We start from the raw sequence: 71,793 nt of genomic DNA, 5'->3' as shown, positions 1-71,793 counted from the left end.
CGTGCATTGCTTTTTCATTTTTTTCATTTTTTTTAAATTCTTATGCCCATTTGAATCTTGGTCAAATCCTAGGTTTGACCATGGTTTTAACAAATTTAAATCATGAATATAAAAATTAAGCATCTATCCTTCTTAATTAGTCACTCCAAAATGTAACTCTTGCATGGGAGGGTTTTTGAAATTTGCATGTTTGAAACCAAAAACCACTTCTCTTCATGCATGCTTGACTTCATAAGACAGAGTTTAGGGTTAGGGGTAGCTAGATACATGATTTTTTTTTGTTTGATAATGTATAGACCTTGTTTATCAACTTCATTGAATGCTTACTATATGACATAAGAATAATATGTGCAGTGGTTTTTCATTTTATCGATTACTTTTTAAATTTTTATCCCCATTTGTTGAATCTTGGTCAAATCCTAGGTTTGACCAAGATTTAAACAAGTTTCAAACATGAATATGAAAAAGTAAGCCTGTATCGATCCTTCTTAGTCACTCCAAAATGAAGCTCGTGGGAGGTTTTTGAAATTTCCATTATTTTTCTTGTTTGAATATGTCTAGACCTTGTTTATCAACTTGAATGCTTACTATATGACATACAAAGACTATGTGCTTTGGTTTATGATTTTGTTGTTGAATTTTTATGCCCATTTAAATCTTGGTCAAATCCTAGGTTTGACCATGACTTAAACAAGTTTAAAACATGAATATGAAAAAGTAAGCATGTATCCTTCTTAGTCACTCCAAAATGAATCTCTTAATTAGTAGGGTTTTTGAAATTTCCATGTTTGAAACCAAAAACCACTTATCTTCACCATGCATGCTTGACTTCATAAGACGGAGTTTAGGGTTAGAGGTAGATACATGATTTTTCAGGTTTAATATGTCTAGACCTTGTTTATCCATTTAATTGAATGCTTATTATATGACATATATAAGATGACCTTGGTTTTTCATTTTTTTTAAAATTTTTATGCCCATTTGAATCTTGGTCAAATCCTAGGTTTGACCAAGATTTGAACAAGTTTTAAACATGAATATGAAAAGGTAAGCATGTATGCTTCTTAGTCACTCCAAAATGAAGCTCTTGGGAGGGTTTTTGAAATTTCCATGTTTGAAACCGAAAACCACATCTCTTCATGCTTGACTTCATAAGACAGAGTTTAGGGTTAGGGGTAGCCACATACATGATTTTTCTGGTTTGAATATGTCTAGACCTTGTTTATCAACTTAATTGTATGCTTATTATATGACATAAGAAGACTATGTGCATTGGTTTTTCATTTTATTGCTTTTTTTGAATTTTATCCCATTTGTTGAATCTTGGTCAAATCCTAGGTTTGACCAAGATTTAAACAAGTTTCAAACATGAATATGAAAAGTAACATGCATCGATCCTTCTTAGTCACTCCAAAATGAAGCTCGCAGGAGGTTTTTGAAATTTCCATGATTTTTCTGGTTTGAGTATGTCTAGACCTTGTTTATCAACTTGAATGCTTACTATATGACATACACAGACTATGTGCTTTGGTTTTTTATTTTTTTTGAATTTTTATGCCCATTTGAATCTTGGTCAAATCCTAGGTTTGACCATGACTTAAACAAGTTTAAAACATGAATATGACAAAGTAAGCATGTATCCTTCTTAGTCACTCCAAAATGAAGCTCTTGGGAGGGTTTTTGAAATTTCCATGTTTGAAACCAAAAACCACTTCTCTTCAATATTCATGCTTGACTTCATAAGACAGAGTTTAGGGTTAGGGGGTAGATACATGAATTTTCAGGTTTAATATGTCTAGACCTTGTTTATCAACTTAATTAAATGCTTACTATATGACATAAGAAGACCTTGGTTTTTCATTGTTTTTTTTTGAATTTTTATGCCCATTTGAATCTTGGTCAAATCCTAGGGTTGACCAAGATTTGAACAAGTTTAAAACATGAATATGAAAAAGTAAGCATGTATGCTTCTTAGTCACTCCAAAATGAAGCTCTTGGGAGGGTTTTCGAAATTTCCATGTTTGAAACCAAAAACCACATCTCTTCATGCTTGACTTCATATGACAGAGTTCAGGGTTACCGGGAGATACATGATTTTTCTGGTTTGAATATGTCTAGACCTTGTTTATCAACTTAATTGAATGCTTACTATATGACATAAGAAGACTATGTGCCTTGGTTTTTCATTTATTTCGATTTATTTTGATTTATAATTTTATGCCCATTTTTATGCCCATTTAAACAAGTTTAAATCATGAATATGAATAATTAGTCACTCCAAAATGTAGCTCTTGGGAGGGTTTTTGAAATTTCCATGTTTGAAACCAAAAACCACTTCTCTTCATGCATGCTTGACTTCATAAGACAGAGTTTAGGGTTTGGGGTAGACAGCACGCGCCGACGCGTGGACGCAATTTATTCTCTGTCCCCCTGACATGCACTTGCCACTGTCTTCAACAGTCTGACACGAGCAGTGAATCTTTTATTGGAGCCCAGCGGAGAGGGCCTCCATTTCTCGAGCGGTAGCGAGGTGACATGCACCCCGTGTGACATGCGGCCTAAATCCAAATTGAAACATTGCGAAAAAATCTGAAATAAATCATGCACATTCACAGCACATATTAAGATAACCCCTAAAAATTTCAGATCAAAATTCGAAATATACATCGAGAAACAAAAAAGAGAAACTCAGATGTGAATAGTTTTGCGGTGACGCTAGGGCTAAAAAGAAGATTTTTTTTCTCCATCAAGTCAATGAAAAAAATACCCCTTTTTCACCTTGCGCGACATGAGGAGCAGTTCGACCGGGGGGGAGTACTGTTATCGGGTCTGGTCGTCGCCCTCCTCCTCCCCACCTCATTTCCTCCACTGTTTCACATATTTTAGCTTCTATTTATGCGGTGTCGTGGAGGTGGGGGTCTGGTCGTCACCCTCCTCCTCCCCACCTCATTTCCTCCACTGTCTCGCAACTCCTTTGATCTACTACTCCTATCCATATACATGCCACTCAAATGGATGTATTTGTAGATACATCCATTGTAGTGGCAGTTAATATGGACCGGAGGAAGTACAAATAATATGAGGCATGTTTTGGAGTTGGCCCTGTTTAGTAGAGTTTACATTGAAGAGTTTACATCTTTCTACCACCATTATTTTTGATTTAGCTTGTCTTTTGTGCCCACCATTTTATCGAGCAGGGTTAATGCAAGATCCATAGCAAACTAGCTTGTCACATTTTTTTGGCGGAGTACATCGTCTCATGGCGAGCTAGCGACTTTGCCTACTAGAGTTTTTTTTGTTGAACTACATTTTTGGATTTTCCCATTTTATTTGTGCACAAGCTATGAGCCGCCCGCAATTCAGCACCATATATTAGTGGGATTTTCTAGTTCAATTGTTTTGTACTAGGATATTAGCAGGATGCTATCTTCTAGGGCTTTCATTTCCCCTATATCCAGCCACACCCACGGACAAGCAAGGGCCTCTCTCCCTACCTCGCTCCTAGTCCGTCTCGCTCCCTCTCAGTCCTCCATCCGTAGCCGACATCCACCGCGCCGGAGCCAGCTCAGCGACGCCGTCAACCACACTCCGTCCGCTTCGTCGGATCTGCTTCCCCGACTCACTGGTTCATCGTACCGGCCGGCGAGATCGGTACACAAAGCGCCACCATGATCCACCGAACCAAACCGAACGGCCAACGCGCCACCTCCCCAGTCGACCAAGGTTGAACACTTTGTCCGGCAGCTTTTGTTATGTATTTGATTTCCGAGACTAGTTTATTGCTTGCTTCCACTGCTTGTTATTAGCATCTGTTTTTTTTGTAATGCCTGCTAGATATTCCACTCGAGAATGCCTACGAAGAATCTCGGAGGCAAAATATCTTGCAGAATAAGATAATTGCAGCCTCGATCGGCATACCGTGGAATGGGACAAAATCACCGCACCCCAAGTCGTTGCCGAGATTTTTCACCCGTGTGATGTGCCGCCAAAAGGACGATCCCGTGGGACTGCTGCTGAAGAAGGTATTTAGCTGCACTGCTCAAATTTCATATGTGTTGTTTGCTGATTTATTTGATGAACTTTGATTTGCAGCAGCTAGCCACTGCTCATGTTCCTAACAAAGACAGTGAGCGCGCCAGTGATGCAGACATTGGTAGAAAGGAGGCAGGATTTGGTCCTATTGTTCTAGCAAGCAATCATTTGAGGGGCCACCTAGGATCAGCACATCTGGATCCTCCTGAGCTCAACATTAAGGAGGTAATTTTATAATAGTGTTTTAAACATGACATAATCTAATGTACTGAAAGAGATCAAACTGTCAACAAGAGTGGAGTGGTATAGATGGTAGAGATATAGATATAGATTTCAGATTTCCTAATTTTTTCTTCAAAATAGGGTCGCCCCGGCCTCTGCATCCAAATGATGCACCCACCCTTTTATTGCAATGTTTTAGACTCCATTTAAGGTTTAGAAACTCATGGGTTGCTCAAAGTGGTGACATGAATCAACCAACATATTTCCTTTTAATCTGCTGATTGATTTAATGCATGGCAAATCGCAGAAGCAAGTGACTGCTCATGTCCCTGCCAAGCAGCATTGTAGCACAGATGTCCAGAGTTCCAGTGATGCAAACGTTTGTAGGAACAAAACAGAAGGATGTGGCACTGGGGAAGCTAAGATTAGGCGTCTTCAAAAGGACTTGGATGTGGCCACTTGGCGGAACAAAGAAATGAACCGAGGATGGAATTCTACAATTCAAGATGGCCTACATGCTGTTGCTGATCTGCAGAAGCTAGTGGCTGGCAACTTGGTTACCGCTTTGGCTGATGCAGATGTCCATGAGATCAACTGGACGATCTTGGAATAGGTGAAAGCACGAGCAGAAACTCTGCACTCATCTTTGCAGGTAGATGATTTTCAAAGGGTGATGCAAGAGCCGCTATATGAATAGATTGTTGTTTTAGTTGATGATGTCCCTGGTTCCTTTGTTTACTTATGTGCTGGTAGTTCTTAGGGGAACTAGCTTGTACAAGTAATTATTTTCTGATAAAGTTGTACAAGTAAATGACACATGCTTCACATGTTTGACCAATTAAGTTAAAAATCTTCACAAAATCCTGCTATCATGTAGGCGGGCTTGCATTGGCTTTCAACCCAAGTGACTGTTGACTGCAATCTGTAATATGTACCCCCTCTGTTGCACTTAATGGTATCCAAGCCCTTGGGTCCCCCTCCTTTGTTAAAAAAAGATCGAATTCTTATTGCATCGAAGTTGTTTCACTAAAAAAAAGAGCTCTCACGTGCAAGGCACGTGCAATTTACTACTATATACTACTACTAGTAGAGATGTTACACCTAGACATTAGAAGATGGAAAATATAACTTTAGCAAATTCCTAGTATTTTTCATGGTCGATGTAAAAAAAGTATTTTTCATGGTTGATGTAAAAAAACAAGTTTTTTTCATGGTCGATGTAAAAAAGAGAGAAAACATGTCTCATAAAAAGCCTTATGGTTAGCACAATTTTTTATGGAGTAACTCTTTTTTACATAGCCCAAATTACTATTCGATTTTCCATTGAAATATTTTATGTGTATATAGCAAGCGAAGAAGTACACATGCATTTTTCGTTTTATTCTTTCTTGACATTTCAAAATGTATAGAAGATGAATTTCGAAATAAAGAGATCATATGCACCCAAGAACCAACAAGCATATCCCCTAGACCCCGAACCTACTCAGGGCCCTTTTGTTGTGGCTTTTTTTTGGCTTTTTGGCTTTTGGATTTTGGAAGCCATAAACAAAGATCCTATTCTTTTGGCTTCTAAATAGGTGCTTTTTTGGCTTTTGCCAAAGCCAAAAAGCCAAAAAAAGCCACAACAAAAGGGCCCTCAGCTTCAGACCTGGGATTTCATAGGCTAGGGTTCCACAGTTTTCCACCAACCAGTAATAATTTCAACTCTGCCCCAAAATTCCCGCCGAAATCCCCCCGCTTCCAAAATTCAAAGCGATGTGAAATAAGTACAGTGCCGATCTTATCCCCCCGGACCGCTCAATTCAGACCTATCACCGGCGGCGCCGAACCCCGCATCTCTCTCTCACGCTTCCACCTTGCATGACCCACCGGATCATCTCACACGCCGGTGCCGGCGCCAGCCCACTGTCCCATTCCCACACCAGCACTACTGCCTTCTCATCGGCCACCGTAGTGACCGACGACGTTCCACCGTCTCCCTTGCTTTTTAGCAAGCCGGAGTAGCTTCCACCTCCCCCCACCGCCACCGATGACCACTGTACCATACGAGCTCCTCCGTAGCCGACTTCCACTGCCGCCTTGTCAGCGACATTCACCATCGCCGGGTTCTCGTATCTTAATCCCCGACTCCTTCCGTCCACCGGACTGGAGAGATGGGTACACAAAGCGCCTCCATTGTCCACGGCAGGAAAACAAAGCGTACACGCGCACACTCCCAAGAAGGTTGATATGGCCGCTTTCCTTATGCAGGTGATTTCGAAAAGTATTTTTTTGCTTACTTGCACCGCCATCTCATTAGCATTTTTTTGTAATGCATGCTAGATATTATTTCACTACATAATGAATTAAAAGAGAAACGGAGACGGGAGATATGTAGCAGATTTGCAAGCCGTGTGGGCACAAACATCTGTAACGCTATTGCCTCTAGTGCAAACCTGAACAAAATCGGAGAAGAACCCTTTCCCCTCCCCAAAGATAAAGAACAATGTTATGATTCACAATTTGATCCTGCTGAGCCTCTTGGAGAGCTGACTCGTGAAGATGCCTTGCCTGACCATTCTCCTCAACCCCACCAGGTGATTTCTGTTTTTTTACTTGGAGATATCTGTTGCAACTTCCATGTGTTGTATACTTGTATCCTGAATCCCACCAAACATGTTCACATGCCACCTCTAGGTCTCCTTAACGCATCATATATATGTTTCAGCATGCACGTCATCCTTTACTGTTCTTCATTCTATTCCATTTGCATATCATCATATATGGGACTTCTGTAGACTGAAATATCGCTTATGTGTGCTAGGAATCTGCAGCTTCAAGTAAGAATTCCGCAGGAACCACCAATGAGAGGAAGACCTTTCAACAGGTACCTGAATCGGTGATAGAACAGCTGCAACCAAAAAAGAAATCTGCTTCTGCTACTAGACAGTCTCAGCGATTCATGGCACTAGCTGAAGAAAATAACGCAAATGCTAAGAGTACTGAAATAAAAAAACGTGGTGAACACCCCAAGTGGTTGAATCAGCCACCTGTTACCAATCCATTCAACCAGCGACAATCGGCAGCAGAACCAGTTTCCACAGCAACTTCTCAGCCACAATTGGCAGCAGAACCAGTTTCCACAACAACTTCTCAGCCACAATTGGCGGCAGAACCGATTTCCACAGCAACTTCTCAACCACAATTGGCGCAGAACCGGTTTCCACGGCAACTTCTCAGCCACAATTGGGATCAGCGATAGCTGTGGTAGGAAATACTGCCCAAGGGCACCTTTGTACCGATCCCAGTGACACAACCACAACTGGCCAAACACTGCTAGCACATCAACAAACTGTTGATGATCTCCCACTGATCCATATTAGTCCTGCCATAGACAACTCCCCTGAGGATGAGCCCCACACCGAAGAAGGTACATTTTCCAATGCTTATAGTTTCATTCTCCCTTATAAAGTTATACTTTATGATAGCTTGATGTAATGCTTAACTTTGTAGTTGCACCACGATCAAGAAAAACGAGGGGCCCAACAGTAGGGAAAATGTTCGTAGCTAAGCTTCTTTGGGAAGGAATCAAGATTTCGCCTTTCATCTATTGTAGGTGGCAGAAGGCCACTAGACCCAGAAGAATCTTGTAAATTAGCATCGGATGTAGGAATTTTCGTCAGGAATGAAATTCCTATCTTCCCAACATGGAAAGAGCACGTAGACACCTCTGCGCATTTTGAAAAATTAGTGCACAGGTTACACGTAAGTCATCTTTCTCTTGGTAATGTTACTCATACTAGTATACCACATTGGCATGTCCCGTTCCTTCTAGCTTGTTGTTGGCTCTATGTATATCGCACCAATGGTTTATATTGTTGTGAACAGTTAAAGTTCGAGTTCGATGAGGACCAAGAGGAAGTAAAGCATGTTCTCAATAGTCTATTCTCGGTATCTGCGCGATGTCGCAGCGAGGCTAAAGAAGAAATACTTCACTTTGGAAAGATTCTTTGGGAGTGTTCCAACTAGATCTCCTCTTAAGCAAATGACTGACAAACAGTGGGGAGATCTTGTGAAGCACTGATCTGATCCAAAGAATATGGTATGATTTGTAAGGCGAGACCAGATCACATCTTGGATTCTTATTTATAGCAGTGTCTCACTAGTATCCTTTTTGCAGAATTTGGCTAAACAGAATCAGAAAAACCGCGGTAAACTACTTTTACCTAGCCGTACGGGATCTCGTAACCTTATAGTGCACATTCGGCAAAAAGTAAGGACATGTTGTTTTATACTGCTATTTAGAAATATTTTAGTAAAAGATCATGCAGAGTATATACACCAGTGTGCAGCTTATATTATGATCCTCCATTTCAACCACGTTATTCGATTTATAAATGGTAGTACTAAAATGCAGATGTTACATAATGCAAGTAAAAGGGAACCAAACAAAGAGATGACTCTGCCAGAGATTTTTGAAGCATGCCAGAAGAACAAACTTGATGTGATTGGAGAAGTCGCACAGAGTGTTCTTGTAAGTCTTCTCTAAGATTGAAATTTTGTGACGACTCACATCCCAACTTGTAGGAGTAGTAAAGTACATGTCAATACGATATTATAGATGGTTATTAAACTTCATGTGATGTGAATCAGACATGCCAAACTGTAGGAATAAAAGTAGGTCATACACATGATAAATCTACTATCAGCAAGTTTCTCTGTAGTAACATATCATGTTTACACATGTGTACGAACTGAATTTTTTGCAGGAAGATATGAAATTAGAGATGGCAAAACCCGGTAAAAACGGTCTGGAAAAAACCGATGAAAAATGTGTGAAGGCATTTTCCATGGCAATAAAAAAGAAAGGCATTGCCAAAAACACTTTCTTACGGAATCTTTGAATTTGGTGAAGTGCAAGTCCATGTCCAAGTCAAAGTATTTGCATTCTCAAGTTCTAGAGGAGCAACTCCAAGTAGAACGAGCTGCATCACCGCGCTAAGACTAGAAGTCGACAATTTTAGAACGATAGCAGCACGAAGGAGGCCCTCTTTAGCAGGTTAGGAATGCTAGTAAGTAGTAAGAAGAGTATCTGCTAGATAATTGCAGATGAATGGGGACAGCGTGGCAGGTCAGTATCTTGGTCTTGTAAAATGGTTCCTTAGTCTGAGCATATTTCGTAGGTGCATTTATCTGCAATTGCTATGATCTTGGTGGTCGTTTTCTTGTTGTGATGTGGATTTTTTTTGAACCGGAACCCTGCTGATTGTTAATATTATAAGTGGATTACCTAGCTCTTTCTATCATTTCTGACTTGTGGTTCCGTTGGCTTGTGGATGAAGCTTTGACATGGTATCAGAGCCCATAGTCTCAAGTTCGAGTCATCGCTTTCGCAAACCTTCTCTTCTCCCGGTCTAGCCCTTTCTGTCAGTTTGGACTTTTTGTTGCGTTGGCTATGTTGAGATGTATAAAGTGGATTGCCTAGCCCTTTCCATCAGTTCATACTTTTGGTCGCGTTGGCTAGTGCATTAAAGCTTGACACTGATGATTTTCTGTGATCCATTGATTTCCAGCTTTCTACATATAGCCCAGGTCTAGAAGCTTGTCAACTGGTCTAGTTCATTCATTGCTGTATTGAGTGCAATGAACGGAACAGTGGCTTCTCCTTTGTGTTGTGCTGCAACTCAACCGCTGTTCCTGCTTCTGTAGAGGCGAGTTGTGAACAGAGATACTTATGTATGCTACAGTACCAAATTTCGAATGCATATAATCAATAGCTTAACAACCGTCTAATTCACAATCTCGAAACTGTAGCATTTAGTACCTCCTGCCTATCGAATACAATTATTTCACACACTGAAATATTTTGTACGCGTTTTGAATTGGAGAACATGGGAACCGACTTTGGTTCTGATTATGACTTGATGTGACCCTAGACTCGTTTTGGCGCGCGCAGTTCCCAAGCGAATCAAATGAATTTTGACCGTTCTATTAAAAAAGGGAACTTTGACCGTTGGATCAAGCGTTGCAGAATTGATGTGCCAACGGCCAATAATTGCTTGTGCATCATGGTGATGGCTTATCTGATTTAAAAAACTAAGATTTTTTCTATATATAGTGGATAGGTGGACAAATATAGATATAGATGGACAGATACAGATATAGCTTCGACTGTAGCCACACTCAAACTCAAAATCAGTTGAGCTGCAAAACCACTAGCCAATTAAGTCCGAAATATTTCAGAGGCATTTTTTAATTGCAGTTCGGAGGACATGGGAGTAACTAATTTTGTTTGTGATAATGGCATGATATGACCGCTGGGAATAAATGCCTGAGCAGAGCTACTTCGCATGGTCTACCATTTTTATATTAGACTAGTCATAGTGGTAAGTACTACCTCCGTCCCGAGGAATAAGGCCCACGCGTATTCCAAGACGAACTTTGACAATAAAAATTGAGCAACACAATCTTGATTATATTATATGTAATTAATATCGTTGGATTCGTATTGAAAAGCACTTTCTAATGATGCTAATTTCATACAAACAATCTTTATATATTTAAAGTAATTCTTTGTCAAACACAAATCACTTTCTAATGATGCTAATTTCATACCCACTATAGGAATAGTATCATGTAGTAGTATCATAGTCATGCTATATTTATTATTTTTTAGAATCTCAATGCCAATTTGTGTACAAGATTTGTTTATCATTAACTTTTCTCGTTGTTTGCGCTATGATACAGTATCTACCTATGTTACTCTAATCTCCTCTCTCCTACTTAATTAGCTGCCACATGAGCATTTTTGTGAGACCAATGCGCATGATACTAGCACTATGGCTAGCCTTAGTATTACTACTCCTGGAGTAGTATATTTCTCTCGTGTACTTGGCTATTTTCGGGAATAAATAACAAACGGTGGGGTTTTCCCCTCCGTCCACCTCCAAAAATAATATTAGTATTATATTACTTGGACCATAGTCATAATCAAAATCAAATTTCAGTTCGTCGGTAAAATGTCCCGCCAATCCTGAAATATTTCAAACGCGTTTTCAATGGGATTTTGAAGATAGATAGTGATCATTGTAACCGATATTCAAGGTGATGATGATTTGATGTGTAACTCGGCCTTCAACATAGTACTAGTACGGTCTTACAATTTATTGTTATTATATTTGGTCCTTAGCCAAATTCAATATCTCAATACTCCTGTAAAACTTCCTGCCCACTAAATACAAATGTTTCAGACGCTTCCAAATTCCCATTCTACCCTCGTAAAATGACATCAATGTCCATGTATAAGTCGGTTGGTGGGGGGTCTGCCCGTCATTTTTTCGATCACCGCATCCCTTGCCAAGGAAACTCCTCGAAAATCCAAAATTGAAAATCTCTGTCAAGCGCAACAATCTCCCGCCAATAAATTCCAAAACATTCGCTAAGCGTTTTCAAATTTAAGTTTTTTTAGGAGATAGTACATGGGAACTGATTTCGGTTGTGATTATGACTTGATGTGACCGTAGGCCTTGGATTCTTGAACAGAGGCACTACGCCGGTCTACCATTTTTCTAGTACTAATATTGCTTCTACTGTAGCAAAGTTCAAAGTTCAAAATCTCGATCGAGAGGCAAAACCCCCATAAAATGAATCCGGAATATTTCAGACGCGTTTTTGGATTGAACTTTGAAAGAACTTGGGTGTAAATGATTTTATGATGATGGCTTGATGTGACCCCTGGCCTTTTTTTGCTGAACAGGGCTACAAAGTAGCATGGTCTACCCCTGGCCTTATATATTGCAATCACGAGTGTATTACTTGCACCATAGCCGTATTCAAAATCAATTTTCAGTCAAGCTGCAAAATCTCCAGCCAATCCTGAAATAAAGGGCTTTTCAAAATGGATTTTCAAGATACATCATGATTATGATCGTGGTAACCGATTTTCAACGTGATGATGACTTGATGTGACATTTGGCCGTACTAGTACGGTCTCATATTTTTGTATTACTTGGACTGTAGCCAAATTCGAAATCTCATTCCAGCGGCAAAACTTCCCGCCCGAAAAATACAAATATTTCACACGCTTCTAACTTCCCATTCTACCCTCGTAAAGATGACAACAATGTCCATGTATAAGTCGGTTGGTGGGGGGTCTACCCGTCATTTTTTTCGATCACCACCTCCCTAGCCCCGGAAACTAACCGAAAAAGAATTCATTTCCCTCAGTCTCTCCTCTGAGACCACACCCACCGGAACTTCCCAAGTCCCTCTCTCTCCTACCTCCACGACCACCGCACCGGAAAATCCCCGCCGGACTTCCCTGGCCTACCCGAGGCCTCGCAATCCTCGTCATCCGGCTGCCTGCCGGAGTTGCTTCATCGACGTCGTCATCAACCGGACCGGATCATCCCCACCGAACCTCGAAACCATATGCTCATCCAGCAGTCTACCGCAGTCGCTTCAGCTGAGGTATCGTCCACCCCACCGGAGCCGCTTCGCCGGATCCGTCGTCCACCGCATCGGATCTTGCTCACTGACACCGCTGTGCATGGACCGGATCTGCTTCACCGGCGCCGTGCAAGATCTAAACTCTTCTACTGTCGCTTTTATATTGCTTGCCTGCAAGTTCTTGTTTAATCTTGGGGGAACCTGTTTCTGCTAACGACGCGCCGTTACGTTTTTGCAGATGAGAGGAGTAACCATGAAGTGTAATGGCCGTCTCTCCAACCCCAAGTAGCACATGTAGCGTACTTCATCACCGGATCTATCAACCCCAGGAAGATCTGTTGTGACTCCCACAGAGTGCTGCTCCTAATGTAAGTCCCTTGTTTTAGCGCCCTGTTCTGGGTTCAGATGCTTGTTTGTCTGAAGCTCTTTTAGTTCATTCCTAGCTATGACCGTAACACCTTTCTATTTTCTAGTTCATTGCTAACTTTAAGCGATTGAACATTTTGGTTTGCATTCCCTGCTCTGTAGATGTAGCCATCATAACTTCTATCTTGCTCAGTCGTTGTTACAAAAATTATAGGTATTATAGTAACATCCTGTTATTATTTAGTTCATGGCCAATTTTAAGTAATTGCACATGTTGGTTCGCATTCCCTGCTCTATAGCTTTTGGCATCGTAACTTCTATATTTGGTTTACATTGCCTGCTCTGTAGATCTAGCCATCATAACTTTATCTTGCTCAGTCGTTGTTACAAAAAATATGGCCTGCTACTATGTTGTTTGTGCCAATTTTTTACTCCATGAACATGTTGGCTTGCATTCCCTGTACTACAGGTGATGCCATTGTTTTGTATCTACTTCATTGTAAGCTAACAAAGTAAGGACTTAGTTTGGCATGCTATCACTCTGCTATCTAGCCTGTAGTACAAATAAACTTGTCATATTACTAGATAATAATTTTGCGTGCCATCTTGTTCTTCAAAAGCTGCATTATTGACTTGTTTCTCTGACTTGGCATGACGCTCACATATGGAATGCTGAACATATTGGTTTGCATTCCCTCTTATACAAGTTCACAGGTGATCCCACTATATTCTGTATCTGGTCCATCCTAAGCTCCAGCATTAACTATACTCTATGTGTTGCTCATTACAAGTTTATATCCCGAAACATCTTGATTTGCATCCCCTTCACTATAAGTTCAGGAGTATTATTTAGTTCACGGCCAAAATGAAGTAATTGCACTTGGCACATGTTGGTTCACATTCCCTCCTCTTTAGCTTTTGCCATCGTAACTTCTATTTTTTGTTTACATTCCCTGCTCTGTAGATGTAGCCATCATAACTTCATCTTGCTCAGTCGTTGTTACAAAATTTATAGCCTGCTACTATGTTGTTCATGCCAATTTTGTACTCCCTGAACATGTTGGTTTGCATGGGACTCGACAGTAGTAAGTCTGCTGTTTCATTCTAACATGCTCTGTTATATTGGCTGTTGGTATGCGGCATGCACTCTTTGTTTGCTTATTGTGCGCATTGATCTTGTTATAACGATGAAAAGATGAGTTCCAAATTCTTTGGCAAACAATATTGTAGTGTCTTTGCCTTTCCATTGTTGTTGTCTTAACTTGTAATGTCTTTGTTTCAGATATAGGTGCTGCATGGACAACTTAAAAGATTGCCGGATCGCTTCATTGTATTGCTAGGTTTAATTACCATTCAATTTCTCTGGGTTCTGTAATATTTTTTCAAAGCCGTGCAGCTGATGTAATATTTAGTTAGTTTTTATAGTTCTTTCGCGCATTTTTTCTTTGTTGCTTGTGGTAAATGAGGCTATCCGACAGAAATCATTGATGCGTAAATATTCTCAGTATCTAAAACACGAATTCCCATCCCTTAAGCGGCCCAATTAACCGAAATCACATATGTGCCGGCCCGCAAAATCCTAAAGCGCCTATTATGCCGACATATAAACATCAACCTAACGGGCTGGCCCACTTACTTATTGGGCCAGCCCACTTGATTTACGGTGGACCCCACACTCTAATTGGGCCGGCCCATTTGCTTTAAGGTGGACCCCACCCACTACTGGGTCGGCCCACTAACTAGCTGGGCCAGCCCAATTGCTTTTGTGGTGGACCCCACATATTAAATGGGCCGGCCTTTTAAGTGGAAAGTGGGACCCACCTGTGTTTTTGGCCCGGCCCACTTGCTATATGGTGGACCCCACATACTAAATGGGCCGGCCCTTTAACAGGAAAGTGGGACCCACCTGCGCTTTTGGCCCGGCCCACTATCTTGTTGGGCCGGCCCATTTGCTATATGGTGGACCCCACACACTAAATGGGCCGGCCCTTTAAGATGAAAGTGGGACCCACCTGCGTTTTTGGCCCGGCCCACTATCTTGTTGGGCCGGCCCACTTGCTATATGGGGGACCCCACATACTAAATGGGCCGGCCCTTTAACAGGAATGTGGGACCCACCTGCGTTTTTGGCCCGGCCCACTATCTTGTTGGGCTGGCCCACTTGCTACATGGTGGACCCCACATACTAAATGGGCCGGCCCTTTAAGAGGAAAGAGGGACCCACCTGTGTTTTTGGCCCGGCCCACTAGCGTGTTGGACCGGCCCACTTGCTATATGGTGGACCCCACATACTAAATGGGCCGACCCTTTAACAGGGAAGTGGGACCCACCTGTGTTTTGGCCCGGCCCACTTTGTTGTTGGGCCAGCCCATTTGATCTATTGTGGACCCCACGTACTAAATGGGCCGGCCCGATAGCAGGAAAGTGGGACCCACATGCTAATTGGGCCGGCCCAATAACTTCTTGGGCCGGCCCAGTTGTTTTAAGGTGGACCCCACTAGGTAAATGGGCCGGCCCGATAACAGGAAAGTTGGTCCCACATGTCTTGTGGGCCGGCCCTTTTTGCCCGTTGACCGGTCAAATGAGTGCATTCGGCCCGGCCCACATGCTTAGTGGGCTGGCCCATTAATGTTTTGACCAGTCAACCTTAGAGGTTAGGCCCGGCCCACGTAACTAATGGACCAGTCCAGCTATATAGTTGACCGGTCAAACTAAGTCAGCTGGCCCGGCCAGCAAACTTAATGGGCCGGCCCGCTTAAGACGTGGCAGGCCTCGTGTGGGCCTACCATCTACCACGGGGTTTCAGCGGTTAACGCCGTTAACTGCCAGTTAACGGCGTCTGCCACGTGGCAGTTTGCATGACGTCAGCAGTCAACGGGCTCCCGGAAACACTTCTGCAACGGTCCAATTTTCCGTGGCGGAAGGGCACCCAAGCGCGACGGACCGAAAAATACGTGGTAGGACTTTGCCTGACGCAGTTTCGACAACAGAACCCATATCGTCGGGTTAGGCCCATAGGCGACGAAAAACACCCCTTAGCGGACGATTTTGGGACGTTGCCTATCAGAACTTTTCTTGTAGTGATTATGCTTGGCTTGTCCCTGAAAATTTGTTTGATGAGAATAGCAAGCCTAAGACTAATGAAAACGGAGCCTCTGAAACTTACGTATACAAAATACAATGCATGGTTCAGAAAACTCCGAACCCCGCTGTTGATACTTCATCTCTTGATAATACTTGATTCACACTTTATGCGCCTAGCTGAAAGGCGTTAAAGAAAAGCGCTTATGGGAGACAACCCATGATTTTACTACATCACTTTTGTTTTATATTTGAGTCTTGGAAGTTGTTACTACTGTAGCAACCTCTCCTTATCTTAATTTTGTTGCATTGTTGTGCCAAGTAAAGTCTTTGATAGTAAGGTTCATACTAGATTTGGATTACTGCGCAGAAACAGATTTCTTGCTGTCACGAATCTGGGTTGAATTCTCTGTAGGTAACTCAGAAAATTCTGCCAATTTACGTGAGTGATCCTCAGATATGTACGCAACTTTAATTCAATTTGATTATTTTCATTTGAGTAAGTCTGGTGCCTCTTAGAAATTCGTCTTTACGGACTGTTCTGTTTTGACAGATTCTGCCTTTTATTTAACATTGTCTGTTTTGCTATTCTTGATGGATTTCTTTGTTCCATTAACTTTCAGTAGCTTTGTGCAATGTCCAGAAGTGTTAAGAATGATTATGTCACCTCTGAACATGTGAATTTTGATTATGCACTAACCCTCTAATGAGTTGTTTTGAGTTTGGTGTGGAGGAAGTTTTCAAGGATCAAGAGAGGAGGATGATACAATATGATCAAGGAGAGTGAAAGCTCTAAGCTTGGGGATGCCCCGGTGGTTCATCCCTGCATATTTCAAGAAGACTCGAGCATCTAAGCTTGGGAATGCCCAAGGCATCCCCTTCTTCATCGACAACATTATCAGGTTCCTCTAGTGAAACTATATTTTTATTCCGTCACATCTTATGTGCTTTACTTGGAGCGTCTGTTTGTTTTTGTTTTGTTTTGTTTGAATAAAGTTGGATCCTAGCATTCATTGTGTGGGAGAGAGACACGCTCCGCTGTTGCATATGGACAAATATGTCCTTGGCTTTACTCATAATGTTCATGGCGAAGGTTAAACTGCTTCGTTAATTGTTATATGGTTGGAAACGGGAAATGCTACATGTGGTAATTGGTAGAATGTCTTGAATAATTTGATACTTGGCAATTGTTATAGATCATGTTTAAGCTCTTGCATCATATACTTTGCACCTATTAGTGAAGAAATACATAGAGCTTGTTGAAATTTGGTTTGCATGATTGGTCTCTCTAAAGTCTAGATATTTTCTAGTAAGGGTTTGAGCAACAAGGATGACAGTGTAGAGTCTTATAATGCTTGCAATATGTTTTTATGTGAGTTTTGCTGTACCGGTTCATACTTGTGTTTGCTTCAAATAACCTTGCTAGCCTAAGCCTTGTATTGAGAGGGATTACTTGTCGTGCATCCAAATCCTTGAGCCAAAAACTATGCCATTTGTGTCCACCATACCTACCTACTACATGGTATTTCTCCGCCATTCCAAAGTAAATTGCTTGAGTGCTACCTTTAAATTTCTATCCTTTATCTTTGCAATATATAGCTCATGGGACAAATAGCCTAAAAACTATTGTGGTATTGAATATGTACTTATGTATTTTATTTCTTATTAAGTTGCTTGTTGTGCGATAACCATGTTCCTGGGGACGCCATCAACTATCTTTGTTGAATATCATGTGAGTTGCTATGCATGTTCGTCTTGTCTGAAGTAAGGGCGATTTACCATGAGTTGAATGGTTTGAGCAAGCATAATGTTAGAGAAGAACATTGGGCCGCTAACTAAAGCCATGATCCATGGTGGAAGTTTCAGTTTTGGACAACAATCCTCAATCTCTTATGAGAATATTATTTTTTGTTGAATGCTTAAGCATTAAAGAGGAGTCCATTATCTGTTGTCTATGTTGTCCCGGTATGGATGTCTAAGTTGAGAATAATCAAAAGCGAGATATCCAATGCGAGCTTTCTCCTTAGACCTTTGTACAGGCGGCATAGAGGTACCCCTTTGTGATACTTGGTTAAAACATATGTATTGCGGTGATAATCCAGGTAATCCGAGCTAATTAGGACAAGGTGCGGGCACTATTGGTATACTATGCATGAGGTTTGCAACTTGTAGGATATAATTTACATAACACATATGCTTTATTACTACCGTTGACAAAATTGTTTCTTGTTTTCAAAATAAAAGCTCTAGCACAAATATAGCAATCGATGCTTCCCTCTTCGAAGGTCCATTCTTTTACTTTTATGTTGAGTCAGTTTACCTATTTCCTCCCTGATGCGTGTGGTTGACACGTCCGTTGGGAACCCCAAGAGGAAGGTGTGATGCGCACAGCGGCAAGTTTCCCTCAGTAAGAAACCAAGGTTTAATCGAACCAGTAGGAGTCAAGAAGCACGTTGAAGGTTGATGGCGGCGGGATGTAGTGCGGCGCAACACCAGAGATTCCGGCGCCAACGTGGAACCTGCACAACACAACCAAAGTACTTTGCCCCAACGAAACAGTGAGGTTGTCAATCTCACCGGCTTGCTGTAACAAAGGATTAACCGTATTGTGTGGAAGATGATTGTTTGCAGAAAACAGTAGAACAAGTATTGCAGTAGATTGTATTTCAGTATAGAGGATTGGACCGGGGTCCACAGTTCACTAGAGGTGTCTCTCCCATAAGACAAACAGCATGTTGGGTGAACAAATTACAGTTGGGCAATTGACAAATAAAGAGGGCATGACCATGCACATACATATTATGATGAGTATAGTGAGATTTAATTGGGCATTACGACAAAGTACATAGACCGCCATCCAGCATGCATCTATGCCTAAAAAGTCCACCTTCAGGTTATCATCCGAACCCCCTCCAGTATTAAGTTGCTAACAACAGACAATTGCATTAAGTATTGCGCGTAATGTAACTAGTAACTACATCCTTGAACATAGCACTAATGTTTTATCCCTAGTGGCAACAGCACATCCATAATCTTAGAGATTTCTGTCACTTCCCCAGATTCACGGAGACATGAACCCACTATTGAGCATAAATACTCCCTCTTGGAGTTACAAGCATCTACTTGGCCAGAGCATCTACTAGTAACGGAGAGCATGCAAGATCATAAACAACACATAGACATAACTTTGATAATCAACATAACAAGTATTCTCTATTCATCGGATCCCAACAAACGCAACATATAGAATTACAGATAGATGATCTTGATCATGTTAGGCAGCTCACAAGATCCGACAATGAAGCACAATGGGGAGAAGACAACCATCTAGCTACTGCTATGGACCCATAGTCCAGGGGTAGACTACTCACACATCACTCCGGAGGCGACCATGGCGGCGAAGAGTCCTCCGGGAGATGATTCCCCTCTCCGGCAGGGTGCCGGAGGCGATCTCCTGGATCCCCCGAGAGGGGATCGGGGGCGGCGGCGTCTCTGGAAGGTTTTGCGTGTCGTGGGTCTCGATGCACTGGGGGTTTCGCAACGGAGGCTTTAAGTAGGTGGAAGGGCAGGTCAGGAGGCGGCACGAGGGCCCCACACCACAGGGCCGCGCGGCCAAGGGGGGGCCGTGCCGCCCTAGGGTGTGGCCACCTCGTGGCCCCACTTCGTCTCCTCTTCGGACTTCTGGAAGATTCGTGGCAAAATAGGACCCTGGGCGTTGATTTCGTCCAATTCCGAGAATATTTCATTACTAGGATTTCTGAAACCAAAAAATACAGAAAACAGCAACTGGCACTTCGGCATCTTGTTAATAGGTTAGTTCCAGAAAATGCACGAATATGACATAAAGTGTGCATAAAACATGTAGATAACATCAATAATGTGGCATGGAACATAAGAAATTATCGATACGTCGGAGACGTATCAGCATCCCCAAGCTTAGTTCTGCTCGTCCCGAGCAGGTAAAACGATAACACAGATAATTTCTGGAGTGACATGCCATCATAACCTTGATCATACTATTTGTAAAGCATATGTAGTGAATACAGCGATCAAAACAATGTATATGACATGAGTAAACAAGTGAATCATATAGCAAAGACTTTTCATGAATAGCACTTCAAGACAAGCATCAATAAGTCTTGCATAAGAGTTAACTCATAAAGCAATAATTCAAAGTAAAGGCATTGAAGCAACACAAAGGAAGATTAAGTTTCAGCGGTTGCTTTCAACTCATAACATGTATATCTCATGGATATTGTCAACATAGAGTAATATAATAAGTGCAATATGCAAGTATGTAGGAATCAATGCATAGTTCACACAAGTGTTTGCTTCTTGAGGTGGAGAGAAATAGGTGAACTGACTCAACAATGAAAGTAAAAGAATGGTCCTCCATAGAGGAAAAGCATCGATTGCTATATTTGTGCTAGAGCTTTGATTTTGAAAACATGAAACAATTTTGTCAACGGTAGTAATAAAGCATATGTATCATGTAAATTATATCTTACAAGTTGCAAGCCTCATGCATAGTATACTAATAGTGCCCGCACCTTGTCCTAATTAGCTTGGACTACCGGATCATCGCAATGCACATGTTTTAACCAAGTGTCACAAAGGGGTACCTCTATGCCGCCTGTACAAAGGTCTAAGGAGAAAGCTCGCATTGGATTTCTCGCTATTGATTATTCTCAACTTAGACATCCATACCGGGACAACATAGACAACAGATAATGGACTCCTCTTTTATGCATAAGCATGTAACAACAATTAATAATTCTTCTCATATGAGATTGAGGATATTTGTCCAAAACTGAAACTTCCACCATGGATCATGGCTTTAGTTAGCGGCCCAATGTTCTTCTCTAACAATATGCATGCTTAACCATAAGGTGGTAGATCGCTCTTACTTCAGACAAGACGAACATGCATAGCAACTCACATGAAATTCAACAAAGAGTAGTTGATGGCGTCCCCAGTGAACATGGTTATCGCACAACAAGCAACTTAATAAGAGATAAAGTGCATAATTACATATTCAATACCACAATAGTTTTTAAGCTATTTGTCCCATGAGCTATATATTGCAAAGGTGAATGATGGAATTTTAAAGGTAGCACTCAAGCAATTTACTTTTGAATGGCGGAAATTACCATGTAGTAGGTAGGTATGGTGGACACAAATGGCATAGTGGTTGGCTCAAATATTTTGGATGCATGAGAAGTATTCCCTCTCGATACAAGGTTTAGGCTAGCAAGGCTTATTTGAAACAAACACAAGGATGAACCGGTGCAGCAATACTCACATAAAAGACATATTGTAAACATTATAAGACTCTACACCGTCTTCCTTGTTGTTCAAACTCAATACTAGAAATTATCTAGACCTTAGAGAAACCAAATATGCAAACCAAATTTTAGCATGCTCTATGTATTTCTTCATTAATGGGTGCAAAGCATATGATGCAAGAGCTTAAACATGAGCACAACAATTGCCAAGTATCACATTACCCAAGACATTTATAGCAATTACTACATGTATCATTTTCCAATTCCAACCATATAACAATTTAACGAAGAAGAAACTTCGCCATGAATACTATGAGTAGAAACTAAGGACATACTTGTCCATATGCTACAGCGGAGCGTGTCTCTCTCCCATACAGTGAATGCTAGGATCCATTTATTCAAACAAAACAAAAACAAAAACAAACCGACGCTCCAAGAAAAGCACATAAGATGTGATGGAATAAAAATATAGTTTCAGGGGAGGAACCTGATAATGTTGTCGATGAAGAAGGGGATGCCTTGGGCATCCCCAAGCTTAGACGCTTGAGTCTTCTTGATATATGCAGGGGTGAACCACCGGGGCATCCCCAAGCTTAGAGCTTTCACTCTCCTTGATCATGTTGCATCATACTCCTCTCTTCATCCTTGAAAACTTCCTCCACACCAAACTTAGAACAACTCATTAGAGGGTTAGCGACAATAAAAATTAACATATTCAGAGGTGACACAATCATTCTTAACACTTCTGGACATTGCATAAAGCTACTGGACATTAATGGATCAAAGAAATTCATCCAACATAGCAAAAGAGGCAATGCGAAATAAAAGGCAGAATCTGTCAAAACAGAACAGTTCGTATTGACGAATTTTATCGAGGCACCAGACTTGCTCAAATGAAAATGCTCAAATTGAATGAAAGTTGCGTACATATCTGAGGATCACTCACGTAAATTGGCATAATTTTCTGAGTTACCTACAGGGAAAACAGCCCAGATTCGTGACAGCAAAGAAATCTGTTTCTGCGCAGTGATCCAAATCTAGTATGAACTTTTCTATCAACGACTTTACTTGGCACAACAAAACACTAAACTAAGATAAGGAGAGGTTGCTACAGTAGTAAACAACTTCCAAGACACAAAATAAAAACAAAGTACTGTAGGTAAAAACATGGGTTGTCTCCCATAAGCTCTTTTCTTTAACGCCTTTCAGCTAGGCGCAGAAAGTGTGTATCAAGTATTATCAAGAGATGGTGTGTCAACCTTACCTTGGGCTTTACCCTTACCTTTCTTATTGTTTTTCTTTCCCTTTGATTTAGGAAATATATGATTTCCTCCCGGTGTAGAGGTGAATTCCAGGGTGCCTTCTCCCACATCAATGACTGCTCCCAATAGTTTCAGCAGGGATCTTCCGAGTGTGATTTTTCCTGTCCCTACGCATTCAATAACAAGATAATCAATGGATATTGTTCTTCCCAGAATGGTTGTATGCACACCTGCAGCTATTCCCTTAGGAATTATAACAGAGTTATCAATGAGAGTTATTTCTTCTCCTCCTTCATCGACTCCCCAAAGTTTCAAAGATTTATAAATGCTCTCAGGTATAAAGCAAAATTCAGACATAATATCACAATTGGCACGAAGAGTTCGATCACCGATAACAATTTTAACAGTAGGATCCCACAATGAAAGTTTAGAGTTCACTAAAACTTGTTCAAGGCGATTACGAACATGGCAATAGTTATCATCCAAGCGAGATGTACTTATCTCGAGATTGTTTAATCTATTATAAATGCTAGTGAGGGCTGAATCAAAGTTATTAGCTGAATCATGTGATGCAACCAACTTCTTTATGGCATTAAAAGCTTGATCCCCATTGCAATGAAGGAAATCTCCTCCCACTAAAGTATCCAAAGCATATCTATAGCGAATCATAAGACCAAAATAAAAATTACTAAGGAGCAAACTTAGAGTCATTTGAGGTTCAGTTTTACGATAAGAAGTAAAAATTCTAGACCAAGCATCCTTAAAACTCTCCTCATCCCCTTGTTTAAAAGTGAAGACTAATTCTTCAGGCGAAGAAGTAACAGGTTCAGAGCTAGACATGGTAACAAAAGTAACTAATTTTTTTGTATTTTTAATATAGAGTGCAAGACAGTAAATAAAGCAAACTAGATAAAGTAAATGCAAATAACTAATTTTTTGTGTTTTTGATATAGCAAACAAGATAGCAAATAAAGTAAAACTAGCAACTAATTTTTTTTTTGTATTTTGATGTAGTGCAGCAAACAAAGTAGTAAATAAACTAAGCAAGACAAAAACAAAGTAAAGAGATTGAGAAGTGGAGACTCCCCTTGCAGCGTGTCTTGATCTCCCCGGCAACGGCGCCAGAAATTTGCTTGATGCGTGTGGTTGACACGTCCGTTGGGAACCCCAAGAGGAAGGTGTGATGCGCACAGCGGCAAGTTTCCCTCGATGAAACCAAGGTTTAATCGAACCAGTAGGAGTCAAGAAGCACGTTGAAGGTTGATGGCGGCGGGATGTAGTGCGGCGCAACACCGAAGATTCGGCGCCAACGTGGAACCTGCACAACACAACCAAAGTACTTTGCCCCAACGAAACAGTGAGGTTGTCAATCTCACCGGCTTGCTGTAACAAAGGATTAACCGTATTGTGTGGAAGATGATTGTTTGCAGAAAACAGTAGAACAAGTATTGCAGTAGATTGTATTTCAGTATAGAGAATTGGACCGGGGTCCACAGTTCACTAGAGGTGTCTCTCCCATAAGACAAACAGCATGTTGGGTGAACAAATTACAATTGGGCAATTGAAAAATAAAGAGGGCATGACCATGCACATACATATTATGATGAGTATAGTGAGATTTAATTGGGCATTACGACAAAGTACATACACCGCCATCCAGCATGCATCTATGCCTAAAAAGTCCACCTTCAGGTTATCATCCGAACCCCCTCCAGTATTAAGTTGCTAACAACAGACAATTGCATTAAGTATTGCGCGTAATGTAACTAGTAACTACATCCTTGAACATAGCACTAATGTTTTATCCCTAGTGGCAACAGCACATCCATAATCTTAGCGATTTCTCACTTCCCAGTTCACGGAGACATGAACCCACTATCGAGCATAAATACTCCCTCTTGGAGTTACAAGCATCTACTTGGCCAGAGCATCTACTAGTAACGGAGAGCATGCAAGATCATAAACAACACATAGACATAACTTTGATAATCAACATAACAAGTATTCTCTATTCATCGGATCCCAACAAACGCAACATATAGAATTACAGATAGATGATCTTGATCATGTTAGGCAGCTCACAAGATCCGACAATGAAGCACAATGGGGAGAAGACAACCATCTAGCTACTGCTATGGACCCATAGTCCAGGGGTAGACTACTCACACATCACTCCGGAGGCGACCATGGCGGCGTAGAGTCCTCCGGGAGATGATTCCCCTCTCCGGCAGGGTGCCGGAGGCGATCTCCTGGATCCCCCGAGATGGGATCGGCGGCGGCGGCGTCTCTGGAAGGTTTTCCGTATCGTGGCTCTCGATGCGGGGTTTCGCAACGGAGGCTTTAAGTAGGCGGAAGGGCAGGTCAGGAGGCGGCACGAGGGCCCCACACCACAGGGCCGCGCGGCCAAGGGGGGGCCGCGCCGCCCTAGGGTGTGGCCACCTCGTGGCCCCACTTCGTCTCCTCTTCGGACTTCTGGAAGATTCGTGGCAAAATAGGACCCTGGGCGTTGATTTCGTCCAATTCCGGGAATATTTCGTTACTAGGATTTCTGAAACCAAAAACAGCAGAAAACAGCAACTGGCACTTCGGCATCTTGTTAATAGGTTAGTTCCAGAAAATGCACGAATATGACATAAAGTGTGCATAAAACATGTAGATAACATCAATAATGTGGCATGGAACATAAGAAATTATCGATACGCCGGAGACGTATCACTCCCATCTCAAGAAGCAAACACTTGTGTTAACTGTGCATTGATTCTTACATACTTGCATATTTGCATTCATCATATTACTTTATGTTGACAACTATCCATGAGATATACATGTTACAAGTTGAAAGCAACCGCTGAAACTTAATCTTCCTTTGTGTTGCTTAAATACCTTTACTATGAATTTATTGCTTTATGAGTTAACTCTTATGCAAGACTTATTGATGCTTGTCTTGAAAGTACTATTCATGAAAAGTCTTTGCTATATGATTCAGTTGTTTACACATTATCTTTACCATTGCTTTGGATCGTTGCATTCATTACATGTGCTTACAAATAGTATTGATCAAGATTATGATGGCATGTCACTTCAGAAATTATCTTTGTTATCGTTTACCTACTCGGGACGAGTAGGAACTAAGCTTGGGGATGCTGATACGTCTCCAACGTATCGATAATTTCTTATGTTCCATGCTACTTTATTGATGATACCTACATGTTTTATACATACTTTATGTCATATTTATGCATTTTCCGGCACTAACCTATTAACAAGATGCCGAAGAGCCAGTTGCTGTTTTCTGCTGTTTTTGGTTTCAGAAATCCTAGTAAGGAAATATTCTCGGAATTGGACGAAACCAACGCCCAGGATCTTATTTTTTCCACGAAGCTTCCAGAACACCGGGGGAGATACGAAGTGGGGCGACGAGGCGCCCACACAACAGGGCGGCGCGGCCAGGCCTTGGGCCGCGCGGCCCTGGCGTGTGGGGCCCTCGTGGCGCCCCGGCCCTGACCTACCCTTCCGCCTACTTAAGCCTTCGTCGATAATAGTTCCAGTACCGAGAGCCACGATACGGAAAACCTTCCAGAGACGCCGCCACCGCCAATCCCATCTTGGGGGATTCAGGAGATCGCCTCCGGCACCCTTCCGGAGAGGGGAATCATCTCCCGGAGGACTCTTCACCGCCATGGTCGCCTCCGGAGTGATGTGTGAGTAGTTCACCCCTGGACTATGGGTCCATAGCAGTAGCTAGATGGTCGTCTTCTCCTAATTGTGCTATCATTGTTGGATCTTGTGAGCTGCCTAACATGATCAAGATCATCTATCTGTAATGCTACATGTTGCGTTTGTTGGGATCTGATGAATAGTGAATGCTATGTTATGTTGATTATCAATCTATCATCTATGTGTTGTTTATGATCTTGCATGCTCTTCGTTGCTAGTAGAGGCTCTGGCCAAGTTTTTGCTTGTAACTCCAAGAGGGAGTATTTATGCTCGATAGTGGGTTCATGCCTCCATTAAATGCAGGACGATGTGAGAAAGTTCTAAGGTTGTGGATGTCTGTTGCCACAACGGATAAAACCTCAATGCTATGTCGAAGCATATATTTGTTGATTACATTACGCACCATACTTAATGCAATTGTCTGTTGTTTGCAACTTAATACTGGAGGGGGTTCGGATGATAACCTGAAGGTGGACTTTTTAGGCATAGATGCATGCTGGATAGCGGTCTATGTACTTTGTCGTAATTCCCAATTAAATCTCACACTACTCATCATAACATGTATGTGCATGGTCATGCCCTCTTTATTTGTCAATTGCCCAACTGTAATTTGTTCACCCAACATGCTTATTCTTATGGGAGAGACACCACTAGTGAACTGTGGACCCCGGTCCATTCTTTTACATCGAATACAATCTACTGCAATACTCGTTCTACTGTTCTATGCAAACATCATCATCCACACTATACATCTAATCCTTTGTTACACTGTGAGATTTACAACCTCATTGTTACGTTGGGACAAAGTACTTTGGTTGTGTTGTGCAGGTTCCACGCTGGCGCCGGAATCCCTGGTGTTGCGCCGCACTACACTACGCCGCCATCAACCTTCAACGTGCTTCTTGGCTCCTACTGGTTCGATAAACCTTGATTTCTTACTGAGGGAAAACTTGCCGCTGTACGCATCACACCTTCCTCTTGGGGTTCCCAACGGGCACGTCAACTGCGCGCCAGCATCAGGGGGGGCGCGCCCCCCCTCTTGGCCGCGCCGCCACCCTGTATGGGGCCCACCTGGCTCTCCTATGGCCCCTCTTCGGTGCTCTGGAAGCTTCCTTGAAATATAAGATACTAGGCGTTGATTTCGTCCAATTCCGAGAATATTTCCTTACTAGGATTTCTGAAACCAAAAACAGCAGAAAACAGGAACTGGCACTTCGGCATCTTTTCAATAGGTTAGTTCCGGAAAATGCATAATAATGACATAAAGTGTGTATAAAACATGTGTGTATCATCATAAAAGTAGCATGGAACATAAGAAATTATAGATACGTTGGAGACGTATCAGCGGCATAGAGGTACCCCTTTGTGACACTTGGTTAAAACATATGTTATGCAATGATAATCCATGTAAATCCAAGCTAATTAGGACAAGGTGCGGGCACTATTGGTATACTATGCATGAGGCTTGCAACTTATAGGATATCTTATACATAACACATATGCTTTATTACTACCGTTGACAAAATTGTTTCTATGTTTTCAAAATAAAAGCTCTAGCATAAATATAGCAATCCATGCTTCCCTCTTCGAAGGTCCATTCTTCTACTTTTATGTTGAGTCAGTTTACCCACTTCCTTCTATCTTAGAAGCAAACACTTGTGTTAACTGTGCATTGATTCTTACATGTTTGCATATTTGCATTCATCATATTACTTTATGTTGACAATTATCCATGAGATATACATGTTACAAGTTGAAAGCAACCGCTGAAACTTAAATCTTCCTTTGTGTTGCTTAAATGCCTTTACTTTGAATCTATTGCTTTATGAGTTAACTCTTATGCAAGACTTATTGATGCTTGTCTTGAAAGTACTATTCATGAAAAGTCTTTGCTATATGATTCAGTAGTTTAATCATTGTCTTTACCATTGCTTCGAATCGCTGCATTCATTACATATGCTTACAATAGTATTGATCAAGATTATGATAGCATGTCACTTAAGAAATTATCTTTGTTATCGTTTACCTACTCGAGGACGAGCAGGAACTAAGCTTGGGGATGCTTGATACGTCTCAAACGTATCTATAATTTCTTATCTTCCATGCTACTTTATTGATGATACTCACATGTTTTATACACACTTTATGTCATATTTATGCATTTTCCGGCACTAACCTATTAACAAGATGTCGAAGAGCCAGTTGCTGTTTTCTGCTGTTTTTGGTTTCAGAAATCCTACAAAGGAAATATTCTCGGAATTGGACGAAATCAACGCCCAGGGTCTTATTTTTCCATGAACCTTCCAGAAGACCGGAGGAGATACGAAGTGGGGCCACGAGGCAGCGACACAGCAGGGCCACGCGGCCAGGGATGGGGCCGCGCCGCCCTGGCGTGTGGGCCCCTCGTGACGCCCCCTGACCTACCCTTCCGCCTATAAGAAGCCTTCATCGAGAAAACCCTAGTACCGAGAGCCACGATACGGAAAACCTTCCAGAGACGCCGCCGCCGCTAATCCCATCTCAGGGGATTCAGGAGATCGCCTCCGGCACCCTGCCGGAGAGGGGAATCATCTACCGGAGGACTCTTTATCGCCATGATCGCCTCCGGAGTGATGTGTGAGTAGTTCACCCCTTGACTATGGGTCCATAGCAGTAGCTAGATGGTTGTCTTCTCCTCATGTGTTATCATTGTTCGATCTTGTGAGCTGCCTAACATGATCAAGATCATCTATTTGTAATGCTACATGTTGCGTTTGTTGGGATCCGATGAATATGGAATACTATGTTATGTTGATTATCAATCTATCATCTATGTGTTGTTTATGATTTTGCATGCTCTCCGTTGCTAATAGAGGCTCTGGCCAAGTTGATACTTGTAACTCCAAGAGGGAGTATTTATGCTCGATAGTGGGTTCATGCCTCCATTAAATGCAGGACGATGTGAGAAAGTTCTAAGGTTGTGGATGTGCTGTTGCCACTAGGGATAAAACATCAATGCTATGTCTAAGGATATTTGTGTTGATTACATTACGCACCATACTTAATGCAATTGTCTGTTGTTTGCAACTTAATACTGAAAGGGGTGCGGATGCTAACCCGAAGGTGGACTTTTTAGGCATAGATGCATGCTGGATAGCGGTCTATGTACTTTGTCGTAATGCCCAATTGAATTTCACACTACTCATCATAATATGTATGTGCATTGTCATGCCATCTTTATTTGTCAATTGCCCAACTGTAATTTGTTCACCCAACATGCTATTTCTTATTGGAGAGACACCACTACTGAACTGTGGACCCCGTTCCATTCTTTACATCGAATACAATCTACTGCAATACTTGTTCTTATTGTTCTCTGCAAACATCATCATCCACACTATACATCTAATCCTTTGTTACAGCAAGCCGGTGAGATTGACAACCTCACTGTTACGTTGGGACAAAGTATTTTGGTTGTGTTGTGCAGGTTCCACGTTGGCGCCGGAATCCCTGGTGTTGCGCCGCACTACGCTCCTCCACCATCAACCTTCAACGTGCTTCTTGACTCCTACTGGTTCGATAAACCTTGCTTTCTTACTGAGGGAAACTTGCTGCTGTACGCATCACACCTTCCTCTTGGGGTTTCCAACGGACGCGTGTTGTACGCGTATCAGACGTCAAGTTTGCAAGCTAGATCTAGGTCAGGCGGGCCTAGAACTGGGGGTGTTTTACGGGCCTTATTGGTCCTGGGCTGGGATGGGCTGGCTGCAGTACACATGTCTCTCTCTTCACCCTATGGCTAACTTGCCCTACCACTTTCGTGCATACCTCACCGGGCTTGTAGGCCACGGTTTGTGGTTGCGGTGTTTGGAAGAAATCTCTACAGGCTAATTCGGCAACAACATGGTGGCCCCCGCGGGTGTCGCCATTCCTTGAAGGGCATCGGGGATACCCCTCTTCACTCTCCTCCGAGTACCGGGGGAAACCCTGGGTCTTGTTCACTGTTCTAGGCAGGAGCTTCATGTCGACATCGCACCCCTTCTTCAAGGTGTTGCTTTGGTACGTACTTGGTGATCTAGGGAGCTTGTAGCATGGGGGAACAACTTCCGGAGGGCACAACGGTTGTAGGTCACCATTGTCTTGTCGATCGATTGTTGTCTTCCTTTGTATCATTTTCTTTTCTATTGGACATCTTTCTGCTGTTGCCCCAGACTTTTCTTTTTTTTGAACTATTGTATGGTGTGATTTATTTATTTATAAAGCGGAACAAAAACTTACTTTGAAAATTTTAGAGCTTGAGCTTCAGCTGGAAGCTACCATGGACAAATTAGAACTTTGTGTTACTTGCATCGATGAAGCCTCCTAGACTTATAAGAAGCATAAAGATCGTGGATACATATCATATGCATTCGGCTCCTTTGAGTATCTGTGCAACCGTCCGTTCTTGGCCCTTAGATTTAAAGCGTACACATATTACAAAAATCATGGGTATTATACCTTTTTAAGGGAAAAAAGAGGTTGGCTAATATACACTTAAACAACCACCATGACACATTCATACAACTCTGAACCGTTCTGCCTCTTCTTCCTCTCCCTAGAGGCGGCGACCAAAATCCTCCCAATATCCACCTCCACCAGCCAGGGCATTGGCCTTGGTTCCCTCTCCCACTGCTTGCCACTCCGACGGCGGTAGGAGTGATACGTCTCAAACGTATCTATAATTTCTTATGTCCCATGCTACTTTTATGATGATACTCACATGTTTTATACAAACTTTATGTCATATTTATGCATTTTCCGGCACTAACCTATTGACAAGATGCCGAAGAGCCAGTTGTTGTTTTCTGCTGTTTTTGGTTTCAGAAATCCTACAAAGGAAATATTCTCGGAATTGGACGAAATCAACGCCCAGGGTCTTATTTTTCCACGAAGCTTCCAGAAGACCGAAAGGATTACGAAGTGGGGCGACGAGGCGCCGCCACGCTAGGGCCGCGCGGCCAGAGTGGGCCCCGCGCCGCCCTAGTGTGTGGGGCCCTCGCGCCGCCTCCAACCCTACCCTTCCGCCTACTTAAAGCCTTCGTCGCGAAACCCCCAGTACCGAGAGCCACGATACGGAAAACCTTCCAGAGACGCCGCCGCCGCCAATCCCATCTCGGGGGATTCAGGAGATCGCCTCCGGCACCCTGCCGGAGAGGGGAATCATCTCCCGGAGGACTCTTCATCACCATGATCGCCTCCGGATTGATGTGTGAGTAGTTCACCCCTGGACAATGGGTCCATAGCAGTAGCTAGATGGTTGTCTTCTCCTCATGTGCTATCATTGTTCGATCTTGTGAGCTGCCTATCATGATCAAGATCATCTATTTGTAATGCTACATGTTGTGTTTGTTGGGATCCGATGAATATGGAATACTATGTTATGTTGATTATCAATCTATCGTATATGTGTTGTTTATGATCTTGCATGCTCTCCGTTGCTAGTAGAGGCTCTGGCCAAGTTGATACTTGTAACTCCAAGAGGGAGTATTTATGCTCGATAGTGCGTTCATGCCTCCATTTAATCTGGGACAGTGACAGAAAGTTCTAAGGTTGTGGATGTGTTGTTGCCACTAGGGATAAAACATCAATGCTTTGTCTAAGGATATTTGTGTTGATTACATTACACACCATACTTAATGCAATTGTCTGTTGTTTGCAACTTAATACTGGAAGGGGTGCGGATGCTAACCTGAAGGTGGAATTTTTAGGCATAGATGCATGCTGGATAGCGGTATATGTACTTTGTCGTAATGCCCAATTGAATTTCACACTACTCATCATGATATGTATGTGCATTGTTATGCCCTCTTTATTTGTCAATTGCCCAACTGTAATTTGTTCACCCAACATGCTATTTCTTATTGGAGAGACACCACTAGTAAACTGTGGAACCCCGATCCATTCTTTTACACTGAATACAATCTACTGCAAACATTGTTCTTTACTGTTCTTCACATACAAACATCATTTTCCACACCATACATCTAATCCTTTGTTACAGCAAGCCAGTGAGATTGACAACCTCACTGTTAAGTTGGGGCAAAGTATTTGGATTGTGTTGTGTAGGTTCCACGTTGGCGCCGGAATCCCTGGTGTTGCGCCGCACTACACTCCGCCACCAACAACCTTCATGTGCTCCTTGACTCCTACTGGTTCGATAACCTTGGTTTCTTACTGAGGGAAAACTTGCTGCTGTACGCATCACACCTTCCTCTTGGGGTTCCCAACGGACGTGTGCTTTGCACGTCAATAAGGAGGGAGAGGGACCTCGTTCCTCCATTCTGGCCTAGTATTTAGGGTTAGTTTTTGTTTGCTGTAGTGCGCCATTGGGTGGTGGGAGAAGCGTCTAGGCTAATAAATCTGCATCAACTTTACTCCCACACCGGCGCCGACCTTATGGGCGGCGTCTCGGAGTTGGTGGCGTGTGCTGGCCGGTCCTTCAGATCGGCAGCTTGATCTTCTCTCCTTTCTAGCTCTCGTGAGATTAATTTCTCGGTGTGTCACTGGCGTTCATTGTTATCCGCGACGGCGCCAGCGGCCGGGGCGAAGAGGTTCTTTTGGAGCGAAGATGTTGGTTCGGAGGTGGTGGATTTGTTGTCCTTCTCCAACTTCGTCAATGGGAGGAGGCAGATCTTGGGCCAAGACAGCACGGGGACGTCAATGTGTCGATGTGCACAACGACATGTCTCACAAAAGCCTCTTTGGCGACGAGGCTTTTTCGGTCTTTGCATTGGTGGAGGCTTGGCGGTGCTGGATTTGGGCGGCGTCGGCTGGCTACGATGGTTGCAGGAAACCCTAGGAATCGTTTTATTTTTCTTGATATTTTGTGATTTTATTTATACAATCTGGATAATCATTTTATTCTGGTTTATATTTTAAATTTTACATGCTTGCTCCATGCAATTTGATTTTTGATAAATAAAATAGGTGGTTCCTAAAAAACCACTGTATACCCTGCCATGTGACCGATCGACAACTACAATGTAGCCGCCGCCGGCCGCCGGCCATCGGCCAGAACGCAAGTACAACACGAGTTACGGCGGTTGCTGCTGCAACCGAGATCCGCAAGTACATATCATGGAGAGGGTTTAGAAAAAGCAGTATGTTATTTTTGAGATTTAGCAAAAGCAGGAGTTTTTTTTTAGACCAGCAAAAGCAGTATGTTGATTAGCGGAGATCAGAGCACGCGGCAACATAACCAGGTGAAACTAGTGGGCTGGGCAGTATATGGGCCTCAGTCCAGATCCAAAGTCGCAGCCCATGGTTCCTCTTCCAAAATCCAATTCCCAAACAGCATCACTCCTCCCACTGGCCCCAGAACCCTAACCTCCTTCTCCTCCACCATGGCCTCCTCCCTCCTCCGCTCCGGCCACCGCCTCCTGCTCCGCCACCACGGCCGCCTCCCCGCGGCCTTCTCCACCGCCGCCGCCGAGGAGCTCATAGACGTGCGCAAGCTCCCCACCGACTACGACCCCGCCACCTTCGACTCCACCGCCCCGCCGTCCCGCCCGCCCCCGTCCGACCGCGTCTGGCGCCTCGTCGACGACGTCTCCTCCCTCACCCTCGCCGAGGCCGCCGAGCTCTCCTCCCTCCTCCTCCGCCGCCTCGACATCCCCTCCGCGCCACCCATCGCCATCCTCAACTCCGCCGCGGGCCTCGGCGGCGGCGGAGGTGGGGCCGCCGCCGGCGCGGCCGGAGATAAGCCGGCCGCGGCGGCCGAGAAGACGGTGTTCGAGCTGCGGCTGGAGGGCTTCGACGCGGCCAGCAAGATCAAGGTGATCAAGGAGATCCGGACGTTCACCGACCTTGGGCTCAAGGAGGCCAAGGAGCTCGTGGAGAAGGCGCCCGCGGTGATCAAGGGAGGATTGTCCAAGGAGGAAGCCCAGGCGATCGTCGACCGGATGAAGGCCATTGGTGCCAAGGTTGTCATGGACTGATCGCCGCCTGCAGTCCAAGGTGAGATCCTGCAGAATTGTAGCTCAAAATAGCTTGAGTGGGTACATGGATGGTTGATTTAGTGAAATTGTCCAGAAATTGATGATGTGCCGCCGATGTGGTAGTATACAGCAATGCATCCAGTATACAGCAATGCATCCTGTAACTAGGGCGGCCATTAGTTACAGTGAAGAAATGCTAATGGTCATATTCTTAAGCATCTAGTTAGAAAAGTTAGAAGTGTTTGGTTAGAAAAATGCAATGTAAACGTAGCTGGAATCGGATTACTCCGGCAATGTAAACGGAATGAGAAAAATCAGAAACTTGATTGGTGAGATCCCGACGAATTGTAACTTAGATTAGCTTGAGCGGGTACATGGATGGTCACCGTAATGAAATTGTCGAGAAATTGATACTGTGTCACCTGTGTAGTTGCTATATGCATCAATCACATTTCATTATGATCCTAGCCTAGCCGTCTCTCCATGCTTTTGTGAAGTTACAATTGTCCATTTACCAATTTTAGACCTGTGCAATACTCTGCTCTTCTCCACTCTCTGTGAACAATGACAAATCCCACTCAACCTTGGGTTCTTGTGTCTTGTATTCAAGTAACTGTGCAAATACACCTGAAAATTAAAGTGTTTGCCGTAGCAAAGAAATTGGTGCCGTGTCACCTTTGTGGTTTATGTATGCATCGATAACATTTTGTTATACTTAGGATGCTATATTTGAGTACAATATATCACCATGATCTTAGTACTCTCTCTGGGTTTGGAAAAACAAATGATCCTAGCCCTCTTGAAATAATCGCTATGATACAATTGTCCATTTGTCAGTAAATTTAGTTACCGATTTAAGACTTGTGCAAATGCTCTGTTGCTCTCTGTGAGTGATAACAAATGTCAGTCTACCTTGAGTGGAATTGAATTCTTGTGTTTTGTATTCATGTAATTGTGGAATGAGTATGCAAATCTGAATATGATCTTTGCTGTGTGCAGGTACTGTTGAATGTCTTGACCTTATGTTTACCATGGTTGATGGTTCCCAGCAGCTTGGGACTGCCCGTGTTAACCGGAAACTTGTAAGGCTCAACGGTCGTCAAAATGCTGGATGCCCTCCGTCGATGCCGATGATGCCTCTTCCCCTATTTTGCTGATGAATTTTCTGTCTCTAACACGAAATGTGCAATAAATTATTCCTTGAAAATGATATAAAAAGGCGCAGCTGAAGTGTATAACTTTTAGTTAATTTATCACTGCAGCTTGTCTGCTTTTTTTCGAGCGTCAAACTACTCTTCCGATTGCATGCATTTTGTTCCTTGCCACAGCTATTTACTTAGATGTACTTGTCATATATTCATTTCCTGTTAGCCGTGGCAAAGGATTCCTTCGCAATATGAGGTTACAAACTATGGTCTGCCACGCTTCTGTCAGAAAATGTGGTAGCTCTTTAAGAATGTGGTAGTAGACTAAGCAACGAACAGGCCCATTGACCATTTTTCATTCCCCTGAAACTCAAGTACAGCTTCAAAAATACAAATTATTGTCCTTGCATTTGGTTCCTCTTGGTTCTATCTATAATTATCTAACATAATCATTACCTTGCCCTGAAACTAAAAAACACCTGCAACATATACACGTATTTCAAGAAATTGGTATAAAATGTCAGAAGCTATGTCCAATTCTCGTTTTTATTTATTCTTCAATTTGGCACAGAGTTTCTTTTACTGTAACATAGTACGGGAAATACAGATTGGCTCGGGCACCACACACCCCTATACTTGGAAAACTAAAAATGAATATTAAAAAATGTTTTTTTAAAATAAACTTTTGTAGGAATCAAAGATGATCGGGTATTGTACTTGAAATAGAATATTTTTCTAGAAAATTATTTTTATTGTATCCTAGGTAAAAATAACAAACTCGAAACGCCACATGATTAGGTACTATTCACTTTATATTCGTCATAATTTTGTCTTTTTTACCCTCAAGACCATGGAAATCATTTCGTTTCCAAATATATTTTTTACGATTATAAACTTGATCACCCTTGATATCCAGGAAGATTCATTTTTTTGAACTTTTTTAAATTACTGTAATTTCTTTTATCTATACGGGTGCACCCAAAAGTCCGCTTCCAACATAGTACTTCCTATGTCCATAAAATGATGTCTTTGATTTGTCTAAATTTGGATGTATATAGACACTATTTATTGTATAGATACATTCAAATTTAGACAAATCTAAGATATCTATTTATGGAAGGAGGGAGTATATTTTTTTACTGTACTTGGCACAGGATTTCCATGATCGTGTTTTAAGAATCAAGATTTCTTCACTTTTTTTTTTTTTGGCAAGATGGCCACCGAAGCTACGCCATTGTTTCTTTTTCTTTGTGATATGTTAATTTTCTGATATCGTTCTCCTGGCTTCAAAAAGAACTGCAACGGTATAAGTATGAGCAGTAGTTTGTTATTTTCTTCAATTGTCCAGCAAACTCGTCTCTATACATTCACAGGTCTCAAAACAGAGAGCATAATGAGCCTTAGATTGTAGACTTCTCTACAATGCCACAAGATCAATTTGCCGTTCGCTTCAAGTTCAGGTCAATGGATCAGAAGAATTAGACTGCAACAGCCCCTTTCTCCGCCAGGCTTTCCCCGAAAGCTCTCTCCCTCGCTTTGTCAGACTGCAAAAACAAACAGCAGCTCAGTAGCACATAAATCGGGGTTTCTCTTTCTCACACAACAAACTTAAGTGAAGTGCAAAGTAGGTAAAAGAACGAACCATCTTTTGCCAGTTGCTGAAGAATGTTATGAAGGCAAGGAGTAAGAATTGCACTATGGAACCACATGAAATGCCCATCCAAAGTCCCTTCCCTCCCAACTTAAGAACAAACCCAAGAAGGAGAGATATTGGAATTCCAAAGAGATAGAAGGAACCAAGGTTAACATAGGCGCCCAGGTGCTGCCACCCACATCCTCGACCGATACCTGAATGATACAATATGTATTAATTTTAGACATCAATGCATATGGCCCTGAACCTGTGGTTAAAACAGGGAAAACATATTCTCCTGTGATGAGAGTTTAGTAATGTCATTATACATGAGGATCTTGCCGGTGTCTAAATTAAATAATGTTGGAAGTGTCAAGTAAGAGCATATTTGGGTGAATACACTTCATTATTTTTGGTCTGTCCAGTGCTCTCGACAAACATGGTTTTGCACAAAAAGTTTTTTTAAAACGGATTTTGCACAAATAGTGAAATAGATCTGTGAAGCAAACAACTGTTCCACTAGCTAGAAGAAGGGTGCAATTGCATACTTAGTGAGGTGGCGCCCACTTAAGGTTACATCCCAGCCAGATGTGTGTGGATGTAAACACCGGCATCCATGTTCACATAAGAGCACATGTTTGAATGAACAAACAGGTAACTCCCCAAGTAACAATGTCGGCTTCCACAACACAAAATAGCATTAGTATAGTGAAATACAAAGTAATTAATAAGTGACACATTACCTGATAATGTCTTTGCGGAATCAGCATGACTCGCAAATAATAACATCACTTTCTACCTACCAGGGCTTATTACCAAACTGGATAAAAGCTGACAGCATCACACATTGACTTATGGAAATCAAACTACAGGGTGAAGGACTGAAGATATCAGTGTCATGGCTGGCTTATTACCAAACTGGATAAAAGCTCACATCATCACACATTGACTTATGGAAATCAAACTACAGGGTGAAGGACTGGAGATATCGGTGTCATGGCTGAATCAAGTATAGTATACGGCTAAATCAAATGTTTAAATCATCGCAGGTATAGCTGGAAACTCCCTATCTGTTCACTCTTTCGAAGGGACAGTAAAATTGACAGATCGATTAGAAGATAGAAAATTGTAACCTGAGAGAACTCCTTGTAGACTATCGGCAGCGACCGAGATGCAGATAAATGGAACCATTGCATTGACATAGTCAACCACCTCCTTATCACTGCTATATGCATAACCCAAGATGTGCTGGGATGCTAACAGAGCCCCAGTGATGAGAACTGCCTCAGTCACAGCAATAAACATCACAACACGGACAGCCAATCGAGCACCATCAGGATTCCCGGCACCTAATTCATTTGATACTCGAGTGCTGTCCATTGAACATTATACAAAATGGAGTTACCAAATAATAATTTCGTCCCCAAATACTGTACCATGTCGAAGTATGTTAAGCTTCTACTTACCTTGCAGCAGCACCAATCCCATATGCTATTGTATACATCAATGTGATCGTTGTCATGCTGCACAGAAAGATGAGTGTAAATATAATGAAGATATTACCATACGAGCATATTACCTAACATGGGAAATTCTTACCATGTCGAAAGAACTGAAGTTTGCAGCTCTGGATTGGGCAGAAGCCCCGACAGAAGAATAATGACCTCAAATGACCACCATTCAAAACTGGATGATGCACAAGAAAATTCATTAACCAGAGGAAAAGAAGCATGACACACCAACATTCCGAATCACACTACTGGGATTACCATAACATTAGTGCAGATGGCAGAGCTAGGCGCATGAACAGACCGACTCCACTGAAGGCGTCCTTCGTAGGAGGTGAGAATGTCTCCTTGCAGGAATTTGAGAATCCGATGTACGCAACAAGCATGAATGCGTTCAACCAATACGATATGCTTATTGCCAAAGCCGCTCCAAAATAACCCAGGCTGGTCTTGAACACCAATAACCAACAAAGGGGAATGTGCAAGAGCAATGTTGCAATGGAGGACCAAAGCATAGGAATTATTAGACTCTGAGACTGCAGAAATTTTGTTAGGGGCTGGCTGACTGCGTATGCAAAGAGCGCTGGAATCAACCAGACTATATATCTACCAGCTTCCTGTGAGATCACGGGGTCTTGCCCTATGAGGGTCAGGAGTTTTCCCATGAACAGCCATAGAAGTGAGATTGGGATGCTCACAGCTGTCAGCGTGACCATAGCTCTGTAGGTTTGCACTCCCAATCTGCCATACTGTTCAGCCCCGTAAGCTTGACCACATAGAGTTTCTAAACCGCTTGCCATTCCAATCTGTTCTACAAAGCAGAATGTTTCAGATAACTGGTGGAAAATACATTCAACTCAAAGAAAACAGTTTAATCATATTGCCTTAAGCCCGCACATCACAAGCTTGCTGCATCAATATAACAATCTTTTCTTGAACTTTGAGCATGCCAAATAACAAAGTTATGTTTGAAGGCTTGACCATAGTTCCATTCCTGAGTTTTTTTTTCGATAAAGGGAATATATTAATATCGATAGATACCAATTACACCCAGCCTCTGCAACAACGCACCACCCTAATGGCACTACGGATGCACACAGCCAAAAAAGAAAAAGAAAACTAAGAAACAAAAGTCCTGCTACAGTATCTCGGTCCTAACAACAGCAATACATCCACCACCATGACAACACCTGATTTGCAGACTCTCCAAAAAACGACGCCTCCAAGAAGGGAACAGTGCTCCAACACCGTCGTCGCCCGATCAAAGATCTTAGGTTTTCACCCTGAAGATAGTCCCCAACCATTTGGTGGAGCTATGTCCAAGTTGCTGAAATAATGACAAAAGTCTGAACTCCTCCTGATTCCCTTTGATCATTTTTATAACAATATGCTTCAGATACTTAATAATGCTAACTTCTACCTTTCCAACACACCTGTTTCGCTAGAGAAGTTAAGAAAAACTGAACCTTATGTGAGAATTGAAAATTTTCATTGCACCATACTTGCCGTGGTAAACTGGTAATGCACTGATGTCACCAGTAGCAACCTATGTTCAGCGGCAAAAGGCACACAGGTTTGTACTTTGGCTGGAAAAAAGAAAGAATTTTGTTTTCGCTAGCGAGGTCAGCATACTTACACTCCCCTCAAAAGAAAGAAAAGTTCACACTTTACAGAAAGGTGGTAGTGTTCAAGTTCTCATGAAACACACTCTACATTAAAATTCTGTCGAGATTGACCACCTGCCCATGACGCCTAGGCTCACAGAATAACTGAACTGAGCATCGCAGCAACTAGATCTACAGACTCTTATGGAGTCTTGTTTTCAAATTCTACAATCGGGACGCTTCTAGTGTGTCTGACAAAGGAATCTAATTAACCAGGAAACGCATATTCCAACAGGAGAATGCAGCAAGTATATGTATCGATTCAGGCTGGAAATCGAGGCGGGTTCAGGTGTGCGAGGTGACGACGTACGAGGAGGCTGAAGCCTGAGACGGATGCGAGGGAGGTGGCGATGGCGGAGGCGGAGAGCGGCAGCACCCCGGGGAGGTGGCCGACCATCATGTTGGAGGCGACCTGCACGGCGTACTGCGCCACGCTGACCGCGGCCATGGGCAGCGCGACGTGCGCCACCTTCCTGGCCTCCTCCGCCGCCGCCGACCCGCTCCACCGCCACTTGGCCGCTCCCGCCGCCTTTCGGCCCCGCTCCGCCCGATGGGACAGCAGCGGCGCTCTCTCCTCCATGGCCGGCTTAGTGGTGGTGCCGCCGCCTTGGTCGGTGTCGGTGGTGGTGGTGGTGGCTCCGGGGATTTTGAGCGTGGTTTGGGGAGGGTTTTAATGGGGAAGGAGTCTCGCTATCAGCGGCGCGGCGGCGGGCGGAAACTGGATTCTGTGGGGAATAATCGTTGTCACCGGGTTGACATGGTCTCTCTCCGGGTCCAGCGCCCGAGTACACCGCCTTGCCTTTTTTTTAACTTTCTTTTTACATGCTTTCGAACGACAAAAGATTTCCAAAAGTTTCATGTGGCCTAGAGCACCTTCATGCATCATGTTTGAAGATTTTCAAGAATATAAGTATACTTTTGCGGCGGGAAAACATAATAAAAATTGGGTGGCAAAGAAAGCAACTTCCTATATAGAAAACATCACAAAAAGTGTCATTGCATGGATAAGTTCTAAAGAAAAGGGACCATTGGTCCCCTTGTCGCCTTAGACGACTTGGGAAAACCCTAGCTTCCTCGTGGCACGCACATGCCCCTTCGTCCTGTCATCGCGGGGGTCAACCCTTGTCGCGTATCAGTGGACCCTGCCCCAAAAGAGGATGGGGATCCTCCGATCGCCTACCGGCGGCGAAGCCTAAACCCTAAGGCGGCCGTCCTGGGATGGTGGTAGCTATGCTCATCGAGGGAGACAAAATTGCTTTGTGGTCAACGCACAAATAGTGCATGTGGCGAGCTGCGTGACAAGGATACATTAGAGATCAAGGTAAAAGCCTTTCACCTCACTTTATTCGTAGGGGCGGAGCTAGAGGGAAAGCTTCCCTGATGCATCTTCAAGACATAGCATAAGACTTTTCAGGTTCATAGCCTTGCGAGCTGGATTGGTGGCTTCCATGATGCACCTTTCTCACTCTACCCTAATGCATTGGACCTTGTTAAATTATAAATGAAGCTAAAAAATTCATAACCCTGATGCACGTGCATCGGGGAGAGCCTATGCAACTCCGCCACTGTTTAGTCGGTGACATCGATGGAAGCATCTCCTGGAGGTATCGACATGGAGCTTCTTTTCTTCCTTACCATGAGGATCTCTAGACCTTCCGGTGAATACCAAACTCTGATAGAGCGGGCGTCAGTGACGCATGTCGCTACCTTCTTGGAGGTATCACCTTAGAGTTCCTGATCATCGTGGACCGGGCGGGTGTTGTTTTACCGCAAGGGCGGGAAAGCCGGGGCAGTGGCCGGTGGGGTACTTTGTGCCCTTTCTATATGGTTTTCACCCACTTTCCCCTAGTAAACTAGTAAATTCTCTTCTTTATGAATCGACATATATAGCTCATGTCATGCTTTCCAAAAAAAAAACACAAAAAAGGGAACATTGCATAATGCAAAATAATAATTTTGTTGGCATAGCATTGGGCGCCAAGCTTACCAGTGGTCCAGAGTGTGCTTAGCGTCTACGCATACGTATATCATAATGTCACAGACAAGAGCTAAAACCTAATATTTTAAGAATACCTAGGGGCCAAACAGAATCATCCATCAAGATAGGCAGGCAGGTTTAGCACTAGCAGTGAGCAGTCTGGCTAGCACCAACAAGAACCATGAGCATGGGTTTAATGGATTAACTTCAAATTGTTAATCAGACCGGTCGGTGTCACTCGTGCGATCATGTCACGGAGCAGCTTGTCCGTCCACTTTTGGTGCTTTTCAAAGCGGAGCAGATCAGATCGGGCATGGCAGCAGCATGTTCTGCCGGCCGACTGCCGTGGCCTTTTCTGGGGCTTGACACCTCGCCGGATTATTCCTCCTCACGGCATCTCCAGCGCGTAAATGCGTCTGGCACCCTCTCCAGCGGTACGACGCAAAGTGACCGGGCCCCGCGGAGACGCAAACCTGGCCCAAATATGCGGCAGGTTTGCGTCTCGGCGGACGCTGCGCGGACGCGCAAAGTGTCCGCTGCGGTCTCCACCGGACCCGCCTGGCAGCGAGCCTGCATGGAGGGCATCGCTTCCGCGGCCATCGCTTCCGCGGTCAGCGCTTCCGCGTCTGCGCCGCCATGAATGCCGCGACTTCACGTGCGCGTGCAGCGGCGGGCGGCTGGGCTTCTGCGCCGCCTTCAATGGCATCGTATCCCGTGCGCGGCCGCCCTTAAAAGTCCAGCGGCCGCGTTGCTCCTTCGCCCACAGCTCCACTCGCACCACAACCGCCGCTGCGCCATGGGGAAGAAGAACGACTTCGAGGCCTCCGGCAGCGGCAGCAAGAAGGTGCCGCTCCCCGTCACGGTGGGGAGGCTCATGCACGGCAGATGGGTGCCGTGCGACGCCTGGTCCGGCGTGCGGTACTGGCGGTGGCGGCTCACTGCCGCCGGGTGCCCATCCCTCCGGTACACGCGCGCGAGCACGAGCGGACCAAGGAGATCCGGCGCAGGAGGCGATATCTGCCGGAGGACCTCCGCGCCGATCCGGCGTACGCCATCGACTCGGAGAGTTGGCGTACGTACCTATCCACGGAGACGGACAGCAGACGACGGGCTGGCTTCATGGGCGACAGGGATTATCCCTTCGGCCCTGCACCGCCGGCTCGTCGTCAGCAGGCGCCGACGCGACGTGAGCAGCCGCAGCACAACGACCGCGAGGACGAGGACGACGACGACGAAGCCTACGCCGTCTACGACGACGACGACTACATCGAGGCGCTCGCGTACCATAGCGAGGAGGTGAAGGACGACAGCGACGACTACGTCGGCCTCGTCTTCCACGAATGGCAGCAGGCCATGGCGGAGGGCCGGAACTTCGAGTTCCCGGACAACATGACGGACGACGAGATGGCCAAGCTCGGCCTCCTCGTCTCCGAGTACGACGCGCCGGTGCAGCCGCCGTTGCCCCGCTACGCCACCGCTGTCATGCCGCCTGGCCTGTCCGCCGATGAAGCCCTTCGACAGGCGCTTCTGGACTCGGCGGCGCCTCCTCCACCGCCGCCACAGCCTTGGGCGCCTCCCCCACCGCCGCCACAGCCTTATGTCTGGGCGCCTCCCCCACCGCCGCCACAACCTTATGGCTGGGCTCCTCATCCGCCGCCACAGCCGCAGCCCTGGGCGCCTCCACCGCCGCCTCAGCCGCAGCCTCCTCAACCTCGAGCACCGCCATCGCGCCCGGCGTACGCTCCCCCGGATGGCTACTGGCCGTGGGACGTACCGGAGATCATCTTGCTCGACAGCGACGAGGAGCAGCACGGCGACGATGCGCAGCAGTAGGCGTTTTAGGTTTTTTTTTTATTATGTTTTCAAGTATGTAAGTTATGTTTCAGTTTTTGTAAATTATGTTTCAGTTCAAAAAAATGATTCGTCCTAAAAAAATGCGTCGTGCCGCTGGAGCCACCCCCGACGCAAACGGACGCGCGGTAGTTTTCGACCAAAAGGGCCGACGCAAACGGACGCGCGCGGACGCTAAAATGTGTCGCGCCGCTGGAGATGCCCTCAGGGAAAACATGGCGTTGTTTTCTAATTTGGCTTCCGTCACGCGTCACACGTTTTGTTAATCTGTGTGCAGCAGAAAAAAATATTATTCTGCCTGTACAAAACAACTGAACATGGCACGATAGTAGAAGTTCAGAACTATCCATGCGACCAGAACAACTGTAGATTGACGACCACGACAGAACACCGGAGACACAGCACTTCTGTAACCAAAGGGTTTGTTGGGTTCAGAGCGAAGAGCCTAGTCTATAACTTCATTTATATGAGAGTATCTTCAGCCTGCGTTCCTCAAACGGCGTCGGGCAAACACGACGCCGGAACTAAGATATACTCATAATTTAGCATTTTTAGATATTTTACTAACTATTAATAAAGGATGATCAATGATCAATGATCAGAGATGCACCATCGATAAACTAGGTTTAGATTTTGTTGCAACAACAACTAGGAGGAGCAGGGTATCTACAAGACGCAGGTCAATCTGAGCCAAAAGACCAACACTATTCTCCAAACTGCTCTCACTCTTGATCCTATCTAAAACCACTTGAGGCGGAACAGGCTTGATATTATACATGTCCGCAAGCTCATATTTCTGGCACAAATTTTGCACAGAGGGCTAAAAATTTGTGTAATAAAGCTCCCTCCAGCAATATATGTCTTTCACAAAATTAAGGTTCCTGTATTTCACGTTTGTAACTTTTATTTGTGTGATTGTGTGCATCTTAGTTATGCAAAGGCCAGGTATAAGGTCTTATGAACTGTATCCTCACGATGCTATATTTGTGTAATAAAGCTCCCTTCATCTGAAAAATCTCCTAAGAAGATGTCTTCTTAGCGTTCTTATTGATCGTATATGCGATATGTACATGCACAACTTGGTGGAAAAAGAGCTTTGGGATGTACTCAACACTAAATTCGGTGGAACATATGCAAGCAGTGAAATGTACATCATGGGAAGTTTCCATGGCTACAAGATAGAGAGTAACCGTTCTATAGTTGAATAAGCTCATAAGATATGGTGCATTGGCGGATAGCTCAAACTCTTTAAGTGTACCTTGCCTGATAAGTTCGTGGTTGGATGCATTATTGCAAAGCTGCCTGCTACATATAGGAACTTTACCACAACTCTCAAACACAAGATATATGAGATATCAGTTGAAAATCTGATAATGTCTCTTGATGTTCAGGAGAAGACTCGGGGAAAGTACACTACCAAGAAAGGAGGTGAGAGTTAGTCTAGCGACGACATGGTGAAGAAAAATCCTATGACAAGAACAAAAGGAACAATAATCCTGTCTTCAATAAGCATGTCAAGACTATTACCTTCAAAAATAAGAAACTAGACAAGGCTGACCTAGATCGCTTCACATGTGGAGAGCTTGGCCACTTTTCTGAGGACTTCCATAGTCCGTGGAGGAAAAAAAAGGTCCCAAGAGTGTCAACGGCATGACCGCTTGCAATATTTTTGGCTATGATAATTTATTTACCGTTCTTTCGATATTCAATATCTACGTTGGTGGATTGATTTGGGTGCTAATATTCATGTGTGTGCCCACATATCTATGTTCACTTCTCACCATTACACTCAAGATTCGTTCATAGTATTGGAGAATGGGTCACATTCCTCTGTTGATGGTGTTGGCACGGTATATCTAAATTTTACTTCAGGGAAGAACGTGCAACATGTACCCACTATAAACAAGAATCTTGTTAGATGCTCTCCTCGATGCATAGATGGGTTTAAGGTTGTTTTAGAATATAATCAAGAAGTTGCTTCCAATCATATAAAAATAGCATCATCGTCCGGTAAGGAAAATGTTTACAGAAATGGCAAATATGCTATAATGGATAGATATGAGATGCGATCGTTTTGAGCGTAACCTAACCCCGATGATTTAGGATTGGTGAGTTGTAATAATTTATTTAGGGTATGTTGCACTTTTAGAGTGATTTCACAAACAAGTTTATTATTAGGGTTTTGATTAACTTTTGGTATCACATATAAGTGGCGTAGTACATCATAAACATCATATTAACACATAATGGATAATAGCTGTCATATTTTTAACATGTAAAGAACCATGATTAGCTTTAAGTCCTATAAGGCATGGTTGATGACTAGTTATTTACTTCCAAAGAATAGCTTTTAATGAACATGTTTCTCAATGAACAAGAGGTATTTCAAATGAGGCTATTGGTTTCTAGGATTTATTATTCTATTTCAATTGACTCACTAAGAGCATCTCCAGCCGCGTCCCCCAAAGCGTCCCCCAAAGAGATTTGGGGCGCGCCGGACCAAAAATGTGTTCCAGCCGCGTCCCCCAAAGCCCATTTTTGTCCGGCGCACCCCGATACGGTGTCCGGCGCCTCGAGCCCGTCCCCGTCCCACAGGGGACGCACCGGGGACGCCGGACACACCGAAAAGCGAGGCGGGGAGTGGCGGGGCCGACCCGTCAGTGGCACAATTAATTTTAACCTAACCGTCGCCTAACTCGCGACGGAAGTTATTGGCGCGCAGCGACGGTGCAGTTCCCGCAGTGATGGTGCAGTTCCCACAGAGGGCGCAGCGACGCGTCCTGTCGCGCCTAGCTCTGCGTGCCGGCGTTAATGAGCGCCACCGCTCATCCACCTCCCTCCGGCCTATAAAAAGGGGCGCCTCTCATCGTCCCTCTCACACACAAACCCTAGCGCCTCTCTCCCAAACCATAGCCACCACCATCTCTCAACAAGACTCGACGCTATGTCTGGTAGAGACGGAGGCCGACCTCGCGGCCGCGGCCGTGGTCGTGGTCGTGGTCGTGGCCGCGGCATAGCTGAACGCTCGTCGTCGCCTCCCATGCCGTCGTCTTCATCGTCGGAGATGGACGTGGAGCCGGACGTGCTGTTCGAGTTCGTCCTCGTCCTCAAGGGCGACCGGCGCGGCATCCAGAGGCTGCCGGACTCCTTCGCCGAGTACGTCGGCGGCGTACGCCCGCGCAAGATGCATCTGCGGGAGCATTCGTGCGGCTACTACCAGTGGATCGTCGACGCGCGCGGCAAGATGTACCTCAACATCGGCTGGGAGAAGTTCGCGCGCCACCACAGCCTCGAAGCCGGCTTCATCCTCGTGTTCTCCTACTTCGGCAACAGGGACATGAGCGTCAAGGTCTTAGACGAGAGGCGCTGCCGCCGGGACTACCTCGGCGACAGGGACTCCCACGATGACAGCACCGACGAGGAGGACGACTGAGTGTTGTTTCTTCGCAGCGAATACGTGCACGGAGGTTTCTGCCTGTTCACCTCATCGGTAGAACCAACAAGGGCACCATCCTCCCGCTGGATTTTCCAGTTTAGGTGACTAGGTGTGCCCTCGAGTGTTCTTTCTTAGCAGCGAACACAGGAAACCTCCGATGCACGGCCTAGTTAGGTTTAGTTTATTTGCAATATTTTATATTTGTGTCCACCACGGTTCCAACTATGTATTAGTTAGTGGAAACCACGTTCCCAATTATGTATTAGTTTGTGGAAATTGAAATAAAAATGCCAAAAAAAGTATTTTAAATGTTTGGGGGAGGCGTTTGGGGGGCGCGGCTGGGGAGCGACGTCCCCAAAGGCGGCACGAACAAAACAAGTCCCCCAAACGCTCAATCCGGCGCGGTTTGGGGGACGCTTTGGGGGACGCGGCTGGAGATGCTCAGTAAGTAGTACATGGTTTTAAACAATATGAGTTCATATTCATCGTTTGTTCAAAAAAAAAAGTTCATATTCATCAAAAGATTTGCATGGTTTAGCTAGGCATGAGCAAAAAAGTCATAAATCTACGATTCTTGCACCATGAAAGAACATACCTAGCACAAATCCACCATTGCTATAGCAAGAACGAACAAACCTAACACAGATCTACCAACATCTACCACTAGTTGAGACAGATGTACCTTAGCCTAGCAAAAATTCTAATAGATCTACCAACATCTACCAAGGAGGTTAGAAATGTTTTACCACTGAATCCAACTCACACATCACAGAGGTCGGGGACGACGGAGAAGAATGCAGGACAACCGTCGCCACACTTGATGGTGTATCCGATAGGACCTCCGTCGACATCGCAGACGGTGTAGCCGGCAGGTAAGCCATCGCCGTGCTCAACACAACTGACTCGCCCAACATCATCTCGGATCTCAATCTCGAAGAGGTCGAATGGGAGAAAATTGCTAGATTTGGATTTTCGGAGTAGAACGGCGCAACTTAATAGGGTAAGGATTCGATAGGCGGTGAGCCCGAGCTCCCGCCATCTCCCTGCCTGCACGACCTCCCACACCGTTGCTCTGATTTTGCACACACCAAGGCTGGCTGAGGAGAAACGGTCAATTCAAACGTTGTCTTCTAGCCTTGCCCCAAGGTGCTTTACAACCCGCGCCGGCCAAGCTGAAGGAGGCGTGCAAGTAACCAATCAAACTATTTTTTCCTCCACGCAGTCTGGCCCGACTGTCTGCAGGCTAACGAATACCTAAAATCTTTCTTAATGGGCCGTAGTTGGTGCAGCCCATTAACATCGATGTTTCTATGCACATATTTTTCTATAAATCCTTACCGACTATTTGACCACAACCAACCATAATAGATTCATGACCTGGTTACAGTCTATGGCAGAGAGAAACACCCGGGTAACCAATGTGTGGTTCATAACAAATAATAACTCCAGTGTAAAAGTTCATCCACTATTTGCAACACAACAGGCTAGGGTACAAAATAACTAACAACAAACAACTGTGACAGAACAGATTGTGAATCGTCTACAGACACGGAAACAATTGCGATGCCCACCACAGTAAATTCATAACATTACAAGACACCCTAAGAGGCATGGACAACAAAACGCCAGCATCCCAGCTCCAATCATACAGCAGCACTCTGCTTAATTTCATCACCCAGATTGGATTCTAGCGGGGCCGTCAGTGGTTCTAGAGGAGCCGTCTGCGGTTCTGGTGAAGCCAGCTGCTGCGCTTCTTCCTGTTGCTGCGCTTCTTCCTGCTGTGGCTGTTCTGTGCTTGTGCCTGGTTCAGGATGGAAGTTGATAGGGAACTTGGTGACACGGGGCTTGTCAGCCAAAATGTTCCTCTGCACCCTATCGAGCAACAGCTTTGCTGGAGGCTCTTCTCTCAGCTGCTCATCGTCGTAATCGTTGTTCACGTAGTAACCCACTCTCATGAACTCCTGACCCACATAGGAGCATGTTAATAGCAGCACAGTGACACCGATGATGTCTTCTTCACGGATCTTTGAAGGGTCCGGTGGGTCCGCCTGAAATTAAAATGTAACATCAGCTTTCAGATGCATATTTAATATTCTGAAGTATGAGCTATGAGGCTTAAGTAACATAGAAAATACAGTGCGAGGAAGACTTGAAAAGTTAAAGATTTCTGGACTGTGCATAATGAAGATACTGGACTCGGTTGATAGTATGACAGGTCTACTTTACCTGAAGCACAAAACGGTAGGTCCCAACATTGACGGGTCCAACAAAAACACTTTCAAGTTGCTGATCATAGGTTTCATCTTCAGCTGATCCAACATATGTGAGTTTCCATTCCAGATCTAAAAAGGTCAAACAACAAACTTCATCAATAAATTAGCAAGTCTGAACCATCAAAGAATGAACATAAATATACAAAGAAACTAACTTCAGAAAAGAAATATTTGTTTTCTTAAAAACAGCAGCTGTACCTGTATACGCACTTGGAAAGGTTGCACAGAAATTAAAATTAGCTCAACCTAGTTTTAGAAAAGGGTATTGTTTGATGGCACAAAGCATATCATAAGACATTACATTGTAGTGTACGTTTATTCCGCTATGGTTATGCTCCGTTGTGGCATTGTGTACAAACTACAAGTCTACTGAAGCAATGGCAAATATTTGTGGCATCTGAACTAAGCAAACATTTTCTCCATGGCAATCTACAGTCCCAGACCACTGGATGGTTTCCTGAAAATAGCAAGACCTGAACAAATATCTGTGCCTCCAAAATACTATGAACTATTAAATGATTGGCGCAGATAGATAATCAGCATTCAGCAATTATTATAGTAGAAGTATTTTAACAGAATTATTATAGGCAAGGGGAACTGGCATCTCAACAGAAAAGTCCCAACTAAGACAAGTCAGAATGGCATAGAAGACTGAGTACTCTCATTCCCCTTAACAAGAGAAGGCATAATGTCCGTATTACTATACTGTTTCTTTTCGGTTAACTTCCCTTTTACATAGTCTGATGGTCTTTCTAAGGGCTGAGAAAGAATAGTTGTGAGGTGTGACTTCATGTGTCGCCTTAGTTAAGGATAAAGCTCAATAATCCAATCAATCAGGTTATGCCCCTCTCTAATAATATCTGGCTTATTTTGGATGTCCTGTACTTCACTTCATTCATTCCTGATACAACAGGTGGGACTGAATCTATTATCGTAACAGTTCATTAATAGATTTGTCAGCAGACTAGAAAGTCTATTGGAATTAGCTGCCTTCATTATGCGCCTTGCTGTTACTTCATCAGAAAGTGAAAAAGGGAAGCAATCTAGAACATCCATGTTCAATGCAATTCCAGCAAAAAAAAAAAAAAACGGGCGGTAACTTGTGTGCTAGAAAAACAATAGACCAGCACTTGAGGTTTCGCTCCACGGAATCTTCCCATCCGGCTCTCTTTGCCACGGATCAGCTTCGAGCTACATGTAATTCATCCGGTTCGTCGACTGGTCTCTGAATCCAAGAAAACCCAGAGAGAAGAGCATTTCTCCCTTACGCAAGATAATATAGACGCGGAAATCATCACAGAGGAAAAGCTCGCGCCGGCGCCGCCCGGTGCGCCGTTCCTGATTCCCTACACGCCACACCTATCGCGGGCGACCTCTACGGAGGGAGCAGAGCAGAACAGAAGAGAACCGAACGGCGCCGACCAGGTCGGGTTCCACGGATCGGAAGACGGCACCTCCTACCAACTGCCCGCGACGCGACGAAACCCTAGGATGCCGCCGCCGCCACGACGCGACAATCGACCAAATCGGTAAAAGGGGGCAGAGAGGGAGAGAAAGGGGGCTTACCGTCGTCGAGGGCGACGAGGCACTCGTAGGAGATCTCGAACTGGAAGGGGTTGAGGAAGGCGGTGGGGTTGTCCAGCACCGCCACGTTGGTGATGTTCACCGCGCTCATCCTCGCCGCCGCCGCCGCCGCCGCCGACCGCGTCAAATCGACAAGGGGACGCGGCGGTTTGGGGTTGTTCCGGGTCCGGGTGGAGTGGAGGGTTGTCCGAGCCGAGGAGCGGAGGAGCGCGGCCTATTTGGGGGCAGGAGGGAGGGAAGGGCGGGAAGGGGGAATTGGGGTTGGCGGGAGAAGCTTTCCAGGTTTAGAGAGGGCCGAAGCCGCGCCAGCGCTACTCTGGGAGAGACGAGTTGAGCCGGGGGGAGCCTCGTGGGTTGTGGAGCTCGGGATTTATTTTGAAAATTTTGAGAACTCGATTTGAATGTTTCAAAAAAACAAAAAACTGTAAGCAATCCTGGATGTAGTAGACGATGTATTCTACCACTGTACAAAAAATCAATAAGAAATACTTTGCATTATGGGCTCACCAAAAATGACAAATGTTTCAGATTTGCGTTGTGGTGAACCGTGCCTGATTTTCCAAGCTTCCAAACTTTGTCAGGTTTGTCATTCTTACCGAGCACAGACCACAAGGAATTTCATGTTGAATTTTTTTCACACTTCTAATTGCCATCATTAGTTACATCTACAATATTCTTATAATTTTTTGAAAATATGAAATTGAGTGTTCATATTTTCAGAATTTTTGAGCTGCCTGTACCCGGAGCTTTAAAGTGAATTTTCGTCATATGCTGCTGCTACTGAACTGGGCAAAAATGCAAATCAAGTTCCAAGCGTTGCTCTTCGAATCTGACGCAACGACGAATTTATGTCTTGTTATTTTTCTATATATTCTTGGTTGCATTGATGTTTTACCCTAGGTTGATACGTCAGCCGTAGCACGCGGGTACACTGCAACGGTGAGCGCAGCCTGATGTTTATCAACAGACAGGTCCAGTGCAAAGCCAAATATCTCAGAAAGAAAAAGGCCTGAGGGGGACGGAAATATACATGGGCAGGTTTATATAAAACAAAAGAATGATCTTGTACTCTTCGCTACGAAATTTACTCCCAAATATACACATACAGCAGACATCAGGTCTTCACACACACAATGTTCACTGCTCCATCGAGCAGTCTAATAGCACCATGATGGTATTACACATATGAGATGAAAGAAATAACTCGTGGTGGCACACTGGGGTCGAAACCCGTCATGAGGAGACATAACACGTAGATGAGCCGCGCGATGCAACATGAGTGGTTTCCAAGGCAGCCTCACTTTTTTAGCACACTGCGAGACATTAAAGAAGCACAAAGCAAAACTATTAGCGGGAGTAAAAAAATGTGGGATAGCGATACAAAATGGTGACTGGTCCACATACAAGCTAGTTAATGGCAGAAAGAGAATGTCCACTGGGGTGGTTTACTTAGGTTTCTTGGCGAAGGAGATTACTCACTTGTAAAGGTAGGCAGCAATGCCAAGTATGACACAGAGCAGGACAATGTCGATGCAGAAGTTGCGGCTGGATCTCATCTGATAACAAGCCAAAGGGGGGAAACATGTACATATGAGCTCACCAAGTTGTGGCTGGGTGCATTAGTCAGGAAAGAGAAGAGCAAACTGTACCTGTAGAATAGTCTGCTTTAGTCTCACGTTGGTATTCTTCAGATCTGCATTTGCCCTATCCACCTGCATTACCATTTTTCACAAATTAAGCATTTCTGAGACAATTTGCCAGATGAAAAACAAGAGGGTAATGGTTCACAAAGAACAAACCTTGTCATCCATTTCATCCATCAAGGGAACTTGCCTATCCAATTCCTGATGATCACAGCAATTTAGTACACTACACATAATCATCTTATGACTAGGAAAGAAACACAGGATTGTAACCTCGTTCATATCAGCTGCCATGTTTCTCAGAGTTTCCAGCCCTTCACCAATGATATCTAAACCTTCATCCTGCAGAATATCATTGCAAAATGCAGGTCTGGTTACGCAGAAGTTCTCACATCCAGTGGAAGTGGAAAACGGAACATAAGAAAACCATCAGTTTGGTGAATCAGAATTTTACCTGTTTCATTCTACGCATCTCATATTCCTGACGAAACTTGTTTGATTCTTCTGTGCCCTTAAAGTATTCGTCATCAAAGTTCCCATCTGTATTCATCAAGTGGTGAGGGAAACAAAAAAGGATAAGTTAGTGACCCACAAAAGGATAGAAAGAAATTATGTAGGGCATCTGACAAGCTCATGCAAGAGGTGACGACGAAACAAACAGAATATCCATTGCTCAAGCAACTTTCACGCATTGCGACATGCTAGCTCAATTCAAATTTACAATGCTAACAAATTCCGTGCATCCAACGCTAATACAAACAAAATGAAGCTACTTAGTGTTTATCTGAACATGTAATGCATAAGGTTTAACAGAAACTTGGGCAGATCTTTCCAATATCAATACGTAACAGATGGCTCAGGTGATACAATAAATGACGCTCACTAACCAGAAGTAGAGTCGAACTTAATGCCCCCACCGGGACGGGATCCTGAGGCTCCCCAACCTCCATTGCTCTTTGCCGCAGTAGCACTACCATCTGGTATTGACTGAATTCTATCAGGTAAGGCAGAAACCAGTTCGCTACGGGTCGTAAGTTCCTCCTTTGTGAGCCCTTTGACCTGTCACAACACATGAAGAAAATCTCAGGAGAACACATAAACCTAGCGTCTCAATGAAGAACATCTTTGGAACTAATACAGCCAAATTCTATGTGGCTTGCTTGTTTAACCCAAAAAAAAAAATCACACTAGCAAAGTGCTACCTTATCATAATTATGCAGAACATAAACTAAACTATACAGACATATTTGCTAAAAGAGAACAGAAAATAGAATAGAACAGACAAGCATACAAGTAAAACCGACCAGGTAATTCCTTGCTCAGTGCTCATGCATAACCTCCCAAATCTTAGTGCACAGCAAGGCAATAGTACTGGCATGAGTTGAACAACAATGGGATGGGGCAGGGCAAGGAGTAGATAGACCCAAAAACAACAGCAACACCAGATTGAATTGCTTGGTATCAACCAAAGTACAATACCTCCTTTATCTAATTCGAATAAATAGCTATGCATTTGGAAAATGGCAAGCGGGTGAGGCTGATGATGGCTAAGGCCCAATACGGTTTATACTGGCCATATGCAGACAATCATTGAATTGAGCATCGATGTACATAGGCCTAGATATCACCTATACCAACAAACAAATGAAAATACATTGCAACATACAAGACCTGCAATTTTTTTGTATAATCAGCACACAAACATCATCTTCTCTCTTTTTTTTTTTTCAGGGGAACATCATCCTAGCAATCCTCTGAAAACCAAAATATTGTTACCACAGTCTATCAGCCCAAATCCCGGATATATCTTTCCCGGAAATTCTGTAAAACAATCTAATCCCCCCAATCCTAAACATCACCAAATTGGCCGCGTGCTAAATTTAGGCAGTATAGGTGAGCTGGTCGCCGCTACTAGTAAGCATGGATAGCAAGTCCTAGGGTGACAAAACTAGCAGATCTAGCGCGGGGGGCAGCGTAAGCGATGAGCAAACCTTCTTCACGGCGAGGCGCATGAGCTTGGGCATGTCCTCCTCGATGAGCTTGGCCTTGGCGCGCCGGATCTCGGCATTGATGGCGACCACCGCGGCCCGGCTCTTCTCCTGCTTCGCCGCCTCCGCTTTCTGCACCAAACAACCGGTCAGATTCAGATCGAGGGGACCTCGACGCCAGCCCACCGCGGGGAGCAGAGCAGGATCGGAAGCGCGTACCTCCTCGCACTGGGAGATCTCGGCGTCGACGGAGCCGTAGAGGCGGGCGAAGGGGTCCTCGCCGGCGACGTTGGCGCCGTTGAGCTTGTCGACGTCGTACTTGTCGTACTTCTGGCAGATGGCGTCCACCCGCGTGAGGATGTCGATCACCGTCATCCTCGCGCCCCGATCTCGCCGGCGGGAGGGGGATTGGGGAGGAAGGCGGCGAGGAGCAACCGCAAGCTGCCGGCCGGTGGTGAGCAGGTGGAGAACTGGACGGGGAAAGGGAGGAGACGAAACCGAGAGAGGCTGCCCTGGTCAGAGACTGGGGCGCCGCACAGCCTGGCCGGCCGGTGGCGCCTGGCTGGCTCGTTTTGGATTTGGGCTGGTTTGGGCCGAATGTCGTAGATATATCGGGCTCACTAGTTCAAAAGTTTTGTAGGATCCTAGGACCATATCTCTATCTTGGTGTGATCATTATCTCTACTACTTTTTAAAAAGAAGGAACGTGTTCCCCTTCTCCCCCCTATTTGGTCGTATTCCCCGCTGCGTCGTTCCTTTGGTCCGACTTCCTCGTGCATCGCTCGCCCCACAATGGGCCAAGCCCAGAAATCACGGCCCGTATTCGTCAAGGCTTCAACGCACAATCCCAGGACGCAGTCGTGCGCCTGCGCCGCCTCTCCATCCAATCGCGCCGCCGCCTCCGTTCCTACTGGTGACCACGGAGCATACGCGCTTGCCGGCCAGCCTCCATGCTCGCGCTCGCTCCCGTGGCCAGCCGCGCCACGACTAGCAACCAAGGGTAGGGGATAACGAGGCAAGGGATAGGCGTGGCCCTGATGGCCGACGATGGCGCTCAGCGACGGCCGCAGCCGACGGATGTGACGCGGGAGGAGAAAGGTCACCGCGGCGAAGGAATGATGGTGGGGCGGATGTGAGCTGGTGGTCGCATGCCCGGGGTGCTGCTGCCGGCGACCATGTCCACTGCTGCCGCCGGTCACGTCCCAGAGCTGCTGCTCCTACCGGCGGCCGCAACTTCGACCTGCTGCAGCCGGCAACTTCACCAACCATCTGCTGGCAGTGAGTTCTCTCTTCTCCCCCTCCATGTCGGCTGCAATCATCTCTTTCTGAAACACATAGTCATCCTACTCCTTATTCTATGTTGCTTCGCCAGCACAACACCCGCTCGCAAATATTTGCATGCCAAACTTCATCCAGGCCATTGTCAAGGCATGCCTGATCTTAGCATTTAATCAATGAATCTTTGATTTGGTGTCAGGGGATTTGGATTAGGTCTTTCGCCAACTATTAACATGGGGGATGAATGTCTGTTGGGGCGTTCGATGATGGGCAAGACAAGGTGCAGGCTTATTTTCAGATCTTGCCTGCCCTCCTACTCCTATGGTATGTCGTTTTCTTTTCCAGGACTCTACGTGATACCCTCTCTTTATCTTTTGCCTTAAGCTTCCTTGAGTATTGTATGGATCAATGACTAATTCCATTGTTGATTCCCGTTCAAATGTTACTGCTGCAAGATGTGTATTCTACAGAAAGGTAACTACAATCCGTTTCCTCTTATATACAGCCTTCAGCACTTATTGATGCAGAAGCTGGGCGATGCCCCATTTCGGGAAAAAAATACAGCGTTCAGCACTTATGGTTCACAAATTTTCCTTCATCGCGCATAACATCTATGGATTTCTAATAGTGAAAATATAGTCAATCAGTGTATTTAAGATTCTGCGAAATCGGAAATGAAGATTCGTTTTTTGAACAACTCATCATATATGAGAAGCTGATGTATCGTGCTACAAAACAGAAGTCCCGATCCCTTTATTCTCTTTAGTATTCAGTTTAGATTTTGTGTACTAAAAATTAGAAAGATGCCTCCTACATGTAAAGCATACATTCGGCTATGTGTCCTTCTCTATCAGTTATTATTTGACCAATGTATTTCAAGTATTGCATTAATCTCACCATACTTTCTGAACATGAATTACAAACAGTGGTATTGTGGTATTCTGATTGTGTGGCACCCTTTTTCTCTCTCTTCTTAAGTTCTTATTAGATTTATAATATATCATGCTTGATATATATATGCAGCAAATGTTTGTTCTCATATCATGCATCTGGAGTCGGTCTTTACAGTTTATCTTTATGCTTTCTGTAGTTTTGAGTTCTGTAGTAAGATGGATGACTCTACTCTAAGTTTTCCTCATATATATATATGCTATTGGCAAACCTGAACCTCTCCTTTGGTTGGTTGCATGGTTTTTGAGTCGATGTATAGTCGCTGAATAGTCGTTGTATAGTCGCCGAGTCGTTTTCCAAAAATCACGGCGACTCGCGACTATACAGCGACTTATGGCGACTATACAGCGACTTTGGTCAACTATACACTGAGTCGCAGCCTCGGCGACTTGATTTGACTCGGCGACTCAAAAACCATGGTTGGTTGCACTTGCGGATTTATGTGGACGGAACTACCACCATGTCCACCCAGGAAAGCGAGCATCAGGAAATGAATTCTACTGTAAATCACATACCATTTGTTCATATTTAAACTGAATGGTGATTATTTTGCTTAGAATCATCTGGTGTTTGTAGTTTGTGATACTAATAAGAATTGTATGCAGCTGTGATATTTTCCTCATGCAATTGCTGGATGGGATCAGCGACGCTGGCAACCAAAGGTAGAAGACGGTCTGCTTAGAGGGATAAAGGAGGACACATGAGGCGGGATAAAGCAAAGGGCCGGTCTATTCCGAGATAAATGAGTGCGGGATCACGTCATGCTTGCTAGGAGTAAATAGAAACTTATCAGATCTCTGATGTCCCAAATGATGGGGCTAATCTGCTATAGCTTCCAAATTATGTGTGTGCAAGTTTTGTCCAGTTGAGTTATAGCTTCCAAGATTTCTTTATCCTAATGCTTTTTGCATGAACATTATTCTTTTACTGAGCTTACTTTTAGTTCCTTGCCGTGCAATAAATACCAGATTGGCGCTACTCATATATTTCTTATTTATGTAGTATGACGCCTTAAGATTTAGAAGACAACTTGTCTAAAAAAAAAACTCAGTCTTGCTATTGCATCTAGATGCTATCTAATTGTGCCAAACTATAACTATAGAAATCTAATTTTTATGTCACAATCGTTTGCCTAGGCATGGCTGTAAATTTTGGACTACAATAGTAGTTAGAGATCATCTTTTAGTGGGTTGCTTCAGTGAGTTTATTTTGTCAGAGGTCATCTTCTATAGTATAATTCCTCTACGCTACGCAGATTATTTAGAGGCCGTCAATATTGTATCATGATATAGGCCTCATATACACCTTTCACTACAGATGCTCTAATGGCCGACATTTGTTTTCCCAACTTCTTCGTGTATGTTCTTGCTATGCGAGCAGCAGTGAATCAAATGATTGGTTTACTACAATTTGCACATAGATTACTAGAATTCTAATCCTTTCATGCTATATGAGTTGGGAGAAATGTGAAATGCAAGGATAATCTGGAGCTTTAGCTCCGAGGAATCCACAATGATTTTAATGATCCAGAGGCTGACTCGTGAGAGGAACCTAAGTTAAAGGATGATGTAAAGTTGATGTAACAATTTGATTTTATTGTTAGTAAATTCTTGAGATGTTTGTCTGTTGTGAAACTGATGTGGTGGTGTTTTTTTGTGGTACCATATAATCAGTTTCACAAGATTGGAATCAGGCATAAGCACATGTTGTTAAAACTACTTAAATGATCTCATGGATAAAATGCAAATGACATTAATTCATGATCGATACTATTCCCATTTGGTGAATGACAGGGGATGATTGAAGGTGGCACATAAACAGTGGCAGAGATAGGGGAGCTGATGATGGGGGGTGCATGGTGGTGGCCCAGTTGCCAACCGATTTTAGGGGTAGCACACATGGAGTATGGGAGCCTATTTTCCTGAATATCTCGTGCTCCTCTACCATGCAATATTGCCTCCGCATGTGTGGTAATCTTTTTTTCTTGAGAAAGGAGTATGTCAGCCTATTTTTTCTCTCTAATCTCTGAACTGTATCTCAACTTTAAATTCACATCTGTGGTGGACAACGTGTTATACATACCTGACCCAATTTGAGAAGTGATATTTAGTCGATGCCTTCTAACACTTAACTGTTTGTTTGGCAGGTTCAATCATTTTTTACATCACTAGGGAGCATTGTCTCGTAAAGAATTTCATGATGGCTCATATGCAACGACTGAGCAGGTAAAATGATGTGCTTTAACCACGAAGATATTATTGGTTTCACTTGTCACTGAATGTCAAGATCTAATGATGGCTTATGAAATATGGATTGACTTGTGGAACTTTTGGCATAGGTATTTTAGTGAACCTGAGTACCTAACTAACAATAGTACCATCTCTGTGCACTCAGCTTGCCTTGCTGGTGATATATCTGTGTTATATGCAAAGAGAATATGTATGCCCTTATTCTTTTGGGATGTAAACTCATTCTGTGAATATGTAGTTGCAATTTTGTTAACTAATATCATGATCTGAATATTCAAAATGTCTCCTAGGTTCCTTTCTAATATTTCTCGCTGGCAGGTTTGAGAGGGAAGTGAAAGGAAGTGAATATGATGCGACTGCAGGAGTTATGCAAGACATGAAATCAAACCAACATTTCCTAGGGTGCTATCTCCTAAAGAATTCATGTCTACAAGGACACAAGCCTAACGTTAAGAGTTTATCGTCCATTTTGGATGCATATGAAATAATGGGAAATCATGAAGAAGGCCTATATTTGCTTCAATGCATCTGGGAGCATGTCCTAAACTCCGGTAACTTGGGATAGAGATCTGGTGCACATGGCCACCACTGATCAAAAATCAAAAATTCTGAAAACAAATCAGAATATAGTCTACGATGTATCTCACAATTGTGTAAAAAATCAATTTAAAATAGTTTTTTCTAAGTTTCACAAAAATGACAAAGTGTAGGTTCGAGTAGTCATTTTCAAATCTCCAAAACATATCAGATTTTGTCATTTTTGTTTTGCACAAAATAAAAAGAATTCTAGATTGAGATTTTGCATGATTGTGGGATGTATCACGGATAATCTCCACAAATATTTTCATATTTTTTAGTAACTTGTAAAAATATCTTTTAGTTTTTTTAAAATGGCGAGAACACAGGAGATCGGGAGCCAAAATCACTTTTCGCATAACTTCATATTTGAATGTTCCATGATCCCAAGGATGGGCAAGAACATGAATTTGTATGATTTTACATGCATCTACGCTGGTTTAAATACCCTACTACGCGGTTTAAATATCCTAATACCAGAATCATACGAAGTGGAAAAGAGCTGTGAAAGCATTACATTTTGGCTGTCACGGATTGCTTCTCATGAAGAGCATGGTTTCCCAGGTTTTGTGCTTCATTTTCTTTGTTGGTGGATGTGATGCATAAAAGCTTGTCTTTTCTAATAATTGGCATTCCATTTGTCTTATAACTACAGCTCACGGTATCAAAAGCCAGAGTTTTTAGTTAACTGGAAGAAATCTATACCTAAGAATTTAAATTAAATTGTTAAACTATAGTTTATTGTTATTTTGAGTAACATTCAAGAGAATTTTCTTAAGAGAAAATTAGAAGTGCATTTGTAGAACGGTATTTGACGAGAAATGTTGTAATCTTGAACAAAACCCCTTCATTCACCACTGCTTCTCAAACCTTGCTTCCTACATCAACTTGACCAAAAACGAATTTATAGTCAAATCCTTTCGATAGAATGCAGCTCAAACTTTCTCGTGCTCCTGAGGCAATGCATGTTCTCTCTGTTGGCTCGATGTGTCGAAATCTTTAAATATTTATGTGCAATATATCCTATGTGCCACCAGAAATATTTTTTTATGAACCGTGGCAACAGACGTACATTTAACTATACATCCAAAAGGAGAGGTTATTGAGTTGACAGTTATGACGATCCAGAACACAGGTGTGAAACTTAATGTGGAAGTGCAACTAGAAGACCTAGAACTTGAAACCACGCAGATGCACATCAATGATGTCTTGTTATTGCGTTCAGTATTAATACATTATGATATCCCTAATTCGTTTTGAATTTTCATAGTGAGTTATTAATTATATATGTGCATTGCGAAATAAAATTTGAGGACCCGTGGCAACGCACGGGCTTTTGTACTAGTGGCCAACACTATAAAGCATGTGGAGCTTGGTTTGGCCGCATCAAATACTCTAGACCATATGGATTGTAAGCCGCTGCTTCACTCTGACAAAGTATCTAGTTTATTTTGGTCAATGGTGGCCATGTTTTCATTATTTTGTTTATTCCGGTCTTGATTTTCTTGATTATATGGTTCAGAAGCATTGGTTTAGATTCTTTGCTTAGAAGGGGTATGCGTCTAGCCATATGCATTAAACAATCAATACCTTCATCACCTATTTAGTTTGGTGGCTCATGTGGCTTTCCAAAATAAAAAGTTGTGTGCTCTAGCAGAGGTCGGGTGTTGATCCCCCATTTCAAAAATAATGTGGGTTTCCAAAAGATACGAATTAGTTAAGCTTGTGTATCATTGGACTTGAGGGAGTTTTACAAAAAATCCCACATGATAGCAAAAGTAACTACATTGAAATGTAAAATTTATTGCATAATCATTTGGAAGGAACAGATTAAAAATTTGTGACTCTAATATCAAAAACCTCAAAAACATCCTCCCAAAGGAAAATAGCTACTACGAATTCAAAGAAAAACGCTTAACAATTTCAAAGTCCTTACATAATTCGCACTCAAGAGGTTAGGCATACCCCTTCTGAAAGAACATCTCTCACATTATGTTTTGTGTGTTTGATGTCAATATATGTGATACTCTAATGTTTGTTTAAGTGGTACAGGGTTTACATAGATTCATATTTATGTATGTTGGATTTGATCGGTCTGTCAAAAGTTAACAGCAAAAGATGGCCAGGCCGGATAATCCGGGCCGGATATTGTTGAAATATCCGGCCCCCTGTTTTTGGCTAAGTCTTCGAGGAAAAGCAGCGCAGTATGGGGGCCGGACATTTGCCCGGATATTGTCCCGGTATTGTACCAGGGCCGGAATATCCGGGCCGGATATTTTGGAAATATCCGGCCCCCCCGTTTTTGGCTAAGGACTGGAGGAAAAGCTTCTCTGGCATAGGGCCGGACATTTGGCCGGATAATGTCACTGTTTTGTTCCGTAGGCCGGATTATCGGGGGGGGGGGGGCGGATTATCCGGCCCTTACTTAGGCCGGAATATCCGGCCCCCCGGAAGCTGCAACGGCTCAATTTTGAGGGGAGGTATAAATACCCCCCTTCTTCTACCTTGGTTGCTTGCTCAATCATTACACAAGAAATCTGCCAAGCCACCTCCATTAGAGCCACCTCAAGAAACTCAAGATTTGCAAGATCTCCTTCCTCCCCCAACCAAAGCTCTTGATCTTTGGAGATTCGAAGGAGAAGACACCGATCTACATCCTCACCGAAGCGTTCTTCATTTCCCCCTCTCTTGTTTGAGGGATCCCATGCTAGTGTTCCTATTTGGTTCCCTAGTTGATTTGTGTTGATGTATTGTTGTTGATTGTTGTGTTGTAACAGATTTGGGAGCCTCCAATTTGGTTGTGGATGTGTGCCCCAAGAACCTTGTAAAGGCCCGGTTTCCGCCTCGAGGAAATCCCTTAGTGGAAGTGGGCTAGGCCTTCGTGGCGTTGCTCACCGGAGATCTGAGTGAAGCCTTCGTGGCTGTTGGTTTGGCTTTCGTAGCAACCACACTCCTCCAAACGTAGATGTACCTTCTTGCAAAGGAAGGGAACTACGGGAATCATCTCCGTGTCATCGCGTGCTCCACTCTCGGTTACCTCTATCCTATTCTATCTCTATATTGCTTAGATATATCTTGCTTAGTTGTTAGCCTTGTCATATAGGTAAATTCACTTAGTTGCATATCTAGAGAATTTACCTTTTGTGTCAAGCCTAAATTGAAAAAGAACTAAAAATTGGTTAGCACCTATTCACCCCCCCCTCTAGGTGCGGCATACGATCCTTTCAATTGGTATCAGAGCCTCGGCTCTTATTTCGGGCTTAACCGCCTAAGAGTATGCCGGACGAGGAGTCCTCGGAAGGGGCCGCCAAGATGGTCTCCGTGGAAGACTTCAATTCGTTGAAGTCCTCCGTGGAAGCCCAAATGGAAAGCATGAAAAAGATGATTGCCGAGCTTTTGGCTCCGGCCCTTCCCAAGGCTCCTAGTGTAGAGGTAAAAGACACGGGTGCGTTAGATGAGGGAGAGGCTTCGGACTTACCCTCATCTACCAAACCCGTGGAAGGTGATAACTTAAACACTATCAAATCTCCCATTGCATCTCCTAAGGGAACTAATGGGAGTGAGAGCTACAATCGAGTACCTCCACCTTTCCAATCACCCGATATACCGGTTCCCCATCCCCATTTGAACATTCGGGGCGACCCACCTAAGTTTTCTATTGATAATTTCGATACTTGGCAATTTGAGTTCCGCTCTCATGTTTGTAGTGCTTCCAATGAATTATGGAGAATCATCTTGGAGGGCTTCAAGCCATACAACCCCGACAAGTTGACTAGAAGAGAAGCGGTTGATAGTCAACTCAACAACACCGCCTTGCACATGATTCAAACTAGTGTGGGGACAAAGGAATTGCATCGTGTCCGGAACTACACCACCGCCAAGGAAGCTTGGGATGGTTTGACCGCTAGTTGCATTGGAAGTGAGAGCACAAGGAGGAACAAGTATAATGCTCTTAAGAATAAAGCCGAAGGGTTCATGAGGCTACTGGATGAAGATCATGAAGACATGTATGGAAAACTTCTCACCGTTGCCGATGCCTTCCGGCTTATTGGTGCCACCCACATCAATGACTCTTGGATCAAGGAGAAGTACATTGAATGCATGATGCCATTTGTACCCATTGATGTCAAGACTCTTGTGGGAAGGGAATGCTATTCCTCTCTCACCTCTCAACAAGTCGTGCACGAGATGCAAGCTCTCAAGGTGCTTGAGGAAACCTCTCATGATTCTCGCAATCGTGCTCTTGGGATGGCAAAAGGTTCCAACCTTGCCTTGGTGGTCAACTCCGTTGAAGAAGTGATTCCTCAAGAATCTTATAGGGCATCTTGGAATATGACCTATCCGGAAGATTTGCAATGCCACTACCATGATCACATGGCCTTCCATGCAAAATCCTTTTGGGTTGATCCCTCCAAGGCCAAGGAAGACAACATCAAGAGGAACAACAAAAGTGGGTTCACTAGCTTTGGTCCAAAGACAAGATCATGCTACAATTGTGATGGCAAGCGCCACTTCATTATCGAATGCCCCTATGAGAATAGAGAGCTTCATAATGGGAGGCTCATTCCCAAGGACAAGAGCAAAGACTCAAAGGGCAAATATTCAAAGCCCCTCAACAAGAAGTTCTACAACAACAAGACCAAGAAGGGCAAGAGGCCCTCAAGAGTTGTGCTAGTAACAAGGAAAGAATATTCATCCGATGAAGTTGAAAGTTCTAGTGGTGATGAAGATGAAGAAAGCTCAAAGGAATTGGCCGCCATCGTCACCACCAACATACCCTCTTCATCTCTCTTTGAATCTCCCAATGAGAACCCTCATATCAAGAATGCACATTGCTTCATGGCAAGGTCCTCCTTGGACACACCTATTGTGCTATCAACTCAAGAAGAGTATACCTCCGGAGATGATGATGTTGATGATGAAGAAGATGCAACCTCTAATGGATTGGTCGCTCTTGCCTCCCTCTCCACTAACTCTTCATCACCAAGTGAATCCCCCAATGAGGTCATTCATGTGGAGGAAGAAAGTTGCCTTATGGCTAAATCTTCCGAGGTATCATCTCCTAACCCCTCTATGCCTAACATTGCTAATGATCTAGGGGTTGACCCCGCTAGTCTAAAAGTGAAACAAGAGATGCTAGAGTTTGATGAGTTCATTAGTAACCTACAAGGTAACACTAAGAAGCATGTTTCAAGCCTCATGGTTCGTATAGCTCAACAAAGTGATATGCTTGAGAAAAAGGGTCAAATAGAGAGAGAAGACTCTCTTGAAATCCATGCCCTTAAAAATGCTCTTGAGGAAAGTCAAGAAACTATAGCTTCTCTTGAGGAGAGGCTAGAAACTCTTGAAGAGCCTCAAGATAAAATTAACAAGCTCACTAAAGCTAGAGATCTTGCTAGAGCTAAGACTAAAGTGCTTATAAAGGAAAAGGCCAAATTTGGTGTTGATCATGAGAAACTTGTGAAGGATCTAGATGAACTAGACAAGGCTCACAAAGCCTTGAAGAGTGAATACTCTCTCCTCTCCGAGTCTTATGAGCAACTTCAAATTAGGCTTGCTTCATATGACATACCTAGTACCTCTACTCCTTCATGTGATCATGCAAATATAATTGAGGAAAATGCTAGGTTGAAAGATGAACTTGCTAGGACCTCCTCTCCCCAAAGTAAACTTTCCTTGGATGATCTTTTGAGTAAGCAAAGGTCAAACAATGGGAAGGAGGGACTTGGTTTTAATACCAAGGCTAAAAAGGCAAACAAGAAAAAGACCAAGCCCGCACATGAGAAAGCTAATGGTGAACCCCGAAAGGGCAACACCATTAATGATGATGGTGCGGGAATAGATAACCCTCACTATGTTCTCTTGAAAGATTATTATGGTGATGTCTGTGCTAAATATGTTGGTCCTTATGATGGTTATGTTGCTTGGTCTATTTGGGTTCCAAAGACCCTTGTTGCTAACAAAAGAGGACCCATTGAAAAATGGGTACCTAAATCCAAGAATTGATCTCATGTAGGACTATGCCGCCGGAGGTTCAAAATGGGTACTTGATAGTGGATGTACAAGTCATATGACCGGCGGCAAGAACCTCGTCAAGGAGTTGAGGCCTAACATAAATGATATCACCGTCTCCTTTGGCGATAATTCTACATCCGAGGTATTGGGTTTTGGCAAGGTTGTGGTTGCACACAACATTACTCTTGTGGATGTCATGCTTGTCAAAACCCTTGGTTACAATTTGCTTTCCGTTTCCGCCCTTGGCAAGATGGGTTTCGCCGTCTTTATTGATAAAGATATTGTGGTCCTCTTGTGGAGCAAGACTCTAAAAGTCGCATTCGTTGGGTATCGCGAACACAACTTGTATGTGGTGGACTTTTCGGGGACCACCACGTCAAGTGTGATGTGCCTATTCGGAAAGGCGGACGTGGGTTGGTTGTGGCATCGCCGCCTAGCCCATGTCAACATGAGAACTTTGCAAAATCTTCACAAGGGGAACCATATTGTGGGACTAATGGAAAATGTGTCTTTTGCCAAAGATCGTGTTTGTAGGGCTTGTGTTGAAGGCAAAATGCATGACTCTCCGCATCCAAGCAAGACCATCATCTCTTCCAAGAGGATCTTGGAGCTCCTTCATGTGGATCTCTTTGGTCCCGTTACTCATGCAAGTCTTGGTGCGAAGAAACATTGCTTGGTGATTGTCGATGACTACTCAAGATACACTTGGGTCTACTTTCTCAAGACGAAAGATGAGACTCAACAAATATTCATTGACTTTGCTACCGAGGTGCAACGCCAACACAACCTCCTCATTATGGCAATAAGAAGTGACAACGGCTCCGAGTTCAAGAACTACACACTCAATGATTTTCTTAGTGATGAGGGGATTCGTCATCAATATTCCGCTGCTTACACCCCTCAACAAAATGGTGTTGCGGAGAGGAAGAACCGGACTCTTATGGATATGGCAAGATCTATGATGGCGGAGTATAAATCCCGCTATAACTTTTGGGCGGAAGCCATCTCCACCGCTTGCCACTCCTCTAACCGGCTCTATCTCCGCAAGGGCTTGAACAAGACTCCATATGAAATACTCACCGGGAACAAGCCTAATATCTCATACTTCAAGGTGTTCGGGTGTAAGTGTTTCTACAAAATCAAAGGGATTCGTTTGTCTAAATTTGCTCCTAAAGCTTTGGAGGGTATATTTGTTGGTTACGGTGCCGAATCTCACACTTATAGAATCTTTGATGTATCCTCCGGGATTATCATTGAATCTTGTAGTGTGAAGTTCGAAGAAAATGATGGCTCCCAAGTGGGGCAAGTTGATGTTTGTGCAGGTGATGAAATACCTCAAGATGCCATAGTAAGAATGGGTGTGGGATTTTTCCGCCCCATTGAGGGACACGGTGTGGCGTCTCGGGAAGGACTATGCTCTACCACGGTGGAGCCCTCATCTTCTCAACATCAACAAACCCCATCAAGTGAAGCAAATGATGCACCAACCCAAGAACAAGAACAAAACCCTCCCTCTAGTGTGCAAGATCAAGGACAAGATCAAGGACAAGATCAAGGACAAGATCAAGGTCATGATCAATCAAGAATTCATGATGGTTCCGACGAGTATCCATTTGATATTTTCTCCGCACCAAATGATGTCCAAGATCAAGCACATGATGTTGAGCACTCACAAGATATTGTAGTTGCTCAAGTTGAAGGTCAAGACGGGGACCCAAAAGATCAAGTTGATCAAGTGATACCTCCAAGGCCAAGAAGAACCAAGGAGGAGATCGAGGCCCGTCGTCTAGCAAGAAGAGAAAGGAACCTTGAGCTTCGTGATCACACTCATGATAAGGTTCTTGGTGATATAAGGGCAAAGGTTTCCACAAGAAGGCAATTGGCTAATTTTAGCAACCATCATGCTTATATCTCCTTAGTGGAACCCAAGAAAGTATTTGAAGCCCTTGAAGATTCGGATTGGTTGGAAGCTATGCACGAAGAACTCAACAACTTCAAGCGCAACAAAGTGTGGACTTTAGTAGAGAAGCCAAAGGGGTGCCGCAATGTTATTGGCACTAAATGGATATTCAAGAACAAGCAAGATGAGTTTGGAAATGTTGTGAGGAACAAGGCAAGATTGGTGGCTCAAGGGTTCTCTCAAGTTGAGGGAATTGACTTTGGAGAAACCTATGCTCTCGTGGCTCATCTTGAGTCCATCCGTATCCTTCTTGCTTATGCATCGCATCATAACTTCAAGTTACAACAAATGGATGTGAAAAGTGCATTTCTTAATGGTCCTATACATGAAGAGGTTTATGTTAAGCAACCCCCGGGGTTCGAGGATCTCAACTTCCCTAACCATGTCTACAAGCTCGATAAAGCTCTTTATGGTCTCAAACAAGCTCCTAGAGCTTGGTATGAGCACCTTAAGGAATTATTGGTAGACCGTGGGTTTGATGTTGGGCTAATCGATCCCACTCTTTTTACTAAGAGGGTCAATGGGGAGCTTTTCGTTTGCCAATTATATGTTGATGATATTATCTTTGGCTCTACTAACAAAGCTTTCAATGATGAATTCTCAAAGCTTATGACCGATAGGTTTGAGATGTCCATGATGGGAGAGATGAAGTTCTTCCTTGGTTTTGAGATCAAGCAATTGAGAGGAGGAACCTTCATCAACCAAGCAAAATATCTCCAAGACATGCTCAAGAGGTTCAAGATGACCGAGATGAAAGGTGTTGCCACTCCTATGGTTACCAAATGTCATCTTGCACTTGATCCCAATGGTAAAGAGGTGGATCAAAAGGTATATCGCTCCATGATTGGATCCTTGCTTTACCTTTGTGCATCTAGACCGGACATAGTGTTGAGTGTTGGTGTGTGTGTGCAAGGTATCAAGCTTCTCCTAAGGAGAGCCACATGATAGCTCTCAAGAGAATCTTTCGATATTTGGTTGATACCCCAAGATATGGTATTTGGTACCCCAAAGGCTCAAGTTTTATTCTCAATGGGTACACCGATGCGGATTGGGCGGGAGACAAGGATGATAGGAAATCAACCTCCGGGGCTTGCCAATTTCTTGGTAGGTCCTTGGTGTGTTGGTCATCTAAGAAGCAAAATTGTATATCTCTCTCCACCGCCAAAGCCGAATATGTTGCCGCCGCAAGTGGATGCACTCAATTGTTATGGATGAGGCAAACTTTAAAGGAATACGGTGTCATTTGTGACAAAGTGCCTCTATTATGTGACAATGAAAGTGCTATCAAGATTGCCTATAATCCGGTGCAACATTCAAGAACGAAGCATATTGAGATCCGGAACCATTTCATTAGGGATCATGTTGCCCGTGGTGATATTGAACTCATCTATGTTCCTACCAAAGATCAGCTTGCCGATATATTCACGAAGCCTCTTGATGAAGCAAGGTTCACTTATTTGAGGAATGAGCTAAATATCATCGATTCAAGGAGTATAGCTTGACCATCTTGCAAACACACCTTCGTCTCAAAACTTTATTTGGTTTAGATGTGGGCATGGAAATAGGGGGAGTGCGGTTTAAATAATTGAGCTATCCCTCCCCCCATAATGCCAACATTAAAGATTTCATTCTCGTTATATCATATGTTGATATGTGAGCTTAAATGATGAGTATTGGTTTGGACCCAAGATATATCTTCGCGGTGCCATACCATAACACTCATATATGGTGGCCTAGGCCACCACACTCTTCTTCGTGAAGAGTTGGAGTTGTTTGGATTTTCATTGGATTTTATTGACATCTCCATGTTCTTATGGGAAATCACTCTAGTTTGGCCTTATTTGCTCATATCTTGCAAACTTGAGTGACCATGTACCATTAACAGTTTGTATCTTCTAAAACCTAAGCCTACTCACTCCTATAAGCCATTTCCATCTTGCTCATTTGTCATGTTTGGTAAAAACTTAGAGTTTGAGGTGTTTCGGTCGGATGATCTAGGTTGCTCCATCTTATTGGTAAATTTGCACCTTATATGTGACGTGATACATTATTGTATCACATATTGGTCATGCAAATAACCAACGAAAGATGGGCCGGATTCCCGGTGATTACGGAATTTTCCAACCGGATAATCCGGCCCCAGGAGACACTGGAAAATCCGGCCTGGCCGGATTATCCGCCCTAAGCTAGGGCCGGATTATCCGGCCTGGGCAGATCTTGAAAGGGTTGAGGTCGAGGCCGCGGGGGGGCAAATGGTTCACACCACCCCCCACGCGCCTCTCTCTCCTCTTTCTCCTCTCAAGATCGCCGGACCTCCTCCTCCTCGCCGGAGACGCTCCGTCCGCCCCCTCTCGGAGTTCTTGGGTGGATCGGGTGCATCTCCTCCCTAGCTACCTTCTCCTCCAAGCGGTTTCCACAATGGATGTGGGTATGATTCACAATCTCTAACCCTAGATGTTGTGTTTTATATGTGCTATTTTCTTGGTGGAATTGGTGTCTAGTTGTTCCAAATCACGTGTAGTGTACTCCTCTTGCATGCTATAAGGCCGATCTAGTCTTAGACAAACTTTTGATTGGAAAACTGCAACTTTCGTAGGGCCGGATTATCCGGCCCCCGCGCTGGCCGGATTATCCGGCCCGGCCGGATTATCCGCCCCCTGGGGACCCCGGATTATCCGGCCTGGAGCTTCAACGCCGCTGCAGTTTTTGCTTCAATCTATCATGTCTAGATTTGTACCGACTTATAGCATGTTTCTCGAGTATATTACTGTATCTTACATGACTTATGAGCATTACCTTCTCTTTGCTACCCGCCTTTGCTTCTCACAGGTGGTGCTTCTCGGGGTGGTCGGAGACGCTCAAGGCATGATCGATCTAGTGACGAGTATGCACCCAATGCACCTCGCAAGTCCGTCACTTCAAGGCGGAAGAACAAGGAAGTGAGGAAGAACTACAAGGCCATGGACCCAGTCTCTTATTCCGCTATCCGCATGAAGAACTGGTATGAAGATGTTCCAAGGGATGAAGAGATAGAGGACAGGAGATTCTGGTGCATGGAGCAGGAGTTCATCTACAAGGATGTCTATGAGCCCATGAAGAATCTGAGACCCATGCAAGCTATCGATGTGGACATTCTGGCGGTCAACAATCACTTTGAAGATGCAATCTGGGTAGCTGGAAGGTTGGGCTTGCATGATATCATGAAGATTCAATGTGACTATAGCCCAGATTTGGTGAAGCAATTCTTTGCCACTTTGGCAATCAAGAAAGATGAGGAACGCACTATTGAATGGATGACTGGCTCCACTCACTGCAGTGCCACTCTACGCCGATTTGCTGGTATTCTTGGAGCTCCTGTTGATGAGGGTTGTCGCCTTCATGGACCACAACAGACAGATAAGAATGCTCTTGTGCATCTCTATACCTCAGCGGGAAAAGTTGGTTTTACTAAGGGGCTGCTTCCCATTTACAGTCAGTTGCTCCGGTTCTTTCGGGCAACCATTTGCCCAAGTGGTGGTAACAATGATGCTCTCCGGGGAGCCCTTGTGGACCTTATGCACCTCAGCTATAAGTGTGCTCGTGAGACTAATGAGGAACGGGACTACTCTCTTGATATCATGGACTTTATCTTCCATGAGATCCATGATGCCATGGTCTCTCGGACCACCATACCCTATGCACCCTACATTCAGCTTCTCATCAACAACTCTGTGG

At 43.9% G+C, this 71,793-nt stretch overlaps 4 protein-coding genes across 5 annotated transcripts; 1 reads left to right on the top strand and 3 right to left on the bottom strand.

Annotated features, from left to right (window-relative positions):
- The first annotated feature begins 33,703 nt into the window (after positions 1–33,703).
- LOC127327483 (uncharacterized) lies at positions 33,704–35,628 on the top strand. The gene is made up of 2 exons (XM_051354256.2): positions 33,704–34,366; positions 35,347–35,628. Exon 1 carries the CDS (start codon positions 33,754–33,756, stop codon positions 34,345–34,347), a length of 594 nt encoding a protein of 197 aa, XP_051210216.1. The 5' UTR covers positions 33,704–33,753; the 3' UTR covers positions 34,348–34,366; positions 35,347–35,628.
- Positions 35,629–36,796: 1,168 nt separating this feature from the next.
- On the bottom strand, positions 36,797–41,021 carry LOC127327482 (protein DETOXIFICATION 12). Of its 2 annotated transcripts, XM_051354255.2 has the most exons (7): positions 40,608–41,018; positions 38,895–39,439; positions 38,725–38,811; positions 38,592–38,648; positions 38,259–38,497; positions 37,135–37,340; positions 36,797–37,036 (listed from the first exon to the last, which is right to left on the bottom strand). In XM_051354255.2, the coding sequence occupies exons 1-7, from the start codon at positions 40,875–40,877 to the stop codon at positions 36,971–36,973; spliced, it is 1,470 nt and encodes a 489-aa protein (XP_051210215.1). In that variant the 5' UTR covers positions 40,878–41,018; the 3' UTR covers positions 36,797–36,970. The 2 variants fall into 2 exon arrangements, 1 of the variants encoding a protein (XP_051210215.1); XR_007868579.2 differs by lacking the exon at positions 36,797–37,036 and having other exon boundaries at positions 37,202–37,340; positions 37,674–38,497; positions 40,608–41,021.
- Positions 41,022–48,974: 7,953 nt separating this feature from the next.
- Positions 48,975–51,589, bottom strand: LOC127327481 (probable histone chaperone ASF1A). The gene is made up of 3 exons (XM_051354254.2): positions 51,402–51,589; positions 49,789–49,904; positions 48,975–49,610 (listed from the first exon to the last, which is right to left on the bottom strand). Exons 1-3 carry the CDS (start codon positions 51,508–51,510, stop codon positions 49,206–49,208), a joined length of 630 nt encoding a protein of 209 aa, XP_051210214.1. The 5' UTR covers positions 51,511–51,589; the 3' UTR covers positions 48,975–49,205.
- Positions 51,590–52,435: 846 nt separating this feature from the next.
- Positions 52,436–55,623, bottom strand: LOC127327480 (syntaxin-71). The gene is made up of 9 exons (XM_051354253.1): positions 55,270–55,623; positions 55,054–55,182; positions 53,950–54,121; positions 53,517–53,602; positions 53,336–53,404; positions 53,219–53,263; positions 53,069–53,131; positions 52,899–52,975; positions 52,436–52,732 (listed from the first exon to the last, which is right to left on the bottom strand). The coding sequence occupies exons 1-9, from the start codon at positions 55,423–55,425 to the stop codon at positions 52,717–52,719; spliced, it is 813 nt and encodes a 270-aa protein (XP_051210213.1). The 5' UTR covers positions 55,426–55,623; the 3' UTR covers positions 52,436–52,716.
- Between the last annotated feature and the right edge of the window lie 16,170 nt (positions 55,624–71,793).

This window comes from Lolium perenne, chromosome 1 (assembly GCF_019359855.2).
Source record: "Lolium perenne isolate Kyuss_39 chromosome 1, Kyuss_2.0, whole genome shotgun sequence".
NCBI classification, from domain to species: Eukaryota; Viridiplantae; Streptophyta; class Magnoliopsida; order Poales; family Poaceae; genus Lolium; species Lolium perenne.
Note: the sequence above shows the minus strand (reverse complement) of the source record. Positions and strands in the feature narration are given on the sequence as shown.

Excerpts from the sequence above, each read along its gene's own strand:
- LOC127327482 (XM_051354255.2), bottom strand. The coding sequence starts at position 40,877 with ATGGAGGAGAGAGCGCCGCTGCTGTCCCATCGGGCGGAGCGGGGCCGA. Across the intron at positions 39,440-40,607 it reads TCTCAGGCTTCAGCCTCCTC|ATTGGAATGGCAAGCGGTTT; the intron begins GTACGTCGTCAC and ends TTTGTAGAACAG. Across the intron at positions 38,498-38,591 it reads GGGATTGGTGCTGCTGCAAG|CACTCGAGTATCAAATGAAT; the intron begins GTAAGTAGAAGC and ends TTCAATGGACAG.
- LOC127327481 (XM_051354254.2), bottom strand. The coding sequence starts at position 51,510 with ATGAGCGCGGTGAACATCACCAACGTGGCGGTGCTGGACAACCCCACC. Across the intron at positions 49,905-51,401 it reads CCTCGTCGCCCTCGACGACG|ATCTGGAATGGAAACTCACA; the intron begins GTAAGCCCCCTT and ends TGACCTTTTTAG. Across the intron at positions 49,611-49,788 it reads CCTACCGTTTTGTGCTTCAG|GCGGACCCACCGGACCCTTC; the intron begins GTAAAGTAGACC and ends TTTTAATTTCAG.
- LOC127327483 (XM_051354256.2), top strand. The coding sequence starts at position 33,754 with ATGGCCTCCTCCCTCCTCCGCTCCGGCCACCGCCTCCTGCTCCGCCAC.
- LOC127327480 (XM_051354253.1), bottom strand. The coding sequence starts at position 55,425 with ATGACGGTGATCGACATCCTCACGCGGGTGGACGCCATCTGCCAGAAG. Across the intron at positions 53,603-53,949 it reads TAAGTTCGACTCTACTTCTG|ATGGGAACTTTGATGACGAA; the intron begins GTTAGTGAGCGT and ends TGATGAATACAG. Across the intron at positions 53,132-53,218 it reads TGGATGAAATGGATGACAAG|GTGGATAGGGCAAATGCAGA; the intron begins GTTTGTTCTTTG and ends ATGGTAATGCAG.